This window comes from Taudactylus pleione, unplaced genomic scaffold (genome assembly GCF_031769625.1).
Source record: "Taudactylus pleione unplaced genomic scaffold, aTauple2 ptg000458l, whole genome shotgun sequence".
Taxonomy (NCBI): Eukaryota; Metazoa; Chordata; class Amphibia; order Anura; family Myobatrachidae; genus Taudactylus; species Taudactylus pleione.
Genome location: NW_028284860.1, coordinates 1254752 through 1326840, shown reverse-complemented (window position 1 = coordinate 1326840; position 72089 = coordinate 1254752).

Genomic DNA, 72089 nt, shown 5'->3' with positions numbered 1-72089 from the left:
ATGTGGCTGCTGCTGCAAAGACATGGGAGGAAGAGAAGGGGCTGTGGTTTGTGCTCCTCCACAGACACAGAGGTGGGGGTCTATATCTAGTGCTCCTCCAGAGACAAGTAGTTGTGGGTGGGGGGCTGTGACCGGTGCTCCTCCAGAGACACGCAGAGGTGAGGGGGGGGATGTAGCTGGTGCGCCATTAGAGACATGAAGTGGGGTGGCTGTGGCTGGTCCTCCTCCATAGACATGAATGGGAGTGCTGCTGAAGAGAAAGGGGGAAAGCTGTGGCTTCTGCAGAGGCACAGGGGGTTGTGACTTCTTCTGCAGAGTAACATGGGCGTGGCGTGGCTGATGCTACAGAGACACAGGGGAGCTGTGGCTGCTGCTGCAGAGACAGGGTGAGTTATCTGTGGCTGCTGCAGCAGAGACATGGGGGGATGTAACTGGATAGACATGTGGGGGGGATTTGAAGCTATGGAGAGACATGGGGGATCTGAGGCTATATAGAGACAGGTGTTAACTGAGGCTATGTAGAAACACAGGAAGAGCTGAGGTTGCTAGAGATACACAGAGGGGGGCCTGAGGCTGCTGGAGAGTCATGGTGGGATGAGACAGCTGGAGAGACAGGAGGGAAGGTGCTGGAGACTTTCCACAACTTTCAAGATTAGAAGGAAAATGCTGGGGCATAATAATCTTCATTAAGACATCTCTGTATGATGATGACATTGGTTATATTTCTACTTAAACAGGCATTTTTTATGTATCTTCAAACGAGACATTATCTTACTTCACTTTCATCCACCCTTTCTTCTCCAAATATTATAGACCACATTGTCAATATTATAAAATGTCACTTCACACCCTTATAAAACTAAATACTTATACCTCATACTGTACAGCTCTCACAAGTTAAACAATGGGACAAAGCTCTTACGTCTTGGTGTAGAGATTTATCTCCAACTATCCAATCTACTGATCTTTTAAAAACTATGGGCCTGATTCAGAGCCGGACGCAATTAGCGCTCGCTCGTCCAGAAAATAGGGGTGGCTATTCAAATGAACCGTTCGCTGTTTGCGGTCTGGTCACGCCTCTAGGTCTGAACGAGCGAACAAAACTTGCGGACGTTTTTTGGGAAACTACGCCCCCTGGCCGCTCGCATCCTACGTCATGTCCGCTATTAGATTAATCGAGTACATCGACCACGGTATGAACTGCTCGCTATTCTTGTGGTTGGGTTTTGCTACCACAATTTTGCGAGCAGTTCTGGCTATTAAATAACCCAGTGACGTGGTCAATGACGCTGCTGTTTTAGTTATGCACACCCATAAAACGCCCGTTTTGACCTTTAAGCACGCCTGCGGTCGGATCTCCACTCCCCGTTTTCAAGCACCTTCCCCTGTTACCACCCACATACGCCTCATTCTGTCACTCAAATTATCAGGTATTCGCTATTTTGCGAGCACATGAATTTTGGCCGCACTGACTGGTTCGCGCATGCGTATAACGATCCGTACGCATGCGCAGTTAGGCAAACATCGCTCGGAGCGAACGAGCGGCCGCTTACGAGTGGCTCTGAATCAGGCCCTATATACCCACCCTTAAAAAACTTTTAGGGTTTTGTATAGAGCATATATTACCCCTGCTCAATGCAAATATATGGTGACTTCAGAGACTGGTGAATGTCAGAAATGTCACATCTCTAGAGCAGACTTCATGCACTGCTTTTGGTCATGCCGAAAAATGTAACTTTTCTGAAACAAAATAATTTCATATGTCAACGATACTTATGACTTGCAGCTAACACCAAACCCTCTTGCATGTTTATTTTGATGGTTGGGATCTTGGATCCAACAAAACTGATATCTTGACATTTCTTACTATTTTAGTGACCATGGCAAAAAAATTGATCCTTATTCACTGGACTAAACGTTCTGCTCCAACTCTCAATGAATTAAAACAGAAACGAATACAATTATTATATTTTGATAGAAAGTCCTTACCCTATCCACCACATCAAAGTTCAGCACTTTCATCTAAAATGGGGACCATTTCTCCATACTCTAGATCAGTGGTGTCAAACTCAGGCCCTCCAGCTGCTGTAGGACTACATATCACAGCATGCCCTGTAGTTCCACTGCAGCTGAAGGGCCCGAATTTGACACCACTGCTCTAGATCCAGTATCCCAAAGGCATATTTTAGGGGTTCTTACGTTAGCAAATAAATATTTTAAATGTTGCCCTCCAGTCTCTCATGTTAGGATGTTATTTGTGTTATTCTGCATTGTAATCTTTATATGTACACCCACTCCGTTTATTACTAGATCACTGTTCCTCGCAGACCTATCATCACCTTGTGAACTGCTAACATGTTATACGGTATATAGCTGGAAATACTGGTTGACTTGATGTGCTTTGTTGTGATATATTTGCTCTTGGCCATTATCCACCCCCCCCCCCTTTCCACTCTTCCCTCTACTTCTCATCCTCGTGTTTCTAACACATGTATACCCCCCCATCTATTCTAATTTTTGGCAGTTTTATCACATACAAGCTATATTAGACTAAATAACCTGAGGCTAGTAAAAAATCAGACGTCCTCAGCTTATACCTGTCGCTCAGAATAACACAGCTAACTTAATAGTTGCAAATGAAATGACATATGAATGGTAAATATAAATTGAGATCTATATCTTCCACAGGGCACAGAGCTGCAAAACTTAATGTCAGTTGCTAATCTGAAATGAAAAAACTACAACCATATGAAAAGAAATAAGTTGCGCTGCTTTGACTGTGTATTGGCAAGTGTTTGATTAATCAAAAATCACCTTAACCTCTCTGAATCATAAAAGAAAATAACAATAAACATACCATGACACTATAAAATACCGTAAATGTAGCTCTTAAATAAGAGTAAATATATCACAAATATACAATTGTTGCAACAACTCATGTAGCCATTAGAATGTATCCATTTAATAAATTATTTCCCAGTATAAGAATTGAGTCTTGATTGGGTCAGTTTGTGAATAATAAAGTTAAAATTCAAAGTTCAAGATTTTCAAGGTCTTGAAAAAGCTCCAAGAGGGGAGCGAAATGCGTAGAAGGGGTTAGCACACTGTGACCAGTGTTCTGCAACTCTCAGTATACCTTGTTGCTCCCCACTACCATCTACACACATGCAGTGAGACGTGAGCTCTGAACTGGATTAGAGCATCAGTTAGATGGCAGCTAAGACGTGGCTCAGTGCCGCCAAAACACATTGCTGCCGGTAACAGGAGACCATCACACGGACCACGGTGTCAGACGGACGTTTGCCTTACCACAGCCACCACTCTGCCCCAAGGGCCAGGTGGTCAATTCACGGCCTTTTCTATTGTTGAGTGCAATGCTGTTCTGCGGAGTCTCCCATCACATCCAGCGCTATTTCCATCAGTGAGCTCCGGCGCACTACAAGTGTCAGCTGGACGCCAATTTACATCAAGTATTTGCTGGACATTCATAGCATTCTTATGCGAAAGCAAGTGGTGAGCATTTGAACTTTATTATTCACAAACTGACCCAATCAAGACTCAATTCTTATACTGGGAAATAATTTATTGAATGCATACATTCTAATGGCTACATGAGTTGTTGCAACAATTGTATCATTGTGATATATTTACTCTTATTTAAGAGCTACATTTATGGTATTTTATAGTGTCATTGTAGTTTTAATAAATGTTATTATCGTTTATGATTCAGAGAGGCGATTTTTGATTAATCAAGCACATGCCAATACACAGTCACAGCAGCGCAACTTATTTCTTTTCATACGGGCTATATTGCAGTCTTTTTCTACATATTTTCTCTAGATTATTATTTTTATGAATGTTATCCTTTCTCGAGGATAGACAACTACTTCTATACTGTTAAATATGTCATTTCTTCAATGTCTATTGGTATTTCTTTATTTGTGCAGTGAGATGCTGCATTATTTTTGATAGCTTGTATCTCAATCTGCTATTTGTTCATTTGTAAAATTCAATAAAAATTTATAAAAAAAAAAAAAAACAGGAATTTTCCTTCCATGCAATTGCCTACATGAATAGTGAATACTGACTGAAGTTATAGTCTGTCCAGGGAGGATCCATTTCTTTAGAGGTTACAGAGGTAAGAAAAGACTAAAGCCAACCGGCCTGTACCAAAAGGGAAGGGATGAGGGTGGTGGGTGTGCTAGAAAAATGAGTGTGGTGGGCCCCAAGATTTCTGTTGCTGGCCTTGGCTCTAGCCCATCTAGTATTCCCGCTAGGCTGTTTTAGCGCGGCGCGGCGCCCTGCACTCCTTCTGGAGTCCAAAAAGCACCCTGCACTCCAGAAGGAGGGCAAAAAGCGCCCTGCCCTCACAGCCTGCCTGTGCCTTCTTCACCCGCGGGTTGCAGTGTCCCGCGGGTGGAGAAATGTGCGGTGACCCGGTCGCCGCCGGAGAATAGACGCTGGGCGCATGCGCCCGGCATCTATTCTAACTCTGCAGCGCTTGGGGGCTGCCCGGCGTGTCCGTAAGTGCTGGGCACGCCCCCAAGTATGACGAAAAGGGGACGCGTCTGGTAGACACGACCCCTTTTCATGGCCATGTCCCCTTTTCGGCCACGCACGCACCTTTCGGCTCGCGCACAAAGTTGCCCTCTCTAGCACCGGCGCCCTGCCTGCCGCCGGAGCTAGAGTGAACACTACCCATCTCTTGAGCTGCTGTCTGGGGACAATTCTGCTTGTCTCCAGCCTATGTTGCCAGCAGCAGCACTTCCAACTGCAGCGCAGCAACAGTTGTCAAGCTGATGCTGGGAGAGTCACTGCTGGCAGCAGAAGATGGAGACAAGCAGAATCAGTCTCCGCACTGCACAGGTGGAGGTTCCAGAGTCTGGACCTGCTGCAGGAGAGCAGGTAGGACCTGTGCTGCTGCCTCATGGAGGAAAGGGAGGAGCGAACACACACACAACGGGCACTAGTCACTGACAAGAGGGAGATGGCCCTCCTGTCTTAAGTGCCCCGGGTCCCCCGAAGGATTAATCTGGCCCTGGGTGGATGGACCCCAATTCTGTGGGTCTCCCCACTATAGTTTCACAAGCCCTGGCTGGTCAAGCCTAGTACTGACAATGGAAAAAATGGGGGTACCCACAATCTCTTTTTTTTTAGAACGGAAGCCTCACATTTTTTCTTGAAATTATTTAGTTTAAACTTCATTAAACAGATGGATCACAGTGAGATAGCTCTCGCTGCCCTCAGGCCTGTCTATTGTTTTATGATTTATTCTGGTGCATGTCCGATGACTTTTTAACTCGCTTTCTATTACATATGGCTAGTTATATGTTTAACATTAGAAACATCTGGAGGGCAAGTTGCGTCACAAGTTTGATTGAGGTGCGATTGCAGAGATTTTAGGTGTATTCATACAGTGACTGAAACCTGCTGGAAATACGTCAGATTTCCAAACTCTAAGCCTATTACCTTTCTACTATAGTATCCAGACATAGGACATACATTTATAAAAATGAAGAGGTAGGTTATCTTTGGGCGCTAAACCCTGGAAGTAACATAAATCTCCTTTCTGAAAATATGTAAAATATGTACACAAGAAAATTACTTAATGAATAGGCTTAAAGATCAAATGCAAGGTAAATAATAATGAAAGCCTATATTAATACAGCAAAAAGAAGCTTACCCTTATAAAAGGGATTTAAAAACACTTCAAAACGATAAAATAGTGATAGTAGGAACATAAAACACATTAGGATGTAGTTAAAAGGTTCATACCATAAGTATAAACACTGGGGCCTCTTGACACCCGGGCCTTGAAATTTTCGGATGGTGTCAAGGGGCCCCGTGTTTATACTTATGGTATGAACCTTTTAACTGCATCCTAATGTTGTTTATGGGCCTCAATCATTAAGGATAGCTATTGCCAAAGCGTATGCAGACGGCCGATTGTTGAGTACTGTGCATGCATCGCAGTGCACTTGCGCGAAGGCACCAATGCGATCACATTGCGATCACACAGACCATAGAGAGCCATCGCAGAGTGATTGGCAAGCAGTGAGCGTTTGGGGGTGATGACGGGGGATTGGTTGAAGAAACAGAAACGTGTCTGTCCGTTTGAACGCCGTTGCATGGGTATGCATAAATTAGCCAGTGTGATGGCATACACAGCTTGAGTACTTACTGTGTGCTACGAGCTTAGCAATTTCTAAGTAAGGTCATGGCTGCTGTAATTCTGCGTAAGGGGCCAATGGTACTCAATGTTACCAACAGGGGCGGATTGGGCCGCCGGGAAGCCGGGCCGTTTCCCGCTGGGCCAGTCCCTTATTTTATCTTTAGGGGCTGGCGGCGGTCCTTCCCTCACCCGCCCCTCTGCCGGCCCAGCTGCAAGCTGCCGCGATCGGAGCTCACCTCCGATTGTGCAGCATTACAGCTTCCGCACATGCCGGCAACCGCCCCATTCCCCACCCACCCTTCTGTTTAGACAGCCCAGCTGCCGCCCGATCGGGCAGCGTTACAGCTGTCTGTGTGCACTTAAACAAAAATGGCAGACGCCGGGGAGCTGCAGCGCATGCCCAATTGCTGCAGCTCCCCCATAGTTTTTTTGTATCTGACCCATATTGGGATTTAGAGATCGGATATACAGTATATAAAACTTTTTCCATATCTCTTATCAGTCACTCATAACTGGACCTACTGTGGCCCAGATTACATGTTGTTTGTTTTGTTTTTTCAGTGTTCACGTATAGATGTTTGTCACATTATTTCATTATTTTAATAGCATACATATTAAAAGCTAAGTTTTATATATTATAGTATGTTGAGTGCCCCACGAAAAGAGATTATCTTTCTCTTTCTTTTTCTTCTCAATCTTTTGCATGCAAAGGGGAACTAAACTATTATTTCAGAGGTAAATCAAATAGTTTTAGTAAATATTTCTGTATTGAAGTCACCGTATGTTGATGTTTTATTTTGCACCTGTTTGCATTTAACCTTTCTTCCAAAAGTGGGTCCAAGGTGTTCCAGAGTTACAGTAAAACTTTGCGGATCCCAGTGCAATTTTCTGACTCCAATGCATGTTACCAATTATATTTGTTCTTATTGAAATTGTATTGCTAATTGTAGGAGTTCTCGTTTGCCGGAACCACAATTGTTCGAATAAATACTATGTTTTATTGTACACTGTTGTTTATCTCTGAGTTATAAGCAAGTGGAAGGTTTCAGGACAAATTGAGGACAGAATTATTAGGTAAGAAACTAGCTAGTTACATCACACCCAGCACTATACAGATAGTGGGTGTTACACATACACATCCTGTAATTCAGCATACATCTTTGGGCACATATTCCCTGCAATACACATAGCTATTCATGTAGCCATCAGTATGCTGAAGAGCGGTGGACATTTTCTTGTAACACACATCCTCTTTATTCTTCTCCTTGGAGGGCGGGGAGTAATGGCATCATCACTGTATTACCCTACTAGGCCCAGCCTCAGAGAAATTGCTATACTCTTCAGGAAGTCTCCATGACATTCAGGGATAGTCAGCAGTATGATGCATCTACTTAACATGACCACCTGTTTAATAGCAGACACGTGGGAAAAAAATAGAATCTCCAAACATAACTGCAAAGAGTAAGAAAGTCTGTAATATATATGAGATAGTTTTTATGTCCAGTGTATCATATACTGTAACTGTTCTGCCTCATTCTATAATGCCTGGACTACATGCAATCAATTTATCAACTTACTACCCCACTCATCTCTCTTACACAAGAGCAAACTAACTGACTTTGATACATAATTAGGGCTTGAGACTTCCCACCTGTACCATTGTCCGAGCGGAAACCCCCACCTCCTTCCTCTCTGTTCTTGCCTCTACTATCTCCCTCCCCTTCCCCTCTATCAAGGTAAAAATCCAAGCATCAAAATGTTATTATTTTCCCTTCATTACTGTTCAGAAGCATTAATCTGTGTTTATTGTTTTTAAAGTTAACATATGTGCTGTGCTAGGGTGTTTGGTGCCCCCCTGAAAATGTTATATTTGTACCCACCTACAAATATATCCTCTTGACATGTCTTATATTTTGCCCGTATTCACATTACGCCACACAGTAGAGCCCCTTATACACATTACGTCACACAGTAGAGCCTCTTATTCACCTTATGTCAAACAGTATTGCCCCTTATATACATGCCACAAAGTAATACCCCTTATACACATTATACCACACAGTAGTACCCCTTATACTCATTATGCCACACGGTAGTGTCCCTTCTACACATTATGCCACAAAGTAATGCCCATTATACACATTATGCCACACAGTAGTGCCTCTTATTCACTTTATACTACACAGAAGTGCCCCTTATACACATTATGCCACACAGTAGTACCCCTTATACACATTATGCAACACAGTAGTATCCCTTATACACATTTTGGCACACACTAGGGGCCATCTTACGTATCTGTTACTAAAGAGTGGACTGGGCCTAATACCCAGCCACTCACCAGGGGCACAGGCTATTGCCTGCCTACCTTAGGGCTCATAAAGTGACCTGGGCCCAATGCCCACAGTCACTTTACTTGTGGCAATGGCAATCTGCTCGCCTAACATGCCCAACAGGCCTGTGGTCTGCTTGCACCCATGGGCCTAATGCCCGACACCTGGTGGTCTAGGGAGGGGGAGTGGTAAATTACTGGTGGCCAAGGCTGCCTACCTGTAAGTTGGGAGAGGCTGCAGTGGGGAGTGTCATTTAGCCTTTTGCTTATCACCACCTGCAACATTCTCCGGTCCTCATCTTTCATCTGTCTTCATCTATCTTCTGGCCTCTTCCGCAGCTGCTGAAGCTCTTCAAGCAATGCCTTCTACTATTGACCGCCACCACTGTACGTGAAGCACCTGCTTGGAGGCATCTGATGTGAGATGGCACGAACAGCGGAGCTATGATGCAGTAAGCCATGATTAGCTCGCTGCGGCTGCTTCTATTTGGCTGCTGGTCCTTGAACCATGATTGGCTCACCCCCGGTTTAAAGTTCAAATAGACCTTGCTGCCTATTAGCCGCCGGTCTGTGAGCCAAGTGCATATTAAAACAGCGATCAAGATGGCGGACAGTTTCAGGCCGGGGTGGCACCACTCCAACCTGGCGCCATACTGCAATACTAACCCCCGCTTACCGCATCGCACCAGACCTGCATATGTATTTTCTCTACACAGAATGTATATTTGTATTTTATGATTTTTTGCTGCTAATTAACTGTTCTAATATATATATCTAATATATATATATATATATATATATATATCATGCAGTATCCGGCACTCTGAGGCTGCTGTACGCCTTTGGTAAAACCGCTTGGGTGCCCTCCAAATGGGCAAGGAAACCCTCCAAATAGATCAAGCAAATAGGTCTGTCCTGATTACGGGGTAGCAGTCCCGAAATGTCGATGCAATAAAGACACATCTTATTTTATTATCTGAAGACTTGGAGTGCCGCCTATTTGCTTGATCTATATTATATATATAAATACATATATATAATTGCCTTACCACAATTTACAAGCACACAAGTAATATTAGTATGCGTGTAAACTTTTGTCGATCATCTGTATTAATGGCGCTAAGCAACGTCACCACTCAGGTCTTCATTAACTTAATTGCACATTTATTTGCACCAGTAACTGATAACAAAATGCCATGCAAGCTGCCAACTGTCCCAATTTGGGCAGGGCAGTCCTGTGAGGTATTGCCTCTGTCCTGGCTATAGAGAGGTCTATCCCATTGTGGGAAAGTTAGAAAAGAAAAGATGTACCCTCCAATGAACTGGTGTGTGGAAGGAGGAGTAGCTAAGGAGTAGCCTGGAAGGAGGAGTAGCTAAGGAGTAACAAGGCACTTTACCACTACTGCATGTCACCAATTGTGAACAGGTCATACCCCCATTGTGATATGTCTACACGCCTGGATCTGATGTGTTGGGAGGTTTGTACAAATATCATGGTTTAAAGCTGCTTTCTGCAATCAATGTGTATTTTAGATAAACTGTTGATTAATACAGTGCATCTAAATGTATCATAATATAGACTACAGTAGAATGGACGCTTACAAGATAGACGGAAGGGGCATATGCCCTTGGGTGCATGCATTACTACTACAGGTCAGAATAAACTTGTCTATCTATATCCATAGACTGCTTACCATGTGCAGCACTACACACTGGCGGCTCAGAGAAAAGATAATTCAATGCTAAGTCCAGCACTGCTTTATGGTATTTAGGGACACAGACATGCGAGAATGTTTCTTTATTTTACTGCCAGCTTATTCTATCACCATTGCAAGTATCCCATGGGAAAGTAAACACCATGGGTGAGAAGAACCAAATTAGAAGCTCAACAAGTGACCAATAGAGAATAAGGCTGTGTGTGTTGCAGGGGACAGGTTAAACTCTCAGCTACATTCGGTCACCTCATGCCAACACTTTATATTTAACTCGACAATATTCTGTCTAATCCACTTAGTGTGGGCTGAGTATCTAGTGCTGAAAGAGGCAACATAAGTGGCTTACAGTACATCCAATACATTTATTTTTAGCTGGGTTTCCATGGAAAAATATGGTTTCTAAAATGAACCAATGACCCTTCTCAGTATTTCCACAGATGTAAATGTTGTTCAATATTTATTACTCACGTTAAATTGTCTCCACCCTGTGTTATCATTTAGAAGCTTTGCATTTAATCTAATTTATTTTAAATATGCTGTACTGACCCTTGGGGACAAGATAATCTGATCATAAATGCCATGTGTGCAAACAATGCCTGCCTCATGCAGATGAGCCGCTCACTGGGAAAGTACACAAGGTAGGCTATACTTTACAATATGACAGATGGCATTCATTTTGCTTAAAGGGACATCATCAGTTTTCATACTGTACTTCTAATGAGTTCAGTGAAGTTGAGGCAAAATGTTATGCACTTTTTCAACTGACACAGTGTTTCTTTCACTTGCTTGCCTGCTGAATGCATCTGAAAATGTTATAGTCTATTACACAGGTTCAGTTATGGGGTGAATTTAGGGGCATGGGGACCCTAGAACTGCTCTTGCTGGACCTCTTTGGGGCATCACCACTTAACACTTATTTTTAACACTTTATATCACTCTATGTTTGTTTTTTGTTTATGTTACATTTTCACACAATTATTTTTAATTTTTTCTAACATTTTCAATACCAAGCAGTCACCTTCACTCACCTAACACTATAACACTTCACTGCCATTTTTTATTTTATTTTGTGTGGTGCCCTGGGGTGGTTTGACTGGGGTGGTTTGGGGGTGCCCCACGCCCCAGACATGAACCCCCATAGTGTTAGGGACTTACCCGATGAGGTTTACCTTGACAACGTTGGGTAAGCTCATATATTTGGCCAAATTTCTGCAAAAAAACCTTGCATATTATGCATAATTTTAATGGTTGTATGGTTCATCTGGTTGCTCTTTCTTTCTATGTTGCATTAAGTCTCAGCTAGGTAGCACATCCCATTAGAAAGAGCTATGGTGTGCAGTCCAGGCCTCCTTTCCACAAAATATTACACAGGTTCTCAAACTCGGTCCTCAGGACCCCAAACAGTGCATGTTTTCCAGGTCTCCTCACAGAAACACAAGTGAAATAATTAGCTCCACCTGTGCAAATTTTTTATAATGTGTCAATGAGTAACGAATACACCTGTGCACATGCTAGGTGACCTGGAAAACTTGACCTGTGTGGGGTCCTGAGGACAGAGTTTGAGAACCACTGGTCTTTTATAATGGGATACTCAAGGTCAAATTTGTCAGTGGATTGTGGAAATGTTTGCAGAACAGTTTTGAAACCTGCACTCATTTCCATTGGGATTCAATTGTTACGAGAGCTGATAGGATAATCTGTGCCAGTTCTGGGAGTGCTGAACAGTTTGCGGTCTGCTCGGGGACGAGTTTTAAAATATTGTATATCTGGGAGGCCTCAGTAGTGTTACCAATGACAGAGCTAGAGGTAGATGGACAGTCCTCAGGAGCGATTTTGGGAAAATCAGCTGTATACTTAAAGCAAGAACCATTTGAGTAGTATTTTCTGAAATACCACTTGTGCCACATTCTACCCGATAGTTAGTAGGAGCGTAGGTAGGTTAATAAGTGGCTCTTCATATTTTATGTCCCTGTAATTGATTAAATAGCATAAATGGCCTGGTTCAGACCTCATGCAAAGCAACAACAGCTACTATATTTCACACTGCACATGTGCTCGAGGCCATTGAGGTGAACATTTGCATCTTTGCACTGAGGGCATGATTCAGACCCGCTCGTTAGATGCGTTCACACGCACCCAGCGTATGCAATCTGGCAAAGGCAAGCGATTGCACAGCAAGGCATTAGCACGCCCACTATGTCTTAGCGTGCGATTTCTCTGTATATGCAGATGCCCACCAGCCTGTCTCAAGACGCCCACTAATGCACGTCATCTCCAGGACGTGTATGCAACCATCGGTAACATCGAGACCATCGGATGTGATCGCAGCACTTGTGGTTGACCATACCTTGCTGCAAGCACTGCGAGGGCTTCAGTGTGAAATACAACCAAGTGACGTGCACTATGATGCTGCATCTTAATTATGCATGCCTCTTGAACGGCGTAAAGACGCTCAGACACGCCTGCGTTCGCACCTCCACTCCCCTGTTTTCTTGGACTATCCCCTGTCACCACCCAAAAACGGCCTGTCCTGTCACTCTAGCTAGTGAGATATCTATGTGCAGCGAGCGAACGCTTCCCGATCGCATGGACTAGTTTGCGCACGCGCGATGCGTACGCAGATTGCAAAAATTGGCTGGCTGCGTGTGAACGCAGCCTAGCGAGCAGGTCTGAATCGGGCCCTGAGTCTGCTGATAGAGGCTCGGGATCCCACACAGCTGAAAAACTGACAGCCGCCGGCTCATGACACTGAGGTCCAGACTCAGTGTGACTGCACAAAAGAGCTCCATTATATACAAAGGAGCAATCAGCGGGATGCTAGGTCAGTGGAGACCAGAGCCGTAACTAGACTTTTTGGTGCCCTGTGCCGGAGAGAGCATTGGCGCCCCCCCTCCACCCCATTTTTTAAATAGGGACATAAGATAGTGCACCTGAAAAAGGGCCAGGGAAGAGATAGGGGAGGCCAGGAGATGCTGGGGATGAAAGAAGAGGAAGCTACAAATGAGAATGATAATAAACAGGAAAATTTACAGGACCACACAGCGCCCCTTCCCTGTGCCATGGCACAGGTCGGACCACCTGGGTTACGGCCCTGGTGGAGACTATTCTCTCAAGGGGAAAGGAGCAGGTGATATTACCCCAATCATTAATTGAAGGGAAGATCTGGTCTTGAACTGTCATTAAAAGACTTCATAATATGCTATAAGACCAGTCTCCTGATTGCACCATACAGTATATACCAACTGTTTGCTGGGACATTAAAAACAGACATTTAAGTATAACTTTGCAATATTAACATAATTTATGATGATTTCACTAATTGATCAGTTTCAATGAGCTGCTATATATTACATTTTTATATGGGTATCAACGTTTTTATGTCAATGGATATTTGATATCAATTTATGCTGATGAACATTTATTAATGTTATATTGTTGATGTATGCAATTAATTAGTTAGGTAGAAACCGATGGTTTTACAATAAATTAGAATTTTACAATTAACTACCAGTTTATTATACCATTGTGGACATCAGCACGGTTTTATTCTCTTTTATCTCTTGAACATTTGTATCTTTGCAGATATGTGGAGCCACTCAGAGGTGCAAGTAATTCAGCTGGATCTCCAGTTGCAGCTAAATGGGTGTAGATGAGCAGCACCAGGGCGCTCGCATTTAGCATAAGCTTGCCACGGACATAAAGAGTTTATGATTATATGCAAAGATCCGGTGATTTAAAATGGACCCAGGATAGAACTGGTGCTGATAGTGATGATGTTTATTCCCACAAATGGATTTATTTTCACGGTTGGGTCAAATCTAAATACAGATTAAAGCCCGTAGCTATTTTCAACCACTCTGTAGCTCTTAATCAGGCCCTATGCATCTAAAATTAGAAAAAATACACATGATATACACTCTTATCGAAGAGAGATAGAATTGAATAAAAAAAGGCCAGGCAATATTTACTAAAGTGAGAGTTTTTAGAAGTCGAGATATTGCCCATAGCAACCAATCAGATTCTAGCTATTATCTTCTAGAATGTGCTAGATTAATGTTAAGTAGAATCTGATTGGTTGCTATGGGCAACATCTCCACTTCTAATAACTCTCAATAAAGTAAATATACCCTAAATCTCTATTCATCTGAGTGATACAAGAACAGAATAATTATATAAATAAACAAACAGTTATACAAAGATTAATGGATAATCAATAAAAAAACAGACATAAATGATAATTCAAAAGAATTGGCTTGGCTGCTGATTCTCACAAAAATGACTTACATCAGATAATAGTAGCAGAAATCTGAAAACTAAATCAGTGTGTAATTTAAAAATACTATTGATAACAATATACTGTATATAACACTTACTGTAAGGCTGGGTACACACTTGAGTGATATCGGCCCGATTTGTTGTCTCCAGGCAAAGTGGAATGCCGCCCAATTTGCACGCTCCTGCAGTCGCATGCGATATCTTCTGGTTGAAAAAAAACCCCTATGTTTGCACCTTGGCGAAACCATATTGCACAGCAGGTGGGGCAAATTTCAAATGTGCAGAGAGATTTAGATTTGATTAGGGTCCGTCCAATACAGAATACAGTAAGCAATATTTGCCTGTTGTATAGGTACATATAACCGTATTTGTGGGATACATGCAAAAGCAACCACTATTTACCCTACATGCAAAAAATAATAATAATAATAATTTGCAATCCTTGCAGTGGAACACGGTTTGTTCCAGGAGCAAAGTTACTTACTTTTTTTGCTTTGCTCCCAACTCAGAATCAGGACCGCTAAGCAGTAGCAGCTGCAACTTCTGTCACAGCCATTACTGCAAATTGATGCTAATGCTACACCCAGTGGGCTGTCTTTTGGGATGCCCACGGGATGCAGGTGTAATGAACCATGGTGTGCACAAATTCTCACCACTGAGTGGACATCGGCTGCACCATCAGACTTCTTAGCAATCCTATGGTTGTTCAGAATGATCAACAGTATTTGTCTGCTGTTGTCAGTGGAACTGCGTCTTCCGACACAGTCCCTGATACCGGTGCGCCCCCGACACATCTGCCGACTCAAGTAACCGTCGTGTCACACTGGTATGCATGCGCAGTGCATCTCGGGCGCATGCTCAAAAGTAAAACATCTGTTGCTTTCACCCAATGTTTTACTTGTGTCCACCTCTGAAACAAGCACCAAGTGTCTTAATGTTTTGATGTAGGACCTGAAGAGGTGACAGCACCAAACATGCTAATTATATTACATTCAGGATGCCGGCACTTAGAATGCTGGCATCAGAATCCCGACAACTGTCAGAATACCGGCGCCGGCATGCCGACAGAAAGCAGTGGGGTTAAGGGGAGGGTTAGGGCTAGTTAGGGTTAGGCACTATGGGGAGGGATAGGCACTAAGAGGGAGGGTTAGGTTTAGGCACTAGCAGGCAAGATTAGGTATAGGCACCGGAGAGGGAGGGTTAGGGTAAGTAGAGGGGGAGAGTTAGGTGGTGGGGAGTGGGAGGTTTGGTTTAGGCACTAGTGGGTGAGATTAGGTTTAGGCACCAGGGAGGGAGGGTTAGGGTATGTAGAGGGGAGGATCAGGTTTAGGGTGCGGGGAGGGGAGGGGGAGGTTTTGTTTAGACACTAGCGGGTGAGATTAGGTTTAGGCACCGGGGAGGGAGGGTTAGGGTAGGTAGAGGGGGAGGGTTAGAATACTGACCGACAAGTATTCTAACCCTGTTGGGATGCCGGGATTGGGATTCTGACCGCTGGGATCCTGAGCACTGGCATCTCGAATCCATCCCAGATAAAACAGACAATTCAGGAGCAGTTGGTGTATAAGAGGAAAGATCAAAAATCACTACTTCCTTCTGCCCCTTTGCCCTTGATTTGATTGTTGCTTGCAATGTCTTTGATTGTCTAGAATAGACCTGGTATCTACTAATTTATTACCCTCTATTACCTCAACCATTTTTATCCCAAATAAATATATAGCCACTCACTGCTAACTGTATTATTACATTACATTACATACCCTGGAAAATGAAAATGAATCCGTTCTGGCAGGTGCAAAGAGGACTCCTAGCACTCTGATTGGTGGATGACACTTGTCTATACAGCAATAGATCCTATCACCTAGGGCAGAGGTTCCCAAACGCATTCCTTAAGACACCCTAACAGTCCAGGTTTTAATGATATCCATGCTTTCCCACATGTGGATTAATTAGTACCTCAGTCAATTTGATTTAACTACCTGTGCTCAATCATGGATATCTCTAAAACTTGGGGTGCCTTGAGGACTGTGTTTGGGAACCTTTGGCCTAGGGTATTCTCCATGTTTTTATTAAAAAATGCATTTTTAAATCAATTCATTATTCATCTTGTTTATATATAATATGGGCATGTAAGTGGTCCTGTGGGCAGGATGCACCACGGGCATTGCATTTTGGATACGATGCATACTGCCAATGATCGCATGCATACCGACGTTTGGTAATGCCCAATGCATGTACTTTTAAACAAAGGGCAGCTTTTCCGATAAGATCTGTCATTTACAGTGTGGGGACTTATGACTCGGTAATCTCTCTGCGCATGTTTGACTATTGGCCGTGTATGTGCAAGCCGCGGGGGACCCTAGAGGGATCCTTTTGGATCACTCTCTGGGAAAACTCCAAAAAGAAGCTCATAGGCTTCTATTAGGCAACACAATCTACAGATGGCATTGCCTATTGGGTCCAAGCTCCAGAAAGCTTTGCTTTTAGGAGCTTGGTGCATATGGAAAATGCTGTCAAACCTCAGAAAATGCCATTTTCAGAGTTTTGACTGTATTAGCATTGATGCATTCAAGTCTGTATGTCCTTTATAACATTACAGAGCCCTATTAAATAAGGAATTATGGTGGTACCGAGCATATATTGCTTTTCAATTGGCTCAAGTTATGACATGGTTCAAGCTAGATTGTTCAAATTCCGACTTCAACCTAGTCAAGCCTGCAATACAGGACCATAGAATGTAGAGTATGCAGTCTTAGGTCCTCACACATTCTTCAAACATAACACCACATATATAACTCATATGTCAAAAGTAATATTTGTATACAAAGACTGAAAAATGCAACAATCTCCCCAGTCTTACCACTGTGAGGGTGTATAAACTTGTCAAAATGATACAAACTGGATGGTGGAAGCTGTGTGATGTTAAGGGGAGAGATATATCTGTGATTTATTTGATAGTAATATACAATTACATCATGCAAGTAGAATCCAATTAGATCCAGGATTTTTTTTCCCCTTCTATATTAGAATATGCAATAGCTGGAAGCATATGTAGTAGACCTGTATCCTTGCTGACAATATTAGCCAACCAAGCTCGGCTAAAGAGAAATATTTAAAATGGGTGGAGGGTGTGGAAGCTATTCTGAAAATGTGTGCAGGGAGGCTCTAAACCCTGCAAAGTCTCACTACAATCAAGATACCAATACAAGATACAAGCACTACTGTAATCCTGCATAGAGTATGCCTATTTACCCCATTTACATTTATTATTAGCCAACCAAGCTCGGCTAAGGATAAATATTTAAAATGGGTGCAGGGTGTGGAAGCTATTCTGAAAATGTGTGCAAGGAGGCTCGAAACCCTGCAAAGTCTCACTGCAATCAAGATACCAATACAAGCACTACTGTAATCAGGGTCGTTTCTATTGTGGGCGACCCATGCAATTGCATGGGGCACGCTGCCTCCGACCCCTGCTGTAGAAACAGCATGAGAACTTCCGGACGCCCGCTGAGATTCAGTTACCAGCGGGCGCACGGCCTCATCCCCACAGAGCAGACGTAAATGGAGACTGGAGCTCCCAGCTCCCGCAGTGTGCACTATGGGAGAGACGTAATGACGTCTTTCCCATAGTGCAGAGGAGCAGCGGAGCGGACGCCGGAGCAGGGCTTAAGGTAAGTATTAGTGTATTTTTTTTTGTGCAGGCAGCTTTTACTTGGGACCAGGGCCGGACTGGCCATCGGGCACTTCTGGCAAATGCCAGAAGGGCCGATGTGGCTGATGCTGAGCGCAGGCTTACCCGGCCGGCACCTCAGTGATCAGCATTTCCCCTGTTATTGCCATGCGCGGCGGCTGCATCATTGCGTAATGATGTCATGACGCGATCGCGTCATGACGTCATTACGCGGACGGCGGACGTGTGAATGTGGGCAGATTTAGCAGCTCCCGAGAGCTGGCAACTAGCTGGAATGCGGGCGGCGTTATGTGCTGCGGGTGATGCGCGGCAGGGGCGTGGCCCAGGGCAAACGGCTCCATTAGCTCCTGCCTCCTGTGAGCTAACTTTAAGGGGGCCGACTGGTGCGCGAGCAGCGCAACACCCACTGGAGTGTCACGTGCGGCCGCCACCGCGGTGATGTCATGACGCGGCTGGCCCAGCTCAGGGATAAAAAAGCGCGGCGTGGGTGGGAACCTGAGGGGACTGGACGCCATCTTTGGACCTCATGAGCTGCTGACACAGACGCCAGCTGAGACTGCAGTGGCCAGTACTATATAAGTAAGTCAGTTGGTGTGGTGGGTGCCTAGTAATGTGGTGTGGGGAGGTGGTAAGTATATAATGTATTGTTGGGAGATAGTATAGTGATACTGTGTGGGGAGATAGTATAGTGATGTAGTGTGGGGAGGTAGTAAGTATATGATGTAGTGTTGGGAGATAGTATAGTGATATTGTGTGGGGAGATAGTATAGTGATATTGTGTGGGGAGATAGTATAGTGATGTAGTGTGGGGAGATATTAAGTATATGATGTAGTGTTGGGAGATAGTGTAGTGATATTGTGTGGGGAGATAGTATAGTGATGTAGTGTGGGGAGGTAGTAAGTATATGATGTAGTGTTGGGAGATAGTATAGTGATGTAGTGTGGGGAGGTAGTAAGTATATGATGTAGTGTTGGGAGATAGTATAGTGATATTGTGTGGGGAGATAGTATAGTGATGTAGTAAGTGTATGAGGTAGTGAGTGTATGATGTAGTGTGGGGAGGTAGTGAGATGTTCTGTGTGACGGCATTGTAGTTATATTATAAATTTCAGCTTCAAAACCATGTGGACCTTAATCTGGCACTGCCCCTCAGTGTCCTCGTCCTCACCCTCCCTGTAACCCCCTCTGTGTCCCAGCCCTCACCCTCCCTGTAACACCCCTCAGTGACCCAGCCCTCATCCTCCCTGTAACTCCCCCTTAGTGTCCTCATCCTCACCTACCCAGTAACCCCTCTTCACCCTCCTCGTAACTCCCCTTCTGGCATGTCTGACCAATCGATATTTTCTGATCGGCCGCGTGCAAACACTGTACAATTATCTGGCCAATCAGTTGATATTGAGTGGATCGGCCAGATAATTGTATAGTAAATGCTCAGCGTAAGTAACACCATCACCCTCAGTTTTCTCCATCACACAAACAAATAAGAAAGATGGGCAGAATGGAAACTAAGACATAGACTTAGAAGGACGGTAGGCTGTATTTCCCCTTCGTGCTAGGGACCTGGAAGTGACGTGAGCGAGGGCGGAAGTGCATTTCCTGCCCATGACAGCCAGCTAAAGAAGTACTTTGTCCCCACTTAAAGAAGTTTGTTATCCCTTCGCGGGCTTGCTGCGCTTGCCATTCTTCAGGCACGGTGGCTTGCTACGCTCACCACATGGTTATATTCCCCCTCTATGCCCACTTGGATGGTAGAGAATGACGCTGGACACTGGCTGATGACGTCAGGGTCCTCTCCGTGAAGGGGATTTAGACATTACCTTAGAAGGACAGGAGAGTGACGGGAAAAAAAAGCAGGACAAGGGGTGGAAGAGGCAAAGCAGTGGGATCAGAGAAAGAGGGTGAAGAATATCTTTGGGTGTGATCTACACCAATGTAGTGCCAGCTTTACCTAACAGAATCAACTAAATATCAAATGTTTGACTATGGCACATGTATGAATACCCTGCAGGATGTGCTCTTTTGTGTGTATTTTAATACAGAGTATAATGTACACTTTTATGTGTTCTAATATTAATTATATGTGTAAGAGCATAGACTAAGCAGTGGGAGGAGTTAGGGATAGTAAAGAGAGCAGTCTGTGCCAGGAAACAAATGCTGCCACGGAGGTGGGCCTGTGTGCTTTAAAATGCCAGGGCCTATTTTTAGTCCCAGTCCGGTCCTGCTAGGGACAATACTTGGGGGGGCACATCCAGGGGTGCAGAGAGGGGGGGATTGGTACAGTTTACCAGGGCCTGGGCTTCCAGAGGGGTCTGGCGCCGCCTCCCCCCCTCACTTCCTCCCTCCCTCTGCAGCAGCCCAGCACACAGCGTGTGCTGGGCTGCAGTGGGAGATTGCTTGTGGCTGCTAAGCAGCAGCCACAGCAATCTCCTATGCCTGAAGGGGGAGCGATCACACTGATCACGCCCCCCTCTGGCTTTGCGCCGGGCTGAGGGGCTCACAATTTTTTATTTTTTTTTCAAGGGGGTGTGGCCACGCCTCCCACAATTAGGCCATGCCCCCTCTTTACCAGGGCCCCGCGTAGCTCTCTACGCCCCTGAGCACGTCTACTGGGGGAGGTACTACCACTGGGGGCACCCGGGCACTACTACTGGGGACATTACAAGGGGGGCACTTCTACTGGGAGAGACACTACTACTGGGGGCACCCGGGCACTACTACTGGGGACATTACAAGAGGGGCACTTCTACTGGGGGAGACACTACTACTGGGGACATTACTTGGGGGGCACTTCTACTGGGGGCATTGCTTAGGAGGAACCACTACTGGGGACATGACTCAGGGGCACTACTACTTTGGGCTTTACTACTTGGGGCACTACTATAGAGGGAGCATTTCTATTGGGGGCACTAATACAGGCAGGGCCGCAGTCAGGGGGGGACTGCCGGGACTGAAGTCCCGGGCCCGGACCCTGGCTGAAGGAGGGGGGGCCCGCCGAGGCCTGCTCGCTATCACCACTGTACAGCCTGCAAACAGAAGAGAAGGGGACCAGCCGCCGGCACCGCTGCTACCGGCCACCGACCTGGTCCCCATGAATGGAGGAGGCAGCGGGCCCGCTTGGGCCGCTCCTCCACCAACCTACATTATAGACACCGCCTGCTTGCTATGGTCAATAAAATTTTCCTATTTTGAAGTCGGCGCGTGTGACATCATTACGTTGCGCCGCTGGAGGGAGAGCCTGAGTTAGGAGGAGCCGCCGATCGAGAGGAGCTGGAGCAGCGTCTGCAGTGCTAGGGAAGAAGCAGAGAAGAAGCAGAAGGCTCCTTCAAGGAAATAAGGTAAGTGAAAAAAAAATGCTGTGCACAGTAGACAGGATCTAATAATCTGGGAAGAGGGAGTGGAGTGGGGGAAAAGAGCTAGGCAGAGGCTGATTCTAATAACCTGGGGGGGTGGGCGTGAAAATACAAGCCAGATCTACATATTTTGTCAGTCCCGGGCCCCACCATTTCTGATGGCAGCCCTGAATACAGGGGCATTAATATTGGGGAATTTATACAGGGGACACTACTACAGGGGGCATTAATATTGGGTGCAATACAACTGGGGACACTACTACTGTGGGCTCTGCATAAGTTGCACTACCACTGTGGGCACTGCATAAGGGGCACAAATACAGGGGACACTGCATATGGGGACAACTACAGGGGGCACTGCATAATGGGGCACTTTTGCCTGACAGTCAGTGGGGGGAGGGGAGCCTAAGACCTGTCGGGCTGGAATGAAGTATGTATTATGTGAATCTTGTTTTTTCAATGTGTTTTATGTGGTTCTGGATTTAATAATGTATTTGAGGTGGATGTGGTTTTAAAATGTAGTTTATGTGGCTCTGGTTTTTCCAATATATTTTATGTGGAAGTGGTTTGTTGCAGTGTAATCCTGAAGTGGCTTTTTCAGTGTATTTTATGTGGACCTGGTTTATTTCACTGTATTTTATGTGGACCTGGCTTATTTCAGTGTATTTTATGTGGATCTGGCTTATTTCAGTGTATTTTATGTGGATCTGGCTTGTATTTTCAATGTGCTGGGCTCGCCCCCAATGTGACTAAAAACGGGTGTGATACAAGGTCATACTCCTGCAAATGTCACACCAAAGGCATGCACACACCAATGCGGTGTGGGCTTGTGACAGCTAGGCCACACCTCATTTTTTGAGCACGCGCCGGAGGCGCGCGCATGCTGTCAGTCTTTAGTTTAACTACATATATTTTTCAGCACTTTGCCTGTGACGGGTTAGCCACCCCTGGGCTCAGTAGTCACAGCGGCTGACATTCTGTGGTCTTTCCAGGCCACGCTCCCTTACTGTGATACCACACCCCCTCACGATTAGGCCACGCCCACTCCACAATATTACTGCTTCTTGGGGGGGAGGGGGCCGCATTTTGACTGCTCGCACTGGGAGCCTCAGACTCTAGAAACTGCCCTGACTGTAATCCTGCATAGAGTATACGTATTTACCCTATTTACATTTCTAATAAGGGTATTAGACACTCAGCTTTGTGTCTTACATGCAATACAAATTAAGGGATTTTTTTTTACATTTAACAGCTTTCACATCAATGATTTTTGCTGTAAAGTGTTTGATTACAAAAAATTGATGACTGTAATTCCTGTCTCAAAAGACCCTAAATTGGATAGCTGGATAACCCATTATGCAACCTAAGCTGTAGCATAGGGACTAGTGGGCATTTAGATGCTAAGAAATTACCTGTTATTGGTTTGTCGATAGCCGGATAATCAATTATGCAACCTAGGCTCTAGCATAGGGACTAATGGGCACTTAGGTGCTAAGAAATGACCTGTCTTTATGCTTGTTTATTGTTGACAAATGAATGTGAGAAGGGGGCTTAAGTCAGTATTTTCCTTAGTGCCCCATGGTGTCTTAATCTGGCTCTGATCAGGTCTGGCTGTGTGGTATAATAGGTTCTAACACTGCCCTTTCTCTAATCAGCTTCATGCTGTCCTGTCTTATGCATGTAAGTGTATAACATGCAGATGGATGTTGCTAGAGCCCTCAGCTCGATTACATTACACATTTATAACTGAAATATGTCCATTTTAAAATGTCCATGCAAGTTGTTACTAGGTAAAAGCCTGTCAAAATGACAGAAACAAAATAACAGTAAGCGCTGCTACTTGCTGTGCAGTGACTCCCACAGAAGACATTTCCTGTTAGGTGGCATCACAGTTACACTTTGTTGCTTTGAGTAATTAGCATATTCCTTTTATTTAGTAATAAGTGCAAATAAAATGAATGGATACAAAATCCAGTCAATTTTGAATAGCAAAGGTCATTACAAATGGTAACTGCCACACCAAAAACTTAAATAAACCAAACCCAAGAAATTAGGAAAACGTAGTCAGTGGGAATAGTCAAGTTTGTTATAATATTTTCCCCACAAAACTGTGTAATATTTGAGATTTTTAAGAGACAGCAAAATATTGAACCGCTAACAGCAAACTCCAAACAGTAAGTGACTCATACTTTGTTTTTTAGAAACATTTGCTGTACACAAAAGAGTAATTTGCAAACATGTTGGGGCCATCTAGTGGCCGCCGGCACACAAAACACTAGCATTTCTCCCATAAAGGTGAGGAGCAGCGGTAGCCTTTTATATAGATGTACAAATGGAAAATATGATATTGTTATTACTATGTATATATTTCAGATGTTATCTCCATAATCACAGTCCATATGTCTGATGATTGGGTGTGGGCCTTGCAAGCATTCGAGTGTCCTTCAATAGCTGTGATCTGAAAGCATACAGCCATATAGAACAGTGCTAGGCTATCAGGGAATAGCTGTTATTTTATTAGAGGTGCTATTTTGTATTTACTCTGTTTTACCACTTTGGATTGCTCATACATGGGCAGTGTTCACACACATTTTACTGTCCCTGCCTGGCTGTAGCAAATATTTTATACACAGTGCTGGGAGTCAACTCCAGACCACACAAACATTTACTTATGGAACATTAAAACATTACTAACATTAAATACATGTTTGCAATACTGGTATAACCATGCACACCCATAACAGAAGAGATATTAACTATTCCATTGCTTAAATGATTAGTGTTCTTGTTTAGCAGACTGGTGATCTTGTCCTTGCAATAAATATTTTACATCTTTATAAAATTAAAGTACACCAAGCATTGCAACTGATCCAATTATCACACTGTTTGTCTCTGGAATTGTGTAACATAGCATGGTTTTCTTTCTCCAGACCAGGCTTCTGATGGGGCATATATATAATGGGGCAAAAAACCCTACGCCCGATGAAAACTGGTGATAAAATGTGCAGAAATGTAAAGAATAGGGAAGCCTATTTAATAGGGATCAATAGGGAACATGGTGGTAGAAGTACTGCAACAATCTTTGTTCTGTTATTGCCATCTCAGACTATTCTTGTTTTAAATATATGCAGGAAGTGCATTGGTAGGCAATTTACCTCCTCTCTTTCCTTTGCCCTGTCTAATGGGTGTGGACAATAAATGGCCAAGGTCTATTTACTAAGCCTTGGATGGAAATAAAGTTAATTGAGATAAGGTACCAGCCAACCAGTTCCTAACTGTCATTTTTCAAACACAGCCTGTGACATGGCAGTTAGGAGCTGCTTGGCTGGTGCTCTATCTCCGTTCACTTTATCTCCATCCAAGGCTTAGTAAATAAACCCCCAGGTGGTCTTTTACTGGTGTGGACACAGGTGTGTGGTACCCCATAATGGGCGAAATAAGGGTGCCCCATTTTTTCTTATTTATAAACAGCTGTGAAGGCAGGGTAGGAATACATCCCATACACTGCTATAGCTGGGCTGGTGAACTCTAGTTGACCTTTTCTCTCCACTGGGCTGTTGAGCCTGCGCAGCCAGGGTGGGGGTAATTGAGAGTTGGCCAGCAACTCAAAGAGCCCTGTAAAAGGACCTGTTTTAATTGGTCCCCAGGGGTTGCAGAGCAGAGGGCCCAAAGGGCGGGCTGTTTTTGGGGGCCCCTAACCAATGGGTCCAGAGAGTGAGGAGGCAGGACTACCCTGTAGTATAATAAGGAGGCTCCACTGGCCAGGAGGGTCTTCACATATGGGAAAATACTGTGCAGCAACTCCGTTATGTAGCTGCAAAGAAGAGCGGGTATTATCTGTGTGGTGGAGGATGATGTCACCGGCCGTAGTACATTGTATGTCTAGCAGAAAAGACCACCTGGAGAGAGAAGAAGATGCCGCCGAGAGGACCCGTTGGAAGAGGAGAGCTTGAGATCCCCGTGAAGTCCTGCACTGACGCTATCCGCTGCCTACCGTAGGAACTGAGGTCGTTCGCAAGCGTGTCGATGGTGGCCCAGTGTGCATGCGCACGACGGAGCCGGCTCCGTCGTGCGCATGTACGAGACCCGGATAGCGACGGGCAAGCCATCGCTCCGGGTCTCGTACCAAAGGGGGCGTGCTGTCGATATTGAGTGACAGCACGCCCCCTTTGGTGGGCGGGCCGGGGGTGTGGCTGCCCAGACGGAGGCGTTCCCATGGGATTGCATACCGTCTGGGGCCGGCCTCACTGACATCACAAGTGATGTCAGTGGGAGTGCTTTCAGCTCTGTTAGAAAGCACTCAGGCCTGAGGGCCTGATTCAGAGCCAGACGCTCTGACAGAGCCCTCGCTCTGAATCAGGGCCGGCCCTCTGTTTTTTTAGAGCGGCCTCCTGGCCGCTCGTATAGCTGTGGGTGACCATCGCGGCCAGGAAGATGGTCGCAATGGTCAAGACCATCGCGACCATCGGGCTTGCGATGAAACCCTTGTGGTAGGGTCTCGTTGCCACAAGCCCTAGAGTGCTTTCTGCTCAAACAAAGTCGAAAGCACTCCCACTGACATCACTTGTGATGTCAGTGGGGCCGGCCCCAGACGGTAGGCGTTCCCATGGGAACGCCTCCGTCTGGGCAGCCACGCCCCCGGCACGCCCACCAAAGGGGGCGTGCTGTCACTCAACATCGATAGCACAACCCCTTTGGTACGAGACCCGGAGCGACGGATTACCCGTCACTATCCGGGTCTCGCGCATGCGCACGACGGAGCCGGCTCCATCATGCGCATGTGCACTGGGCCACCATCGACCCCCTTGCGAACGCTCAGTGCTCATGAGCGGGTCTGAATCAGGCCCTGATTGCCAAGGGGACCGCTGAAAGAGGTGTTTGCTTCCCGGGCCTGCCGAGGACAACCCCTGAAGACCCCTGCGAAGACTCTGGACGAGAGGATGGAGGAGCACTGCATCTGTTGGACAAGGAGTCTGAAGCTGGAGACTGCTGTCAGCGACCGCCACATGAGTACTCTGGCACTGAGGAAATTGGAAGAACCTTTGGAGAAGATGCTGCAGGGAGCTTGGAGCTAAGGTGCAGTCGGGTGTGGTGCCTAGCATCCCAGGCAGTGCCGGATAGAATAACCGCTATTCAGAGGAGGAGCCAGGCAACGCCACAGTGGGTGAGAACCACTGTTTATTTCCTTTACGAAAGGCTGATTGTAAAGCAGGGGCGTCTGGTATCACAGTGACACTGTAGGAAATAGGGGAATAATCTTATGGGTGGATTCTGTAGACATTGTGCTACCTATAATAGAGTAAGAGAGGTTAGGTCCTTGCAACCTCGAGTAGGTGGGGTTGAGCAGAAGTATACCTTTGTGTGAATAAAATTGCAGCCTGTGTTTTGGTTCAGGTTTGGCATTCTTGACCACTTAGTATCTTTGGTAGGTGTTTGTTGCCTTGAGACCAGCTGAAATGTAGCTTGTGTCTGTGTGTTCTAAAAAGATCTGCAGCCTGGGCTACTCCTGGGTGCTTCCCGTTTATGTTATTAAACTACCTGCTATTTAGTTAAGGGTAGGTTCTGCCAAAGTCGGCGTGAAACTTGCAGATGGTACTTTAGAAACAGTGCTTTCCATTGAATGTTTTATACTTAAATGCTTACCTTCTGCAACAGTTTGAAATCATCTGTGTTACCATCACTTATTTACTAATGTTAGTAAAATGCATTTCTTGCTGACCACTCTTGATTAAACACCCTTAAAACTCACTGTATCTGTACAACATGAGCTGAGAAATGACTTATTTTATCCCACTATTACTTATCATGCTTACATTCTGCTGAAAGTTAAATGAAGTCTAAATTCTGTAGATTTCAAACTGTTTTCTTTATACTGATTGCAATTGAGAGACTGCTAATTCTACTGTGCTATTATCTGTTATGCTTAAAACCAGTTTAGAAGCTTATTAGAAGTCCAAACTTGATATATCTTACATCTTAAGTTGCTGCTTTCAACAATATGTACCTATGAAAAAAGGGTATTGCAAGGAAATGTATGCTATGTTAAATGCTGTTGGTTTCCTTTAATGGACATGCTTGCTTATCCAGAGCTTATCCAGACCAGTGCAAAGGACTGTACTTGCTTATCCAGACCAGTGCAAAGGACTGTACTTGCTTATCCAGGCCAGTGCAAAGGACTGTACTTGCTTATCCAGGCCAGTGCAAAGGACTGTACTTGCTTATCCAGACCAGTGCAAAGGACTGTACTTGCTTATCCAGACCAGTGCAAAGGACTGTAACTGCTTATCCTTGCCAGTGCAAAGGACTATGGACCTCATTCAGAGGCGGTCGCAAGAAGCATGGTCACCCACAGCTGTGCGAGCGGCCTGGAGGCCGGAAAAAAAAAAGAACGCCCTGATTCAGAGCGAATCAGGCCTTTAGAACATACTATGACTAACATACATGCTAAATAAAGCCAGTGGGGCAGGGAAAGGGATCTCCTAGCCAGGTTTAGTTTCTCTTCCTTGAAACAATAAAACATTTTTACTCCTTGTTAACGAAACAATGTTACAGGTCAGAGGTATTTGATTTGTTTGCAATTAAATATAAATCAATCAGTAAATCTAAAAACAAAACAAAAGACACTATACTGCTGTACTGTATATAACCCCTAAATAAAGCAATAAATAAAATTTGATGCTGAAAAACAAAACACAGTGGTACAAGGGCTTGACATGATTATAATGTCTGCAGGAAATTTGCTTCATGTGGTTAATAAGACACTGTTTGAGGTCTGTTAGTGTAATAGTGATAAATAATTATATGCTCTGCCTACGGCTTGTTGCTATTTGCTTGGTTGCTACAATAATAGTCTATTTATATCCTTCATTCAGCAGCAGGTCAGTTCCTCAGAAAGGCTGATAGCCTGAAATACTGGGTTGGCAGGTGTGTGTTGGGCAGCTGTACCCCAGTGCTAGAACTCTAGGATGACTCCCACCTTCCAGTCTCCATGCTCTTGTGCTCATCACACTATAATAGGAAAGTAGATAATCTCTTCCTAGCAACACAGCAGCTGTTGAGTAGGCAGAAAATTGGAGATTGTATTTCTCAATTTCAGTTTTGAAAGGATCGTTTTTATTTTAAAGCTGCAATGTACAGAGGGCCTGATTCAGAGCCGCTCGTAAGGGGGCGCTCGTTCGCTCCGAGCGAAAGTTCGCACATCTGCACATGCGTATGGGTCGTAATGCGCATGCGCCAACCAGTCATTGCGGTCGGAAATCGTGCGCTCTCAAAACAGCGAGGGCCTGCTAATTTGAGTGACACAATGAGGCGTTTGTAGGTGGTAACAGGGGAAGGTGCTTGAAAACGGGGAGTGGAGATCCGAACGCAGGCGTGCCAAACAGTCAAAACGGGCGTTTTAATGGGTGTGCATAATTAACAAAGCAGCGTCATCGACCACGTCACTTGGTTGTCTTTTAGCCTGAACTGCTCGCAGTGATTGCAGGAAAGTAAAACCTACCACAAGCACTGCGAGCAGTTCAGACGCCTTTCGATGTACTCGATTAATCTAATAAATAGCGGAGATGACGTATGATGCAAACGGCCAGGGGGCATCTTTACAAAATAGCGAGTGCACGTTTCATTCGCTCGCTCAGACATAGAGGCGTCAACAGACCGCAAAGAGCGAGCGCTCAATTTAAATAGCCGGCCCCTTTTTCTGAACGACCGTTCGCAAATAGCGTCCGGCTCTGATCAGGCCCAGTGTTCCTTAAACCAAAATCACTCTGGTTACCTGTATGGGGATCCGATATATATATACAGAAAGTCGACAGTCAGAATGTCGATAGGAACTTTATTTTGATAACTAGTATGTCAACATCCAAAAATGTTGACATGGTTAAAAAAATCTACATGTTCATAATGTCGACATACATTTTTTGCATATTTTTAGGGTTAGAGTGAGCCTAATACAAGCAAAAAACTGAATGTCGACATTATTATGTCCACATGTTAAATGTCAGCATTATGACCCTGTCAACATTTTAAACATGTTGACATTTTTGAATATCGACATACTGATTGTCGACATTATGAATGTCAACTTTTCATACCACACCCACCTGTAAAAAGACACATTCAGAGGCTGGTATAGAGTTACATGCAAGTCTATCTTGCAGATAATGGTAAGGGCTATTTGAACAAGCATACAGAGTGCTGCTAACACATACAGTAGATGCATAGAACTGGGCATATAGGTGAATATAGATGTGTTAATTTTTCCTTAGGATTTTGAGTCAAGATGCTTTCTGTAATTTAGCTCAGCATTGTATGATTACCATGGCAACCACAGTCATATGATATACAGGGACAGTTCAATTAAGCACAAGATCCCATAGAAACCTTGCAGTTTCTATACTGCAGGTAAGAAACATTGCTTATTTTTTTCATACCCTACAGATGTGCGAATAAAAATAAGTGATGTTTTGCTTACTGTAATGCCTGCAAGAGTGCGAGGCTCCATATGGAGTGCACAGCTAATTGAATCTGGGCCTGATTCAGAGACGCTCGTAAGCGGCCGCTCGTTCGCTACGAGCGATGTTCGCACATCTGCGCATGCGTATGGGTCGTAATGCGCATGCGCCAACCAGTCAGTGCGGTCGGAAGACGTGTGTTCGCAAAATAGCGAGTGCCTGCTAATTTGAGTGACAGGATGAGGCGTTTGTGGGTGGTAACAGGGGAAGGTGCTTGAAAACGGGGAGTGGAGATCCGAACGCAGGCGTGCCAAACGGTCAAAACGGGCGTTTTAAGGGTGTGCATAATGAACAAAGCAGCGTCATCGACCACGTCACTTGGTTGTTTCTTAGCCTGAACTGTTAGCATGATTGCGGTAGGAAAATCCAACCACAAGCACTGCGAGCAGTTCAGACGCCTTTCGATGTACTCGATTAATCTAATAAATAGCGGAGATGACGTATGATGAGAGCGGCCAGGGGGCGTCTTTACAAAATAGTGAGCGCATGTTTCATTCGCTCGCTCAGACATAGAGGCGTCAACAGACCGCAAAGAGCGAGTGCTCAATTTAAATAGCCGGCCCCTTTTTCTGAACGAGCGAGCGCAAATACTGTCCGGCTCTGAATCAGGCCCACTGTCGCTAAATTTTAGTGATTAGAGAAGCTTTAGAGCAGTGGTCTCCAACCGGTAGCTTGCGGTCTTAAGTTTGGAGTTTTTTTAAATTAAAGCAATTATTCTGGAGACTAAAACTGATGTCCTCTAGCAAATATACCTGTAACCCAGGATCCATACCACTATTACTGAGGGATCTTCAAACTGCTTAAATGCCCTCTTTGTGTTTAATGATAGCAGAGAGGGACATCACGACTCCAGTAACTAAAAGAAGATATTTTTTCCAACGTAGATCTTATAATTTGTTAAGTAAACCCTTAGTGTCTTTCAGATGTAATTTCCCTTTTATAACTATTGGTTGGAGGCAGAGATGGACTGGCCATCTGGCATATGCCAGAAGGGCCAAGGGTCAAGTGGGCCGGTCTGGCTGTCCGCCGCCAGAGAGAAGACATTTATTGCACATTAAGAACTGTAAGATCTTCACTGGCCATGTTCAGCCAGCAGACACTAGAGGACCAGTTGGACCTCTAGTAACAGGTAAGGTCTGACACCCCCTACACAGGGCCGGATTGACATCTGAACTGATGATCTACAGGAAAATGTTCCTGTTGCAAGTGGCCATACCAGGCCCTGCCCCCAGATCGAGACCAGAGTCCACCCTCTTCCCCGTTATTACTTTGTGAAGAACTGGAAGTACTGAAGAGGAGCAGCAGCACATTAATACAGGAGCAGAAGGATATCCAATGTGACAGCTGCATCTCCTGGACCCTGAGGAGAGGAGAGGGACACTACCAAACACTATAAGGTAAGTGTGTGCACTTTATTTTTCTTTTAAATCTATTGCTATTTACCCTACTGACAGACATCTTTATATGTGCAGGAGTGCTTGTCTCCTGTTTATAATCACTGTCTCTCCCCTTCAATTTCCCAGCCCCCACCCTCCCTGTAACCCCCAATCAGTGCCCCTGCCCTCACCATCTCTGTAACCCCCCTCAGTGTCCCTGCCCTCACCCTCCATGAAACCCCCAAACAGTGTCCAAATACTCAATGTCCCTGTAATCCTCCTCAGTGTCCCAGCACTCACCGTCCCTGTAACCCCCCTCAGCATCCCTTCCCTTACCCTCCCTGTAACTCCCCCTCAGTGTCCCTGCCCTCACCCTCCCTGTTAGCCCCTATCAGTGTCCCAGCCCTCACCCTCACTTTAACAGCCTATCAGGATACTAGCCCTCATGCTCCCTGTATCCCCCTCATTGTCCCAGCTCTCGGCCTCCCTGTAACTCCCCTTCAGTGTCACAGTCCTCACCCTCCCTGTAACCCCCAATCAGTGTCCCAGCCCTCAATGTCCCTGTAACCCCCTCAGTGTCTCAGGCCTCACCGTCCCTGTAACCCCTCCTCAGTGTCCCTGCCCTCACCCTCCCTGTAACCCCCCTCAGTGTCCCAGCTTTCACCATCCCTGTGTGGTACCCCGGTTCTGGGAGTACCACTTCTGAGCCACAAGGTTGAAAATCCCTGTTCATTAGAAATGTACATACAGTTTATATATTGTATATGTATTTATGGTGTTATCAGACTGTACTGTTGATGGTATTTATGTCCAGGAATGGCATGTGTATGCCTTATTGTGTATTAGAGACTGTGCCCTAAATTCCCCCCTGCCTTGAACTACTAAGAATAGTGGGGCACGAGGGGAGGACTTCCCCAATGGACTTGAGAGGGGAGCCCGGCTTACCTTTAGTTCTAACTGACAGCCCCATGTAACTGTCCTGTACCATATGACCCAGAGGGAGCTTATAAATAGAGGACTGCCTAAGTGACAGTTGCTGAGTCCTGAGGTAATGCCAGACAGCGCAGGGTCTGCGCACTAACTTGGGAGCCCACCAGAGACCGTGAGCGGGAGCCGCGGCAAGGAGAGAGCTGGTCTGCTGTTCCGGGCACTTCCCCTTGTGTGCTGCAGGAAGTCCGGAGGCTGCTGGGAAGAAAGGCGGGCCCGAGTGAGTCAGAGGTAGGCTGTGGGAGTCGGCAGGTGTCGGAGGCTGGTCCGGAGGCAGGAGGCAGGTGTCTGAGGCGGTGATCTCCTGAGGATACCTCCCATCGTGACTAAAGATGCCAGTAGAGGTCTGTAGTGAAACACAAAAGAAATCACCTCACACTATAGCAATACTGCCTTAGTTCCAGCACACAAGTGGACACTTAGTTAAAACAGAGACTGAAACTGTGCCTGTTAATTCTAATAAAGCAGACCCTAACCAGCATTAAGGCAGGCAGTGGAAGCACCAGGTGCTGAGCGAGGGCAGTGACAGCAACCCTCCTTCTTTTAACTTGTCAGCTGTTAGAGTCAGCGCTCAGCATAAAACCTTGCCAGGACTATTTGTCCTTCACAGTAATTAATAGGTGGAACCCAGAGTTCATTAGCCCTAAGAGCAGAGACTCAGTATTAGGAGCAATTACTGATTCAAGAAGGAGGGCTTAAGTACAGCCACAAGTATAAGCCTATCATTTTGTACTATAACCCATCAGCAGGGTCAGTCGTTATATACCTCTTCAGTGACAGCGAAAGACAATCTCATTGCAAGTTGTTTGTTACTGCACCAAGTTATAATACCGGGATTGCAGCAAGTGTTAGCAGAGCCTATTTAAGCTGCCTCAGAGACTATCTCCACACAGCAACACCTATTGAACACTAGAAAAGGACTCCTATATCTAGCCAGCAACATCAGTGCCCTTCAGCAGGAGTACAATTAATAACAGTGTAATAAGTATTGAACAGTTTTGACTTTTGCCTGGATAGCTCAGGACCTCCCTTAATAAGAAACTGGAATAGTGAGGAAAGGAAGTGACAGGATTTGGTCAGTCTGCTTAAGTGACTGCCATTTACACCTGTCAGTAAAGGCATGCCCCCAGCAAGTCATCTAAAGTGCACCATCGTACAGGTATAGCTGGCCAGTCATTCATAGACTGTATTGGGTTAAATAGACTTATAGCAAGAGCAGCTGCATAGGAAATGTTCATGGTTAAAGGATAGGTATAGCAGTTGTGAGCATAAATGTGTATATTTGTGCTTTAATCCTTCCTTCATAGTGGAACAGCGTTGACGTCAGGCGGTTCCAGCACAATAAAATACCCACATGGATACGTGTAATTCTTTGTGTGATAATTGCTATGAGATGTATTACATGTAATGAACAACTATTGATGTCTTGTATTTGTTTTAGCTAACATTGATGCTAGAAGTTTCAGTGTGAATAAATATAAACTTTCTTCACACCAACTACTCAGATGTGTTAAGTGTTAAGCAAATAATCTTCTGAGGAAAACTGGAAAGAATAGTGAATGAATAAGTGTAGAAGGTAAGACTACCTTACGCTCCACCCTCACTATACACTCACATACTCTTAGTGTGGGTTTTACACCTGTAACCCCCCTCAGTGTCCCATCCCTCACCCTCTCTGTAACCCCCTCTTCAGTGTCCTTGCCTTCACCCTACCTGTAACCCCCAATCAGTGCCAAAGTCCTCAATGTACCTGTAACCCCCCTCAGTGTCCCAGCCCTCACATTCCCTGTAACCCCCTCAGTGTCCCAGCTCTAACCCTCTCTGTAACACCCCTCAGTGTCCCAGCCCTCACCCTCCCTGTAACCCCCCGTCAGTGTCCCAGCCCTCAATGTCCCTGTAACACTCCCTCATTGTTCCAGCTCTTGCTGTCCCTGTGACACACCCTCAGTGTCCCAGCCCTCACTGTCCCTGTAACCCACCCTCAGTGCCCCCATCCTTTAACCCACAAACAGTGCCCCAGCCATCACCCTCCCTGTAACCCCCCTTCTCAGTGTCCCAGTCCTTACTCTCCCTGTAACCCTCCTCAGTGTCCCCATCAGTGGTGGTGCCAGGGGCAGGGTGCCATCCGCCCCCTGGGCCCACACAATCGTGCAGCACTAGGGCCGCCACTGTGCGCATATACCAGTGACAGCCAGTGGGGTTCCTGTGTCTCCCGGCTGTCAGTGTCAGGCTGCAGCAGTGCAGTTAGAATGAGGAGGGGCCAGCAGACACAGAGGCACTGGGCAAACCACATACCGTAATAGCCTATTTAAATCTGCAGGAAGAAGGGAGGGCAGGGGCAGGTGGGCGGGGCCTTAGGGGACCACCTGCTGAGCCTGAAACATTGAGAGATCAGTGCTTTCAGAGAATGGGGCGTGGTGTGGGCAGAGCGGCACTCGCTGCTCCCGCCACACACACACAACACCCCCAGTATGAAGGCACTGATCAGCAGGAGATCCCCCCCTGTGTGTTCTGTGTTAGGGAAAGGGGGATCTATGTGTGGGTGAAGTGCTGTGGGAAGGAGTGGAGAACTGTGTGGAGGTCCTGAGTGATTGGGGAGAGTGTTTGTGTGAGGGGGGATCTGAGTAAGGGGAATGATCTTTGTGATGTGGGGGGTCTGAGTGAGGGGGATCTGTATGGGTGCAGCACTATGTATGTGTGTAAGGAGGTGATCTCAGTGATTGGGGAGAGCTGTGTGTGGGGTGGGGGGGGGGGTCTGAGAGGTGGAGGCTGTGTGTGTGTGTGGGGAAGCTGAGTGAGTGGGTAGAGAGCTGTATGGGTGAGTGGAGAGAGCTGTGTGTTGGGGAGTTCTGTGTGAGGAAGGGAGAGTTATATGAGGGGAAAGAGTTGAGTGAGCGGCGAGAGCTGTGTGCGTGGAGGGCAGTGGAGCATCTAACCCTTGGCCACAATGGCACTCGACAGGGGCATCGGCCGAGGGGGGACTCTGTCTGGCAGTGCCACCCATGGCCAGGGGGTAGAAATCAGGGCTGTTGATCATGACTGTGGTCAGTGGTATGTGGTCTGTGGAAGGGAAACTGTTGGCTCTTGCCAGCAGCCAGGGTGCGTATTGAGTGTGGAGCACTCGTGGCAGTGCAGGTCAGCCCCGAACCACACACACTGACTGTGTGTGACACTTCCACTTTTGGAATACCGGGCTGGCTCCCCACACTGCAGCATCTTTGCAATGACCGCGTTGCCACGCGATGTTGTCTGGCAGTGGGTTTCTCAATGATACTGACAGAGTCAGAGGAGCCAGCAGCACTCAGAGAACAAGACTGCCCGGGAGTACCTTTCCAGCGTTGTAAGGTACGATAAATTGAACGATAATGATATTGTTATCTTTCATCGTCCACAATATCATGCAGTAGATATGCCTTCAACGACCAGTGATGCGCGCTCCCGCAGGTCGTTGAAACGTTGCTCATCCCCCAAACCTGCTGGCCAACCTTACAGTATTGTCAGGTTCGGGGATGGAGGGGGGTGCCCAGCACTGAACGATATTGTTCATGATAACGTTAAGTATGTGTGCTCAATGCTAATGACATTGAGCACACCACTGCCGGGGACACATTAAACTATATTGCTCATGGAGCGAATCGTTTAGTGGATACGCGCCTTTATAAGTTACTTAAAATAACTAATGCTGGAGGGACATCTGGTCCCGTGGAGCACAAAATGTGAGATCAATGTGGAGGGGGAGCACAGAATATAGTGTGGGTTTTTGAAGGAAAACAAGGGAGCACACACAGGACCTCATTCAGAGTCGGTCGAAGCGGCCGCACGGTCGTACGGGAAAAGGGGCCGGATATGCAAATGATTCCCTCGCAAGTTGCATCCCTAAGTTCGGATCGGTAGCTGACCGACCAAGGAGAGGAAGCGGTCGGAAGACAAAAAAATACGCCCCATTCTCGTACGCATTACACATCATCTCCGGGCATATAAGGATTAATCGAGACCATTGGGAACCATCGGAACTGGTAGTAGAGCTTAAGGTTGACCATACCCTCTCTTAAGCTCTACGATCATGTCAGTGTAAAAACCTCCCATGTCACATGTGCCATGACGCTACTTTGTTAATTATGCACTCCCGTAATCCGTATGCACTCCCATAAAACGCCGTTCGCATAATGAGGCATGCCTGCGTTAGGATCTCCACTCCCCCGTTTTCAAGCACTTTCCCCTGTTACCACCCACAAACGCCTCCATCTGTCACTCAAACTACCGACCTGGCTGTGTTCAAAGAGAGAGAAATTTCTGATCGTAGCGGCTAGTTTGCGCACGCGCATTGCGAACTTTACGCATGTGCAGTATAGCGAACATCGTTGGCGTACGACCGTGCAGCTGCTTCGACCGACTCTGAATGAGGTCCACAGTGTGGGATACGGGAAGGGGAGCACTGTGTGAGAGCTGGATTTAGTAAGGGAGCACAGTGTGGCATGTGGAGGGGGGAAGGGTAGCACAGTATGGGACAGAGGGCCTGATTCAGAGACAGACGCTCTGAAAGAGCGCTCGCTCTGAATCAGGGCGTTCTTTTTTTTTGGAGTGGCCTCCAGGCCGCTCGCATAGCTGTGGGTGACCACCAGTGGCGTAACTAGGGTATTTGGAGCCCAGGGCAAATTTGAAAAAGGAGCCCCCCCCATGTGTGCGCACCGTAGGCGCGCGCGTCAAAAAATGGGCGTGGTCACTTAAAAATGGGGCGTGGCAACATGACACACCCCTTTATTTTCAAACTGAACATTCCTATCCATATGCACCTTAACCCCAGTAGTACCCCCAGTATGCAGTTGTGGTCCCTCTCATGCAGGCCCATAGTAGTGCCCCTTATACAGTATCCCCAGTAGTGGTCCCTCTTATACAGCCCCCAATTAGTTCCCCTTAGTACCCCCAGTAGTGGCCCCCCCAAATGCAGTGCCCCACGTAGTGTTCCCCCTTATGCAGTGCCCCCAGTAGCAGTCCCCACAATGCAGTGCGCCCAGTAGCGGTATCCCCTTATGCAGTGCCCTTTTATATAGTGCCCCCAGCAGTAGTCCCCCCCATGCAGTTTTCCCAGTAGTGGTCCCCTTATGCAGGCACCCTGTAGTGATCCCCCTATCTAGTGCCCCCTGTAGTGGTCCCCGCAGTGCCCCTAGCAGTAAGCCCCTTATATAGTGCCCCCAGCAGTAGTGTCCCCCCTCCCATGCAGTGCCCCCAGTAGTGGTCCCCCTGATGCAGGCTCCCAGTAGTGACCCCCCCCCCTATCCAGTGGTCCCTGTAGTGGCCCTTCCTATTATTGCCCCCATTAGTGGTCCCCCGAGTGCAGTGCCTCTAGTAATACTAGGCCCCTTTTAGAATGCCCCCAGTGGTAGTCCCCACCCCAAGTAGTAGTCCCCAGTAGAGTAGCCCCCCCCAGTAGAGGTCCTCCCAATGGCACCCCCAGTAGATGTCCCCCCCAGTAGATGTCCCCCCCAGTAGTAGCCAACCCCTCCCCCGTTGTGCATATAGGTTTAAAAATAAATAAATATATATAAAAATATACTTACCTGATTCCACGCTGCTCCTGTCCGCGATGCCGCTCCCGCCCTCCAGTCCACCCGGGCTGGCGCGCTCAGCACTATGGGACTGACGTCATGATGTCATGACGTCAGTCCCATTACCCACTGCAGGAGCCGGACGGAAGGCGGGCTCTTGCAGTGGGTGCTGCAGCAGTCAATGAGAGTCTATCTGACTCTCATTGGCTGCTGTGTAACACACGCATCGCCGCCAGCGCTGGCGGCGATGCGTGTGTTATGCACAGCCTGAGCCCGCCTCCTGGCGCTATTGGGCAAGCGCTCAGGGGGAGGGAACGGGCTCAGGCGTGCAGCACAGGACCGGCGCTGGAAGCCTAGCGCCGGTCCTGTGCAAATGTGTAGCGCTGACCGCACTCATTGCGGTCGGCGCTACACTGGCTAACTAGGGCGGGCGGGCCGGTACCGTGGCCGGCGGCGCCCCCCTGCACCGCCGGTCCAACGGCGCCCAGGGGACGAACCCCGCTCGCCCTGCCCTAGTTACGTCACTGGTGACCACCCACAGCTATAGCGAGTGGCCAGGTTGATGGTCATGATGGTCAAGACCATCATGACCATCGGGCTTGCGACGAGACCCTTGTGGTAGGGTCTCGTGGCCGCAAGCCCCAGAGAGCTTCTGGCTCTGATAGAGCCGGAAGCTCTCCCACTGACATCACTGGTGATGTCAGTGGGGCCGCCCACAAACGGCAGGCGTTCGCTTGGGAACGCCTCCGTTTGTGAAGCCACCCCCCTGCCATGCCTACAAAACGGGGTGAGCTGTCAATCACCATCGACAGCTCGCCCCCTTTGGTGCGAGACCCGGAGCGACGGAGCACCCATCGCTAGCCGGGTCTTGCGCATGTGCACGTCGGAGCCGGCTCCGAAGTGTGCATGCCCAGTGGGCAAACATCGACCCGGTTGCGAGCGCTCAGCGCTTACGACCGGGTCTGAATCAGGCCCAGAAACTGAGCAGCTAAGTGTACTGTTTGTGATGACTGGGAGCGATGCTTGCAGGCAGGGCAGCTTCTGACGTCATTGTGCCCTCCCCTCTAGGCAGAAACTAGTCAGTGAAGGTGGGTACATTTTTATATAAAATTTAATATCTATTTTAAGTCTTTTTAGTTTTTAACAATATAAGAAGAGGATGTAATTCTGAAAAAATTGGGGGGGTGGGGGCAGTCCGCAGTCCCTTACTTTGCCAGGGTTGCTCAGACCCCTAGATACACCCCTGGTTGAGGGGGAACTGTGTGAGGGATATATATAATGTTTGTATTTATATATACATTAATATGGGGTCCCAAAGTGGCATTTTTATTAATTATTGGTTCCTAGTCCTGATAATTATAATTTCTTGCCCCCAATATTGCATGGGTGTGTGTATATATAAATAGAGTGTACTGAATTGCCGTGCCCCATCCCTCCCCTTGAGCGTTTATCTAATAATGCCAGCGGGAGGGTGGGGGGCAGGGTTTTCCTGTGATGGTGTGCTCAGGCATTACTCTATCGGGGCCAAGCTCCTAAGTGCTTCACAATGTGCTGGTAGAAAAGCCGGGGCCACCTGCTTGTGTTTGCCCTCCAGGCTGAAACTTGCCAGCCAGCCCCTGGTCCCCATCCTCACCCTCCCTTTAATCCCCCCTTATCCATACATGCAAAAACTATTATACAATAATAAGGAGCGCAAAAAATATATCAAGATATCAAAAAGATATTTAATAAACAAAACATATATCTATAGACACATTCATAAACTAGCAGTTAGCACAATAAGTATTAGTATACATTAAAAGACATACTGATATATCCTCAGATGTAGTTAATAAAATGCTAAGAAATGAATGAACTCCGTCTAATGAGAACTCAATTTTGGGAGCAGTCAATTAGTGTGCTTTTTAGACAAAATGATGTTCAGTTGCCTTTATATGGATAGTCTTATCCTTCTCTCCAGAGAAAGTAATTTCACCATCAGTGTTAGATCTATACTCTCTTTATAGTTAGTGTCCATAAATTAATCCATATTAGCAGCCCATAGATGACAGAAGATTTTAAAGTCAATCTTACCAATGATGCTGTTGGAAATAGTGGAGGTTCTGCTTAATCAATCTCCACTGTTCTATAGAGTATGAACTGCCACTGATGAGGGCAGTAAAGCTCTGCTTCCTCTGTTGCTGCTGTTCCAGGATGCAGGCTGACAGTGGAGAGGAATGGCACACTTCACAGGAGGCCTCGGGCAGGATGAAAAGCACGCTTAGCCAGCTTCTGGTCAGGAGACCTGATATTTCAGCAATAAGTCGTCTTATGTGGCTGCTCTAACACGGAGTGTCCCTGTACCTTAACGCGTTTCTCTGCTATTTAGGGTAGCAGTTTCTTCAGAAGGCAAGAAAATAAGTGGGAAAAGAGCAAGACAAGGGATGGAAGAGGCAGAGAAGCAGGATCAGAGAGAGGGTGAGAATATATCAGGGGGATAAAGAAAAATAGTGATGGGAGGAGAGATATGGGGATGAGAGAACGGGGAGTGAGAGATGGAATAAGAAGAGGAAATAGGGCAGGAGAAACAGAGGAATTTCTATGAATTTAGTATGGATCCATCTTTTTTAATATATTTAGGGCCTGATTCTGAAACTGACGCAGGTGCTGACGTTCTTGCATCATTTGCTGCAATTATGTCTGCGTCTTTATGGTTTCTTTATCTGAGTCAGGCCTTCTATGTAAGCTGCTGTGTCTCTGTATGTAGCCGCTTCCAGCGACACTCCTATAAGTCGCAACATCTACGTGTGTTGGATTTGCCACACCCCGTTATTTACCAGTTCCTTAATATAAATCCAACACCCTGTGTACTGCGTCTCTGTGGGCAGACAATCAGGACGCGTGCGCGGCAATGAAAAATCATTGGCTGTTTGCATCCCTATCGACATAGCATGTGACTCAGAATCAGGTCCTCAGTATGGAACCATCTTTTCCTATATATTTAGTATGGATCCAGGTTTTCTGGGTGTGCACGTGTGGGAAATTAGTGTGGGTCTAGCTTTTTCAATGCTTCCTATGGATCAGAATTTTTCAATATACTTTGCATGGATCTGGCTTTTACCCACAACCTTTGTTTTGCATGTTACCGGAATATAAATATGCTATTGATTTTTGGGATATAGAGGAGCCAGGTATTCAGGTATAATATCATATATTAAGTGTACATTTTATACATCTTCTATGTTAATAATTTTAATTGATATACAGTACATATGTGATGTGTATTGTTTAGAGTTTTTTTTTTTATTTCTGTGCTTTTGTATTGAGTACTTATGCGTGGTAAGGATGTGATATATTTGGCTTAGAGGACTTTTAGGACTCATCACTTCTGGATTCATGCATAATAGAGAACTATCTTACTGTTTTATATTTACTATTAAACATTGCCATTAGTGACTTATCTAAAATGGTGTTTGGATTATGAGAGTGTTTGACCACATATGTAGTTTAAAGCCATTAATAAGATGCTTGACATGTAATGTTGCTAGGGTAATAGTTTGCTTTTCCAACTAACGTTTTTGTTGGGCCCCACCTACAGTTGATTTTATAGTGTTCCATAAAACACCATATTTGTATTTATACCCGAAAATAGATTATCTAGAATATTTGTTCTTTATGTTTTTCTGTTCCACATGTTTTATGGAGAATATCAAGCTGACATGAACGCTACCAATACATCTTGAGCCAGAGATCCAGAATTTGAATTAAGTTAAGGTTCTTTCTACATTTATTATGCATGTTTTCACGAATTGTATATCCAGCGCTTTTTCACACCATACATTTTTGTACACATTTCGAGTAAAGGTGGGGTGACGCTTTTTTGTTTTGGTGGTGGATAGGCTGCAGGTTTTGGTGGTGGATAGGGGCATTACTGTGTGATGTAACGTGAATGAGGGGCACCACTGTGCAGTGTAATGTGACGAAGGGGCACTACTGTGTTGCAGAATTTAAATTCTATTTTGTAGGGCAGCACCAATGCTCTTTATGTACACCGGGCACCTAAATGTGTAGTAACAGCTCTGCTTTGGTGTACACAAATGTGTCCTTCTCTGCGTTCAGCACCCCCTGCTTTAAAAAAACCTACAGTGATCACAAGCTAGTGCTTGGTCAATTGGGAAAATGCCTTATCTTTTCTTTGGGTTTAATTTACACCAACGTGGTGCCAGCTTTTCCTAACAGAACCAACCAAATACCAAGGGCCAAATGTATTAGGGTGAGAGTTTAGAAAACTCGCACATTTTTAAAATAAGCCAATGTAATAAAATCACAGAACATGCAAACGTGCATGTTTTTCAGACTCAAAGAACTCTCAAGATTTAAACTCTCATCCAGGTGTTTCCTGTTTTGTAAATACAACTCGATCAATGTATTAGTGTGAGAGTTTTACTGTTAAGCTCTTACATTTTCTAAACTCTCACCCTATTACATTTGGCCCCAAATGTCTGACTATGGCACATGTTTAAATCCCTTGCAGGATGTGCTCTGTTGTGTGTGTTTTAATACAGAGAATAATGTACACTTTTATGTTGTTCTAATATTAATTATATGCATAGACTGAGCAGTGGGAGTAGTCAGGACTAGTAAGGGGAGGAGTCTGTGCCAGGAACCAGATGCTGACACCGAGATGGGCCTGTTTGCTGTAAAATTTTAGTCCCAGTCCAGCCCTGGTTGGAGGTAATGGTCTAATAATTAGGTCAGATTTTAAGTTATCGAATATGTACTAGACCCAATCGGATGTCCAGATGTACCCTTATCGATTTTAGGTATAAGATACAGCACCAGAAAGGAATAATCATCCCTTATGAAAAAAATTGCAGTATTTTTATTAATGATATCAATATTCTGATACTGGGAAACAGTTTATATTAGGGATACAGGAATCTTACCAGAAGGATTGGACCTAAGAGCCTGATACAAAAATGGCCGGAATTGCAGAGCCGCACACAAGCGGATGTGCAATCCTGTCCATCTAAAATGCTAATGCAGAAGGAGGTGCCTGTAGGAAAAAGACACCTGCTTGCTGCATCTGTGATCCCAGCGTTGTGATCGAGGTCACAGCCTGGAATCACCATCGGAACAATCGCAACTGCCCCACAAACGCTTCTTCCTGTCAATATAATGTATGGGGAAGGGATGCGCTAATCCGCAATAGTCTGGCTTGAGTTATTGCAACTGGGCTTTGGTGAGGGCACTACAAGTCCTCACTATACATGTACATAAGAGTAGTAAAGAGGGGGGACACCCAGCACATATAACACCTTTGATAGCAGATTATAAATGGGTTGATCATGTAGAATAGTCATACCATCAATATACAACCACTATGTAGTGATGAAATAAATATCAAGTAGAATATGATCAGTGTAATCTACTGTATAAAAATGAAAATTTGTCCTTCTGTAATTCTGTCCTTCTATACAAATCCACAGTTTACAAGCCAAGATCGTGAAATTTTACATACAAACATATTAAAACACGGCAGAGGCAACTAAAAATTGCCCTCTACAGGTCAGGTCCGGAATTAGAAAAGGATTTAGCCCACAGTTTACAAGCCAAGATCTCTCATGGTTCTACACCTAAAACACCAAAGAAGAATAAAAGCATTGCCCTGTTTGGTTTATTGTTAGATGCAGATTTGGACACCATTCTTCTTGGGCCATCTGCAAGGTCAATAATAAAAATATTAAAATGTTATTTTTGTTAATTTCATAATTTGATTTTGTAACATGCATTTTGCTACATACTAAGGAATTATGGAATTTTATTCTGTAGCATATAATCTAAGTCTCTGAACATCATTTACTATGGCTCTCACATGGAGTTTACAGTACCTTTTAAATGCTGTATGAATTTATTAGGGATGAGCGGGTTCGGTTCTCAGAGAACTGTACCCACTCGAATTTCGGGGATCCGGGGCGATCAGAGACAAGCTTGGATCTCCCTGCCTGCCCCGGATCCCTCACCCGAGACAAAACCTTGCGATGCCACTGTCAGGTTGCGAGGTTTTGCATTGAGCGGGCTTAACGCTGATTGGCTGAGAGAACCGTCTGTCACGGCTCTCAGCCAATCAGCGTTAAGCCCATTTAATATGCACACAGGAAGCAAAAGAAGATGGCGCCCACCATCCCTCGCTGCCTGACACCGCCGGCACCCCCCGCTGCCAACACCGCCGGCACCTCCACTGGCAGCATCCCCCGCTGCCGACACCACTGCTGCCAATACCCCTGCAATGCTGCGCCACATACTCAGGACACCCTTAGCGACCCCCACACTGCCGGCACTCCCACACTGAGGACACCACCAGCACCCCTGCACTGCCGACACTGTCAGCACACATGCACTGAGGACACCGCTGGCACCCTGCATTGAGAACACCCCTGCACTGCCAACACAGTCAGCAAACCTGCACTGAGGACACCTCTGACACCCCTGCACTGCCGACATCACCGGCACCCTGCGTTGAGAACACCCTTGCACTGCTGAGACAGTCAGCAAACCTGCACTGAGGAATCACTATTGATATTAAGCCAGGCTTATTATGAGTCTGAATATGGTAAAAATTTATATCTGCATCCATGAGGAGAGATCCATCTGATTTACAGTCAGGCCCATAAAGATGTCAACTATACTGGGGTACAAAAATGCAGCTCTGCAGCACAAATTTTTATTTATACTTGCTCATGCATCAGCTTACACAACTAGATGGTGTCAACAGTGGCGACCAAACTTTTTTGTCTACCTCCTTGGTTGCTGGACCGTACTATGGAACGCACAGAGGCTACTTACGGTTTATTCCTTTGTCAGCCCCTGAAGGGTAAAACCGATCGGATGAATCTTGTACACCATGGAGACCCTGAATGCCGGAAACAGCTGCACAAGGAACGGGAAGTAGTTGCTGTGCATTTCATAGTGCGATCCAGCAACCAGGAAGTACACAGTCATCCTGGTATCAGAGCAACAGAAGCTCTTGGCTGTGTTTACACTGTACATCCGACAAATTTTGAATGCTTCTATCTCGGAAGTTTGCTTTACACCGTTACAGGTACAGTACTACTTTTCGTGAGGCCTGCCTAAGGAGAGGTTTGTTGGAGGATGATGTGTAAACAAACATTGTTAAAATCCCGGGCAATGCCGGGTACTCCAGCTAGTGAATTAATAAATATAAATATATAAATAAATGAATACACTGAGAGTATTGTGATTCTATAAACAATCATATATTTATTCGAATAGTATTATAAAAATATAATGGTAAAACCAGATACAATTGTGGCCAATGTGCTATTTAAAAGGGGACTAATACCGGTATACAACATGAAATGACATATAGATAATACATATAAACGATGTGTAACACAATGTGTGTACTGTGCAGAGCAATACGTGGAAAGCGTTTTACTTACTCCGCAAATTGATATAGATGATCCTGATCGGACTGAGTGCAATGTGACTAGTACCACTGTAAGTCAATTGTGTGTGGTCAGCAGCGTTGTAGCGTTTAGCCATGGCGCTCGGAGCATGTGTCTGCTACCACGCCCTCACCCCCCCAAGTGTGCCAGGTAGTGTCCAGCATATAGGGGCAAATTAAAGGGAAATAAAAATAAACCTTAGGGGCAGTATCAAACTGGGACATGGAGGGCTAGATATATTCCAACCCACTAAAGTATTTCCACCAATTAAAAATAAACCGCACAGTAGTGCCCACAATTCACTTTATGCCACACAGTAGTACCTCTTATTCACGTTACACCTCACAGTAGTGCCCCTTATTCACATTGTTACAAAATAATGTCCACAATGCATGTTATGCCACACATTAGTACCCAATTAATTTGCGTTATGCCACAGTTTGGGCTATTTTTTCACATTATGCTAAACAGTAGTCCCCACATTTCATATTATGCCACAGTAATGTCCATAGTTCACATTATGCCATAGTAGTGCCCCTTATGCACATTTTGCCTTATACAGAGATCAGTGTGTCCTTGCTGGGGATGTGGTGTGGGCGAAGCCACAAGCGTCACACCGTCCACACCATGCCCCTTTTCTGGAAGCACTGATCCCTTTATGTGTTTCACGCTCAGCTCAGCAGGTGCTCTGCCCTTCGTCAGAATGGCTGATCTCCAGCACCCTGGCCAGAGCAGGTGCCTGGAGCAGCTGCTCCACTGGAGCCACCCTTGCTACTCCCCTGGTGGTCAGTGCCGCCGTGATGTTCAATCTGGTTCTGATACAATGTGGACAATATGTCCGCGTCTTGAACTCCTTTGATTAGGTATGTTATTACCTTGGTTTTCCGGGTATAGTCCCTCTCTGGATGCAGCTCTTGAGAGTCCCGTGGAGCTGGTTGTCTGCCGGCTGTGCGGCACGTGCAGCTGGTGTCAGGATTGAATTCTCTGCATTCTCGGCACTCGGGATCCCAGCAGTCAAAATTTCAATGCCGGCATGCCCGACAGGCATCCTGGCAGGGTAGGTATCCTGACCCTCCCCCTCTTCCTACCCTAACCCTCCCTCCCTGGTGCCTGAACCTAAACTCCCTCCTAGTGCCTAACCCTAACCTACCCCTCCCCGCACCCTAAACCTAACTCTCCCAACTAGTGCCTAACCCTCCCGTAAAGCCTAACCCTAACCCTCCCCCCAACCCCACTCCTTACCTTCGGGATGCGGACAGTGGGATGCCAGTGCCAGGATTCTGACAGGTGTCAGTATTCCGGCGCTGGTATCCCCGGCCTAATACATTGGCACAGTGTATAAGCTTTCATTTCAGGAGGTCCTACTCACCTATTGTTGGGGTCTATGTCCTCTTGGGACCACTGTTCTCCTTTTCTATTTGAGTACACTGGTGTGTGCTTCTTACCCCTCAGTATGTATAACAGTATGTTTTTTGTTTCTTTTCTTTTTAAATTGAAGTTAAGAAGACACATGATAAGGAATAACTTTGGCTGTGTTCCTCCACAACATCTGAACTATTTAGGTGCACATTTGAGATCCAACTTTTATGTTCTTCATTGAGTATTTGGTGGCTTTCTTTTGTGTACGATTGGCTGCACATCTTGAAAACCTTTCTCACTTTCTGTTGGCGTATAAAAATCACCCCATACTGATCAGTTTTGGAAAGGGCACAATATATTGTAGGAGGACCTTCTTGAAAAATCAGATTAAGTTTTATTTTAAAAAAGTTTAGAAACTTGTATATATATATATATATATTAGGGGTGAGCGGGTTCGGATTTCTGAAATCCGAACCCCCCCGAGCCCCCCCGATCCGAGTCCGATCCGAGTCAGGCTCGACTTTTCCCGCCTGACTCGGATCTGACATCGAGGCAAAACGTCATCATCCCGCCTTCCGAGTCTCGCGGGTTTTGGATCCTATATAAGGTACCCGCGTCGGCGCCATTTTCTCACTCGGCTGTGGACAGTGAAGAGGGAGGGTGGGAGTTAGTGCTGTGTAGTGTAGTGTAGTGTAGTGCTGCTGTTGTCCACTACTTCAAAGTCCATAGGGGCTGGCTGTGTTGTGCTGTGCTGCTGTTGTTAATAGGGGCTGTGTCCACTACTTCAAAGTCCATAGGGGCTGGCTGGACTGTGTTGTGCAGTCAGTTCTCCATAGGGGCTGTGTCCACTCCAAAGTCCTGTGCAGTGTCCCAGTCCTAAAGGGGTGCTGTAGTGTTGTCCAGGGGGTGCTCTGTCCATCAGGGGTGCTCCCCCCAAGTGCTAAAAAAATAATATATTTTCTGTGTTTGTGAATTGTGTGCGCAGTAGCCGCACGTGCATCAACAAAGTAGTGCCAAGCGTGCGCCTGTGTCATAAGTAAAGGGCCGGCTGGCTTGACCGTTAAGGGTGCTGTAACCCCCGAAAGTACACTCCAGTCCAAACCAAAAAAAAAATTATTTTCTGTGTTTGTGAATTGTGTGCGCAGTAGCCGCACGTGCATCAACAAAGTAGTGCCAAGCGTGCGCCTGTGTCATAAGTAAAGGGCCGGCTGGCTTGATCGTTAAGGGTGCTGTAACCCCTGAAAGTACACTCCAGTCCAAACCTAAAGAAAAATTATTTTCTGTGTTTGTGAATTGTGTGCGCAGTAGCCGCACGTGCATCAACAAAGTAGTGCCAAGCGTGCGCCTGTGTCATAAGTAAAGGGCCAGCTGGCTTGACCGTTAAAGGGTGCTGTAACCCCCGAAAGTACACTCCAGTCCAAACCAAAAAAAAATTATTTTCTGTGTTTGTGAATTGTGTGCGCAGTAGCCGCACGTGCATCAACAAAGTAGTGCCAAGCGTGCGCCTGTGTCATAAGTAAAGGGCCGGCTGGCTTGACCGTTAAGGGTGCTGTAACCCCTGAAAGTACACTCCAGTCCAAACCTAAAAAAAAATTATTTTCTGTGTTTGTGAATTGTGTGCGCAGTAGCCGCACGTGCATCAACAAAGTAGTGCCAAGCGTGCGCCTGTGTCATAAGTAAAGGGCCGGCTGGCTTGACCGTTAAGGGTGCTGTAACCCCCGAAAGTACACTCCAGTCCAAACCAAAAAAAAAATAATTTTCTGTGTTTGTGAATTGTGTGCGCAGTAGCCGCACGTGCATCAACAAAGTAGTGCCAAGCGTGCGCCTGTGTCATAAGTAAAGGGCCGGCTGGCTTGACCGTTAAGGGTGCTGTAACCCCCGAAAGTACACTCCAGTCCAAACCTAAAAAAAAATTATTTTCTGTGTTTGTGAATTGTGTGCGCAGTAGCCGCACGTGCATCAACAAAGTAGTGCCAAGCGTGCGCCTGTGTCATAAGTAAAGGGCCAGCTGGCTTGACCGTTAAAGGGTGCTGTAACCCCCGAAAGTACACTCCAGTCCAAACCAAAAAAAAATTATTTTCTGTGTTTGTGAATTGTGTGCGCAGTAGCCGCACGTGCATCAACAAAGTAGTGCCAAGCGTGCGCCTGTGTCATAAGTAAAGGGCCGGCTGGCTTGACCGTTAAGGGTGCTGTAACCCCTGAAAGTACACTCCAGTCCAAACCTAAAAAAAAATTATTTTCTGTGTTTGTGAATTGTGTGCGCAGTAGCCGCACGTGCATCAACAAAGTAGTGCCAAGCGTGCGCCTGTGTCATAAGTAAAGGGCCGGCTGGCTTGACCGTTAAGGGTGCTGTAACCCCCGAAAGTACACTCCAGTCCAAACCTAAAAAAAAATTATTTTCTGTGTTTGTGAATTGTGTGCGCAGTAGCCGCACGTGCATCAACAAAGTAGTGCCAAGAGTGCGCCTGTGTCATAAGTAAAGGGCCGGCTGGCTTGACCGTTAAAGGGTGCTGTAACCCCCGAAAGTACACTCCAGTCCAAACCAAAAAAAAATTATTTTCTGTGTTTGTGAATTGTGTGCGCAGTAGCCGCACGTGCATCAACAAAGTAGTGCCAAGCGTGCGCCTGTGTCATAAGTAAAGGGCCGGCTGGCTTGACCGTTAAAGGGTGCTGTAACCCCTGAAAGTACACTCCAGTCCAAACCAAAAAAAAATTATTTTCTGTGTTTGTGAATTGTGTGCGCAGTAGCCGCACGTGCATCAACAAAGTAGTGCCAAGCGTGCGCCTGTGTCATAAGTAAAGGGCCGGCTGGCTTGACCGTTAAGGGTGCTGTAACCCCCAAAAGTACACTCCAGTCCAAACCAAAAAAAAAATTATTTTCTGTGTTTGTGAATTGTGTGCGCAGTAGCCGCACGTGCATCAACAAAGTAGTGCCAAGCGTGCGCCTGTGTCATAAGTAAAGGGCCGGCTGGCTTGACCGTTAAGGGTGCTGTAACCCCCGAAAGTACACTCCAGTCCAAACCAAAAAAAAAATTATTTTCTGTGTTTGTGAATTGTGTGCGCAGTAGCCGCACGTGCATCAACAAAGTAGTGCCAAGCGTGCGCCTGTGTCATAAGTAAAGGGCCGGCTGGCTTGACCGTTAAAGGGTGCTGTAACCTCCGAAAGTACACTCCAGTCCAAACCAAAAAAAAATTATTTTCTGTGTTTGTGAATTGTGTGCGCAGTAGCCGCACGTGCATCAACAAAGTAGTGCCAAGCGTGCGCCTGTGTCATAAGTAAAGGGCCGGCTGGCTTGACCGTTAAGGGTGCTGTAACCCCCGAAAGTACACTCCAGTCCAAACCTAAAAAAAAATTATTTTCTGTGTTTAGCCGCACGTATATATCAAATCGATATAACATAAATGGAGGACCAAACTTTCTCCGATAAAAATAAAATAGAGAAAGATCAAGAACCACTTCCTCCTAGTGCTGAAGCTGCTGCCACTAGTCATGACATAGACGATAACATGCCATCAACGTCGTCTGCCAAGGCCGATGCCCAATGTCATAGTAGAGGGCACATACAATCCCAAATGGCAAAGTTCAGGAAAATGACCTTGAAAAAGACATTTAAATCAGCTGAAGAGAAACGTAAACTTGCCAATATGCCATTTACGACACGGAGTGGCAAGGAACGGCTAAGGTCGATCCCTAGTATGTTCATGACTAGTGGTTCAGCTTCACATGACGATGGAAGCACTCCTCCCACTAAAAAAATCAAAAGAGTTAAGCTGGCAAAAGCACAGCGAAGAACTGTGCTTTCTAAGAAGATATCACAAATCCCCAAGGAGAGTCCAAGTGTGGTGGTGGTTGCGATGCCTGACCTTCCCAGCACTGGACGGGAAGAGGTGGCTCTTTCCACCATTTGCACGCCCCCTGCAAGTGCTGAAAGGAGCACCCACAGTCCACTTGCTGATATGCAAATTGAAGATGTCACTGTTGAAGTACAACAGGATGAGGATACTGGTGTAGCTGGCGCTGAGGAGGAAGTTGGCGAGGAGGATTCTGATGGTGATGTGGTTTGTTTAAATCAGGCTCCGGGGGAGACAGTTGTTGTCCGTGGGATGAAAAAGCCCATCACGGTCATGCCTGGGCAGAAGACCAAACATTCCACCTCTTTGGTCTGGCAATATTTCTATCCAAATCCGGACAACAACTGTCTTGCCATATGTACCATATGTAAAGGTGAAATAAGTAGGGGTAGGGACGTCAACCACCTAGGAACATCCTCCCTTATACGGCACCTGCAGCGCGTTCATAAAAAGTTACTGTCAAGTTCAGAAACTTTGGCTAAGACCGTAAGCAGTCCAGGGACACCTAAATCCCGTTGTCCTGTTGTATCCAAGCGCCTGCAAACCACACCGTCAACTCCCTCCTCGTCAATTTCCTCCTTAGTCAGGATCGGAAGTAGTCCTGCAGGCCATGTCACTGGCATGACTGACTCTCCTATCCGGGATTCCTCTGGAGGATCCTGCATTGCTACGCCTACTGCTGCCGCTGCTGCTGTTGCTGCTGCTGGGAGTCGTTCATCATCCCAGAGAGGAAGTAGGAACACCACTACTTTTACTAAACAATTGACCCTCCAACAGTCCTTAGCGAGGAGGATGAAGTACGACAGCAGAACGTATAACTGAGGCCTTGACTGCTATGTTGGTGTTAGACGTGCGTCCGGTATCCGCCATTAGTGCAGTGGGATTTAGACAATTGATGGAGGTAGTGTGTCCCCGGTTCCAAATCCCGTCTAGATTCCACTTCACTAGGCAGGCGATACCGAGACTGTACAGAAACGTCAGAAAAAGTGTCCTCAGTGTCCTGAAAAATGCCGTTGTACACAATGTCCACTTAACCACGGACATGTGGACAAGTGGAACAGGGCAGACTAAGGACTATATGACTGTGACAGCCCACTGGGTAGATGTATCACCTTACGCAGCAACAGCAGCAGCGTCACCAGTAGCAGCATCTCAGAAACGCCAGCTCGTTACAAGGCAGGCTACGCTGTGTATCACCGGTTTCAGTAAGAGGCACACCGCCGACAACCTCTTAGAGAAACTGAGGGAAATCATCGCCCAGTGGCTTACCCCACTTAGACTCTCCTGGGGATTTGTGATATCTGACAACGCCACCAATATTGTGCGGGCATTACATCTGGGCAAATTCCAGCACGTCCCATGTTTTGCTCACACAATAAACTTGGTGGTGCAGAATTTTCTGAAAAGCGACAGGGGCGTGCAGGAGACGCTTTGGGTGGCCCGAAAAATTTCTGGCCACTTTCGCCATTCAGCGACTGCGTGCCGAAGACTGGAGCGCCAGCAAACACTCTTGAACCTGCCCCGCCATCACCTGAAGCAAGAGGTTGTGACGCGGTGGAACTCAACCCTCTATATGCTTCAGAGGATGGAGGAGCAGCAAAAGGCCATACAAGCCTATACATCCACCTATGACATAGGCAAAGGAGGGGGTATGCACCTGACTCAAGCGCAGTGGAGAATGATTTCCGTGTTGTGCAAGGTTCTTCAGCCCTTCGAACTTGCCACACGTGAAGTCAGTTCAGACACTGCCAGCTTGAGTCAGGTCATTCCCCTCATCAGGCTTTTGCAGAAGCAGCTGGAGAAAGTGAAGGAGGAGCTAAGACGGAGCGATTCCGCTCGGCATGTGGGACTTGTGGATGAAGCCCTTCATTCGCTTTGCCAGGATTCCAGGGTGGTCAATCTGTTGAAATCAGACCACTACATTTTGGCCACCGTGCTCGATCCTAGGTTTAAAGCCTATGTGGTGTCTCTCTTTCCGGCCGACACAAGCCTGCAGAGGTGCAAAGACCTGCTGGTGAACACACTGTCAGCTGAAGCGGAACGTGACACATCAACGGCTCCTTCTTCATTTTCTCCCGCAACTGGGGCTGCCAGGAAAAAACTTAGGTATCCTAAGCAACCCGCTGGCGGTGATGCAGGGCAGGCAGGACCAAGTTTGGACATCTGGTCCGGACTGAAGGACCTGGCAACAATTTCTGACATGTCTACTGTCACTGCATATGATACTGTCACCATTGACAGAATGGTGGAGGATTACATCGGTGACAGCATCCAAGTAGGCATGTCAGACAGTCCATACCTGTACTGGCAGGAAAAAGAGGCAATTTGGAGGCCCCTGTACAAACTGGCTCTATTTTACCTGAGTTGCCCCCCCTCCAGTGTGTACTCCGAAAGAGTGTTTAGTGCAGCCGGGAACCTTGTCAGCGAAAGGCGTAGGAGGTTGCTTCCACAGAATGTGGAGAAGATGATGTTCATCAAAATGAATTATCAGCTCTTCCAGGGAGACCAGCCTCCAGAACGTACAGAGGGACCTGTGGTGGTGGATTCAAGTGGGGACGAGTTAATACTTTGTGAGGATGAGGATGTACACACTGAAGAGGGTGAGGAATCGGTGGATGAGGAGGATGAGGATGACATCTTGCCTCCGTAGAGCCAGTTTGTGCAGGGACACATTAATTGCCAGCTTGTTTTGTGGGGGCTCAAACGAACCAATCATTTCAGCCACAGTTGTGTGGCAGACCCTGGCGCTGAAATGATTGATTTGTTAAAGTGTGCATGTCCTGTTTATACAACATAAGGGTGGGTGGGAGGGCCCAAGGACAATTCCATCTTGCACCTCTTTTTTTCTTTGCATTATGTACAGTTTGGGGCCTAGTTTTTCTAACTGCCATCCTGTCTGCCACTGCAGTGTCACTCCTAGATGGGTCACGTGTTTGTGCCGCCCACTCGTGTCGCTTAGCATAGTCATCCAGCTACCTCGGTGCAACCTTTTGGACATAAAAACACTATTGTGAGGTGTGAGGTGTTCAGAATAGACTGGAAATGAGTGGAAATTAAGGTTATTGAGGTTAATAATAGCATAGGAGCAGAAAAACCTACAAATTCTGTGATTTTAGCTGTTTTTATGCTTTTTTTCAAAAAAATACAGATCCAAAACACAAAACCCAGAACCCAAAACACGGAAGGGTGGTTTTGGCAAAACCAATCCAGATCCAAAACACGAAGAAAGATCCAGATCCAAAACCAAAACACAAAACACGAAAAGTGGCCGGTGCACACCCCTAATATATATATATATATATATATATATATATATATATATATATATATATATATATATATATATGTCAGGTGCATAAATATTGGGACATTGACAGAATTTTCATATTTTGGCCTCTATTCATCATCACAATGGCTTTGAAATGAAACAAACAAGATGTGCTTTAACTGCAGACTTTCAGATTTAATTTGAGGGTAATTACATCCAAATCAGGTGAACGGTGTAGGAATTACAACGGTTTCTATATGTGCCTCCCACTTTTTAAGGGGCCAAAAGTAATGGGACAAACTAAACAATCCTAAATCTAACTTTAACTTTTTAATACTTTGTTGCAAATCCTTTATACAGCCGCCTGAAGTCTGGAACGCATAGACATCACCAGACGCTGGGTTTCATCCCTGGTGATGCTCTGCCAGGCCTCTACTGCAAATGTCTTCAGTTCCTGCTTGTTCTTGGGGCATTTTCCCTTCAGTTTTGTCTTCATCACGTGAAATGCATGCTCAATCGGATTCAGGTCAGGGGATTGACTTGGCCATTGCATAACATTCCACTTTTTAGCCTTAAAAAACTCTTTGGTTGCTTTTGCATTATGCTTCGGGTCATTGTCCATCTGCACTGTGAAGCGCCGTCCAATGAGTTCTGAAGCATTTGACTGAATATGAGGATATAATATTGCCCGAAACACTTCAGAATTCATTCTGCTGCTTTTGTCAGCAGTCACATCATCAATAAATACAAGGGAACCAGTTACATTGGAAGCCATACATGCCCACGCCATGACACTACCACCACCATGCTTCACTGATGAGGTGGTATGTTTTGGATCATGAGCAGTTCCTTTCCTTCTCCATACTCTTCTCTTCCCATCACTCTGGTACAAGTTGATCTTTGTCTCATCTGTCCAAAGGATGTTATTCCAGAACTGCAATGGCTTTTTTAGATGTTGTTTGGCAAACTTTAATCTGGTCTTCCTGTTTTTAAGGCTCAACAATGGTTTACATCTTGTGGTGAACCCTCTATATTCACTCTTCTCTTGATTGTTGACTTTGAAACATATACACCTACCTCCTGGAGAGTGTTCTTGATTTGGCCAACTGTTGTGAAGGGATTTTTCTTCACCAGGGAAATAATTCTTCTGTCATCCACCACAGTTGTTTTCCGTGGTCTCCCGAGTCTTTTGGTGTTGCTGAGCTCTCCGGTGCATTCTCTCTTTTTAAGAATGTTCCAAACAGGTGATTTGGCCACACCTAATGTTTTTGCTATCTCTCTGATGGGTTTGTTTTCATTTTTCAGCCTAATGATGGCTTGCTTCACTGATAGTGACAGCTCTTTGGATCTCATATTGAGAGTCGACAGCAACTGATTCCAAATGCAAATGTCACACCTAGAATCAACTCCAGACCTTTTACCTGCTTAATTGATAATGAAATAATGAGGGAATAGTCCACACCTGTCCATGAAATAGCTTTTGAGTTGATAGTCCCATTACTTTTGGCCCCTTAAAAAGTAGGAGGCACATATAGAAACCGTTGTAATTCCTACACCGTTTACCTGATTTGGATGTAATTATCCTCAAATTAAATCTGAAAGTCTGCAGTTAAAGCACATCTTGTTTGTTTCATTTCAAAGTCATTGTGGTGGTGAAGAGAGGCCAAAATTTCAAAATTCTGTCAATGTCCCAAAATGTATGCACCTGACTGTATTTATTTAAATGTCTATGTGGGATTGTGGCTTTAATTAGGATATTCATCCCAATTATCAAGGGCTCCTGCTCTGTCATTTGTTGGACTTCTGCAATGAGCAGTCAATTAAGTAACTATTCTGTGTCTGTCATGAAGTCTTTCCGAGTGCATTGCATACCATTCAATGCAGTGTTGGGCTCAATTTTCTCCACTTAGTTTCCGACTTAAATAATCTGCCTATGTGACTGATTCCCATGGGGGCCTATTATGTGCCCACACAGATGTACAGTGGACACCTGCCAAATGTATAATCATGGCAAAAAATATTTGACAATTTCAGTTGGATCTTATATGGTCATCTCACTTTGGGGCTTCACATACAGCAATATCTGGCAAAGGGGGTCATTCAGACCCACTCGCGAGCGGCTGTCCGCTCGCAAGTGGGTCGATGGTCCCCACTGCGCATGCGCACGACGGAGGGAGCTCCATCGTGCGCATGCGCGAGACCCGACGAGCGAAGGACTTTCCTTCGCTCGTAGTGTCTCATCAAAGGGGGCGTGCTGTCGATGGTGACTGACAGCACGCCCCCTTTGGTGGGCGTGCCGGGGGCGTGCCTGCCAGACGGAGGTGTTCCCAAGGGAACGCCTACCGTCTGAAGCCGGCCCCACTGACATCACTAGTGATGTCAGTGGGAGGGATTTTGGCTCCGATAGAGCCAAAATCACTCCTGGCCGTGCGGTTGAAAAACCCAACCGCAGGCTTTTACTCGCAGTTCCGATGGTCGCGATGGTCAAGACCATTGCGACCATCATTCTGCACGCTCGTATATGCTGTGGGTGGTGACCCACAGCTATACGAGCGTCCAGGAGGACGCTCCATATTAATGGAGGTGGGCCCTGATTCAGAGCGAGCGCTCTGGTCAGAGCGTCCGGCTCTGAATCAGGGCCAAAGTTGCTAATATTAGAAGTGATATTTCTGCACGTTGGTGGGCATAAGGGGCTAGAAGAGTTTACATTTCTTCCTTTGAAACCATAACTTTTTCAATAAATTAGCAAAAAGGGATTTCCCTTCAATGCACCACTAAACTTTTTAGTTATATTGCCTGTATAGTAGAGGGGATAACGTGCTTTATATTAGGCCCTTGTGGTTTAGGAATAGAAAGGTTTAACCAAGATTTATTTTAGTCTCCTTTATCTATTGAAAAATATACAAGAAGTACAAAGTTTAAACCTAATGTAATGGCCTTATTACTTACCATTACATAGGCCTGATAATAAACCACATTCTGGAAAAAGGGGGGCCTGGGCTGCACATTACAGTTCTTATTGCTTATAGTGTGCACCTGTATCTCCCCTTTTTTCTGCAATTAACCACATTCTATTTGTTGCATATTATCCCTCACGTTTTGGAAATGAGTATGGGGAGCACTAATGCATATCTCCCAACTTTTGAAAATTCAGAATCGGGACCACCTTTTCATCACTCTGGGGGCGGGATGCACTAACACTTACGGCCAGTCACCACAATTGCACAGATCGCATATGCACTAACATATGCGATCAGTACAGCAAAGGACAGCTCTTCCGATAAGAGCTGTCCTTAGCGATCCCTGCCGCCTTGTGGACTTCCGGGTTTATGACCCGGGAGTCCATATGCGCATGCGCAGAGTGACGCGGCGGCCGCGGGGCATGCTGGGAGGGATTCGGTTGGATCTCTCATAGCAGCGCGATGCGGTAGAAGCCCATAGGCTTCTATAGGGTAGCGCCAGTAAAAGCTGGTGTCACCCACCGCATCGGAGCCCAGCGGACAGGACAATGATGCATACGGAAAATACGGTAAACAGGGGTTTTACTGCATTTTCCGTTTAGTGCATCCCAGCCTGGGGGTGATACCAGCATCCATCGCGTTGCTGGGCTGCCCCCAGGGCTCTCCCCAAAAAGTGAAAAGATTGCATGCGCACGGCATCTATTCAGCCGCTGCTCTGCGGTGAGATTAACTTCCCCCAACTTCCCCCCACCGCGGGAGACTGCGGCTCGCAGTTGGGACGGTGGGACAGTACATGAATAGCAAGACTGTCCCACTAGGAGGTATGCTAATGCATACAGGCCTACTCTCCCAGGGGTTCCTGGAGGCTCACAGACTTCCAGGAGAGCAGGTCACTCTCCCACATCCTGCTCATTCTGCTCACTTCTCTACTGACATTAGCAGGATGTGATTAGTGCGGCCCGGGGGCATACTACAGAAATAATAATAAAACAAATTAGACACTATAGTGATGATCAGATCACAGCTATCAATGTAACATGGAGTCGTTTCCTGCCAGAGGTGCTTACCCATCATTTTTGGGTATATAACTTTTGATAAAGCAAGCCAATTGTAAAGATATTATGGGCCTTTATTCATATACAATACTTACATTAAGCAACAAGATTTGTATAAGTGAATGTATGTGAGCTTATTACTGTTTAACATTTAAAGGTCAGAAAGAAAGAGTTTTATTAAAGAGCTGGTCATTAGTAAGTTACACAATATACTTCCTATTGTGGTTTCTAAATCTAAGGTTATGTGGTTCCTACAGTGTGTCCAAGACCAGTGCATCTCCTGGAAGCTGGCTGGAATTGGTTGCAACATAGAGGAGCATGGTGCTGGTGGGCAGTGATTACATATTACATTGCAGCTTTGCGCTAAGAGGATATGTATTATATTGCAAATATGGGCTGGAAAAGGAGGAGAACCAACCTACTGGTGATATTATGCAGGTAACTAGTGATACAGATCGTGAGTCTGTCTTTGTGAAGTCGCTGGGCTGCTTCTGGGATAGATTATCTCTTTTTACAGAATTGTGACTACCTCCATTTTTTTGCTCTGATATGTGACAAAATGTAGGTACTTTTCAGATTAATGTAAGAACTTTCCTATTGGCATGAGACACTTTGAAAGTGGTGCAGTGCCTATACAGGATCTACAGATCGTTCATTTGCTCTGCAGGTGGAACAGAAACTGACTACATTTCATGAGTATATCGGTGTGCAGATGGCTATTCGGGACAACAGATGAGACACCATGGACTCAAACCATTCCACTCATTCACCTGCAATTAGATATCATTCCAACAGGAGGATTAGGGGTGTAATTAGTTTATTGTTTCTATTTAAAGCTTCTCTCATGAGATGTCCTGAAAAAAATATGTTATGAATCTTCCAGAAATAGAAAGATCCCTTTAAATGTTGCTGTTAGTCCACCAGGAGAACAGAAACAATCTGTCAGCATACAGACACAGAGGAGCAGCAGCTGGAAGCATCAAAAGACATAAGAAGAGCAAGTGCACATAGAAGTTAATTTCATTGATTAAACACACCTCCTCTTTCACATCGTTAGCCAATAAGAAAGGGGTGTGGGTTTAATTTAAATCCATGGGGCATCCAGCACTCAATGCATGTGTGTCAGGGAAAAGGAAAACATTAACTGAGTGGCATACTATCTGTGAGCGGTTTAGGTGCCTACAAAATGTTGGCGCTGTAGGCTTTCACCCAAGTTTGCATCATTTCTGTATAGATTTAGACAAAGCATTTTCTTTTGCTTTGATGTATGGTTTCTGGTCAGCAGTGTTTTTATTTCAGTACATTGCATTAATACAATGAGTCAGTTTCGTACTGATCAAGCAGCCAGAAACCACTCCACCTTCCACAGACATGCCATTCAGCTTATCACTATTTAGCATATATAAGAGTTGGACTCTACTACAATGATGAGACCTACGTTTCCTCTTTATTTTTTATGGTAGCAGCTGGGCTAACTGCATTCCTTCTGGCAAAGTAAATCCCAGCAATGTACACCTCATCACAGTGAGGCCTAGTATTGCACCAATTCTTTATGGATCATCACATCAGAAAACAAATTCATGTGTTCTGGAAATTAAACTTACCAAACAGAAGGGGAATAATTCAAATAGCTGGAAATGTCCTTCCTCTTACTCAATACTGTAGTTTATAAAGCTGAATTTTTATTAAGTTACTGTAGAATTAAGTAATGAGGCTGTTCTTATATTTCTGTAGTCAGTGACTATTCTCCAGCAGGAAATGGATGCTAAATCATCTTAGATTGCTACCAGTATATCCTTTCCTATAATTGGATGTTACTGTAAACAGATCAGTTGTGGCTTCTGTTACTGTACTTGTGTCCCCAGAGGTGATCCTCAGCATCATATATGTAAGCAGTCGCTAGTGGCGTCCCTACCTCATTAGACACCCAGTGCTGGCATGGACGGCTGGGCTTTTAGAGCGCACGGCTAAGGGGGAGTGACCTCATGGAAGGGGAGTGGCCTCATGGGTTTTTGTCACACTGGGGGTGCCGGAGGTGCGGGCTGCCCCGGGAACCAGCCTGTGTGAATTGCTGTGTCAGGAGCTGAGTGCTGCATATAATGTCGGCACTTTGTGTCACCCCTTGGTGGGTGACACCCGGGTGTGGCCCGCACCCCACCTGTGACGCCTCTGGCAGTTGTCAGGGGCGTAGCAAGTGTAACGTTTGTGCTACTGGTGCTGGCCGAGATAGGGACACGCTGCCAGGGTCAGGATCATGTACCTGGCCCCCTGACAGTGGAACAGTGCTGAAATAACATGGTGCCGACGGGACGGAAGCACCTTCACAACTTTGCACGGTGGCAGCATGCAGACACTGTATTCCTGATTATGAGTCAAATGCTGCAGCGTCCGTGTGTGCGCCATTTGCTGGTCTGGTGTATGTGACTTTATGCTAATACTGCTACAAGCCCTTCCTTGTGTACACCCGTGTGTCTGATTGTGCAAGGACTGAGGCGCCCACTTTCAGTGTCTTCAAATGCTGAAATAACGATTGGTGTGTCTGTAGGCGCCACCATCGGTCGCACCATCAAAACTTGCACCAGCACCATGTGATACATGGGCAGCACAACATTGTAGTAAATTAGATGCATGTGCAATAGAAATAAATAGTTTAACTGTGTGAACTTCTACATTGTGTCCAACTCGTAGTCAGGCCTTTTAAGTGCACATAGGCGCCGGAACGGGTGGCCTAGGAGGTGGCTTGCCACCCCCAAAATATTTCAGAGGCACCAGTGGAGCGGTGGCTGAGGACGGTCAGAGGCTGTGCATTATAGGCTGCACAGCCCCTACACTGCACAGAGGAGGAGGTGTAATGTCCCCCCAACATAAAAATGTTCTGACGCCTCTGTAGGTGCATAAGGGCACAGCTCTACCTGTGTTACTTGCTGCATCCCCCTGACCTCTGCTTCATCGTTCCATTAAGCATCATAATGAAATCATGTCCTCTGCTCCTCCCGTTTCCCCCACATCTAATTTTACTCAATCAGTATTTAACCACATGCATCCCCCCTCCTCCAAAATATTCTTTTTATGAGTTCAGTATATTATGTCGAATGTGACCATGACAACATTCAAAATGTCAACTCGAGAATGTTAGCAGACAACATGTTGACATGTACATTATTTAGTATGCCAACATTCTGCATATCAACACTGATGAAATGTGACCCTTAACAGTATATAATGGTGTTAATTGGTTATATAGACATGAAAAAAATGTAATGTAATATATGTATTAGTAGATATCCTATATACACAGGTATTACAGAAATGCAATTTTATATATATTTTATATACATGCATGTTAAAACAAACATGGGTGGCAGAGAACTCTGAAGAAGCTCTGCAGCAGCCTGCATGCTAGGGAAAGGTCTGGAAGACTGTGCACTGGGCTGAGGAGAGATGGGGGGATGGGGGGGGGGTTGTGAGACACTGGGCCTCATTCAGAGCCACTCGCAAGTGGCTCGATGGTCCCCCACTGCGCATGCACCAATTCCAGCGTGCGCGTGCTCCGACCAGCGACTGCAGCTCAGTCTCTACGGGGCTCGCTACAAGACAGGGCGGCTGTCGATGGTGAGTGACAGTTCGCCCCGTTTTGTAGGCGGGGAGGGGGAGTTGGTAACACAAACGTAGGCGATCCCTTAAGAACGCCTTGCGTTTGTGGCAGGCTCTACTGACATCATTACTGATGTCAGTAGTGGACTTCCTGCTCTATTAGAGCATAGGGTCCCGGCCTTGCAGTAGCCGAGATCCTACCACAGGGTCTCATCGCAAGGTGGATGGTCACGATAATCGCAACGGCCTCCTGCCCGCTCGCACAAGCTGTGGGAGGCCTCCCACAGCTTTGCGAGCGGCCACATAAAAAAAAAACACGCCCTGATTCAGAGCGAGCGCGGCTCTGAATCAGACCCACTGACCAGTATAAAAAAGGGGAGAAAGGCAGTTAGAGTGAGAAGTCCAGCAGGTGTTGAAAGGAGAAGAGAGAAACCCGGAGACCAATTAAGCCTGGAGAGAGGATCCGGAGGAGTGGCCTGCTAGTGCTGTCCATGAGTTGAGGTACTGAGGGAAGAGGCATACACAATGTGAGCAATCTCTCCTCTCATTCATCACTGAAATACTACACGAGACAAATAAATTAATGCAGGGAGGTTATCACTTCACTACAACTGCAGTTAGCCCCTGCCTATGTAGCTTTCAACAGTATTATGACAAAGACAGGCTAGACAGCTAACTGCATGCTCAGTGATTTGCGTATGAGGCGTACTATTGGCAGACAGACAATCCACATTCAAGTATAGATTAGGGGCATTTCAAGAGAGGAGGGGGGAGCCCGTGTGCAGTGTCTGTCCGGGGCCCCCTCCTCTCTCTCAGGAGGCCGGCTGTGCAATGAGCGCAGTGCCGCACCGGTAGAGTGTGCTCAGAGTCTGCAGCGCATGCGCAGGTCACCGGGAAAATGGTGCCATTTAGATGTATATAATTATTGTGATTATTTGTATTGTATAGATTCTCCTAGTTTTTAGTTTTTTATAAAAAGATATACATTTGTATAAATAGTATATAATTTACACAATCATTATTTAACATCTGTTTATGAGATTTCCAACCATTAATAGAGCTATTTATTTATTTATATGTAAAATTGATTTATGATATATATTTAATTTTATATTTATTAGAATGTTGCTATTTTGTTTAGAATTGTATTATTATGATTATTATTTATCGTATATATTATATAAATTTTTTTCTTATAGTCTCTGTCTCTAGATATGTAGTACACACATATATGGTCTATAAATAATAGTTTGTGTCTTTAAAATCTTGATAGACTATTTAGACCCTAATTTTCTAATGGGGTTTCTAATTAGACACAAGTTAACATCAATTAAGATCTGACATCATGTGTATATAAACCAGAGACACAGTCCTATCCTCACTATACCTCTGATGAAACGGCCTTGTTGATTGGCTGAGAAACGTGTCAGGTGATTTCCATACCAGGAAGTAGAGTCTGAGCCAGGAAACACACACAGCACACGAGTGCACGCCAGCCTCGTGGTAGCAGCTAGGAGGGCTGACAGACGTCCGGAGCCAGTTGCCAGGAGACGCCGGCTACACACAGCTCACGTGTGCACGCTGGCCTCGCACCAGTGGCTCAGATGACAGACAGATGCCCAGAGCGTGGCAGCATCACCCACCGAGCGGCAGGTCGGCTTCACTGTGGACTCCGCCTGGAGACGGGCTGGCATGGGAGAAGTGACACATTAAGAAGCAGCACTGATACTGGACCTGTCGGGGAATATTGCAGCACAGCAGTACCATTCATCAGGATACCACCTGTCTATTACCCTCTCGCCTCTTGGTGGAGAGCGCTTGGAGTGTTGCAGAACACTGTAAGGTATCAATTAATAAGGGATGCCGATTGTTGATTTATAACACACATATATAATTTTTTGGCTGACCGGGACACCGGTGACAGTCTATAGATGGTTATGTTATTCCACTGAGGGATTGTGGATTATCAATTGCATTTGAGAAGTGCTTTACTAACCAGTTGAGTGATTAACTCCAGATCACCATCAGTTCCCTCTGTTTGTTCCTTTTGGATCTGCGATGCTCCATTATTAACACTTAACACCAACTGCTATGCTTTGCTGCTACATCTGCTGACATTTAACCTCATCATTGCCTATTATGGCAGTCTGCATATGATTCTAACCTGCCTTGCTTTGCTACTACTTGAAGAAGGCACCTGTGCTGAAACGCGTTGGAGACCCTCACATCAAACCCGACACTGATCCAGGCTGACCTCCACTAAAGATCCCCATCCCCACCAGGGACCACCAGTGCAGAAATCTCTCAGCCCACCCGCCTGCTGGTCCGCACCGCTCACACCTCCAGTGACCGGCTCCACCCCGGACCAGCCCCTCTCCCCCCCTGCTCCCAGGCGTGCTCAGCAACTCACTCCTGGCCAGGGGTGTCTCCACCGTCGATCCCCATTTCCACGAGGGACCGTCAGTGATAAGAGCATCCCGCACATCCGGCCGCAAGTCCGCCCAGCCAACATCGCCAGTGACCAGCTCCATCCCGGTCACACTTTCCACATCCCCCCTCCTCAGTGGCTTTTTTTGAATCAGTATCCCGGGCAGACCACCCCCCAGGGGTGGTCCCAGCACACACGCTGCAACCCAGCCTCCCAGCAGCTCACCCATCCACACCTCTGGCTCCGCACCACCAGTGGCACGACCAAGAGCCAATTTCAGCTGCATACTACGGTCGCTGACCTCCGCAGACCAATCAGAACAGCCGTGCACTTGCAGCACACCAGCAACACGGTGATCCAGCTCACCAACAAACCTGCAGCTTCCAACCAATCTGCAACGGCCGCAACGTCGACCTACATCACCACAACAAAAAACCTACCGGTAGGTAAGTACTGCAAAGACTCACACCAACACGCGGGACGCCGCACAGGTGTTCCAACCCACTCTGCAACTCCCCCCCCCCCCGAGACTTCCTAGACTGTCGACCATAGGTCCAGCAGGGGTGACGTGCAAGGTCACTGAACCGCACGGGAAGGAGCCCCCTAAAAGGGTCCACCTACCTCCCCAGTCTCATCACCACTCATTACTGAACCCCACCCACCTGCCCGGGATCTTAACAGAGCAGCATTGTGACTACTCAATAAAAGATTTTGCCCAAAATTACTGTGTCTCGCTGGCCTCATTTTGATCCTATTCCATTCCCCTTTTCACATTACTCCAAACTACACTCCATACCCAATCACACCCTCCTCACTCCCAAAACATCACCACCACCAGAAGAAACATTCTAATTAACACCACTCACAAACACACACAAGTCATCACCAGTACTAGCAGGAAGAGCGCACCTTACCCCCCCTACCCCCATACGTTTTCAGTGCGGGAAAGGTACTCCCACACAAAGGTGCAGCACCCCGAAACCACAACACACCACCCCCTGGTCAACGAGAGCGCAGCTCTACCGCCCATCTTCATATTGCTACTAACATTACTAATGCATTGGAACTCTGATACATTTGTATCTCATCATTAACCACTGTTTCCACTCATTGATTATTTGGTCCTATTAGTCTAATATCTGTGTGCACACAAGATTATTACTGTAGGCTTTATTTGGATTTAATTAATATTTATGAGATACTATGTTATTATTACTTTTTGAGCTCATGTGCCTTTGCTGGTATTTATTATAATATATATTACTATTTTTATATTGTACTTTAAACATTTTTTTGCCATTGTTATTAAAATATTTACTAACTTTATGATACTGCTACAGCGCTTTCCGTAGCTAGTTTTTGTTTCCCGGTGTTTTCCCTACTGCGCATGCACAAAACGCTGGGAAAATGGCCGTGGCTGACATTTTTCAGGCAATTTTGACAGTGCTGATACCGGCGCCAATATGGGACTCCAACGGTGAAGTGGTAAGTATTAAAAATATGGGTGCAGGTTGTGCGGTGTGGGCCCCCCTGGACCCGCACACCCTACACCCATTATAGAAATGCCCCTGGTACAGTGTCCTGCTACATCTTTGCTGTGTATGCAGCAAATTGCGCCAAGCATAGGTCAAGGCGTGCACCCACGAGTGTATGCGCACACTACATTCGCACCCACGCCACCATAGGATTGCATGGTACGATCACAGTGCGCGCCATAGAGTACCATAGCATATGCTGCTGCGGGTAATCACATGGCGAGATGCGCGCGCACGTTTGTATCGTGATCGGAAAAGATGTAGCTGGACACATAAGTTTCTTTATAAGTAGCTAAACACGACTATAACGGTTCCAGTCAGAGCTCAGTTACTTATTGAAAGATCTAGGAGAGACATTTGTATATATTGAAAAGCACAGTAGCAGAATCTCGTCATTACAACAAATACTAATTTTGGGGATTGCCCAGCAATGCTGGTATGCCAACCTGAGGTCCATGCTTTGCTCTCAGAATAACACAGTCGTAGGCTCTTCTGAGCATGTGTGGGCCCAACTGGACCTCTGCATGCTCAGAATAGGCCTCACTATGCATCCCTGAGACTGACCTGTGAATGTAATACCCTGTTTGGATGGGAAGAGATAGATTTTCTTCCATTTCTGTACGAAGACGTCATCTGCCAGTGTCCAACATCATTTCCTACTATTCCTTACCATCCAAGTGGGCATAGAGGGGGAATACAATCATGTGGCGAGCGAAGCAAGCCACCGAGCCCGCAGCGTGGTGAGCGAAGCAAGCCCACAAGGGGCCAACTTTCTTATTTTCGTGGAAAGTGTGGGCAGAAAACTCCACTTCCGCCCTCACTCACTTCACTTCCAAGTACGGCTAGTGAAGGGGATTTATACTCTTCCCTGTTTGGATATACACAGTCATTTGCACTGGACTTGCACATGCTCAGAAAAGGCTCCCACTCTGCTCCTCTGACACTAACACGTATAAGTTGCTGTTTTTCAACATTTAACTCTGATCCTCGAATTGTTCCTATGCAATATGAACACTTTTAAAATAATATGTTTTGTCATTCAGATGTTCAGCATATTGTGTAAAACACACACACACTGAATGACATATTCCACAATATGAAGGTACTAGGGAGCTCATTAAGACCCTCTCGCTAGATGCGAATGCTCACATCCTGCATATTCAAATCCAGCGCACGCCCAGCAAGGCAAGCGATCGCAGGGCAAGGCATTAGCATGCCCACTATGTCTTGGCATGCAATTACTATGTGTATGCAAATGCCCACCAGCCATTAATAAGACACCCACTTGCGCACGTCATCTCCTGAAAGTGCTTGAAATCATTGGTACATCAAGCACCATCGGATACTATTGCAGAGCTTAAGGTTGACCATACCCTTCCGCAAGCACTGCGATCACTTCAGTGTGTATTTCAACCAAGTGACGTGTACTATGAGGCTGCCTGTTAATTATGCACGCCTCTGTAACGGCGTTGGGACACTCAGGCATGCCTGCATTCGCACCTTCACTCCCCCGTTTCTAGTCTCCTGAACCTGTCACCACCTATAAACGGCTTCTCCTGTCACTCATTCAGCTGGGCTGTCTATGCTGGGCGAGCGTACGCTTCCCGATCTCTTACTGTGGTTCGCGCATGCGCAGTACGATACATTTGCATGCGCAGATCGCTACTATCAGTCAGCTGTAGCATTCGCAGCATAGCAAGAGGGTCTGAATGAGCTCCTAGGTGCCCAGTAGCCTTTAGCTGTATCATGACAGAAGAACCCTGTGGTTAAAAGAACAAATCATCACTGTGTTCTAGAAATGAACAGTTTGGGCTTCCGAGTAGAACCTAACTCGAGTCTCCTTACAAGTTTGTATCTTGGATCTGAAAACCGAATCCGAAACTGGGTGTTTTGGATTGCATGAAAGTCCCTCCCTTGTGATTACAGGCGCCATTTCACACAGGAGAGTGTATGGAGAGGGTGTGAGCTATAGTTCATGCTGCAATACTACATACTAGTCGCCATTAGAGAAAGTTGTCAGATTCTTGCGGATTTTGGATTGTATAAAAGGTCCCGTGATCGCCATCATTTTCATTCTGGCTGTGGAGAGTGTAGAGGAAGGAGGGGGCTGTGCGGTGCTGTGCTGTTGCTGTGTGTTTAAGAGGCTGGCTTCTTAATGGCCATTCATACTGCATAGGGGCTGGCTGGCTGTTGTCAATTGTCATAGGGGCTGGCTGGCTGTTGTCCACTAGTCCATATTCTAGGGCTGGCTGCTGTACTGGGCTGTGCTGTGCCTGTTGTCCATAAGGGCTGTGTTACTCTATACTAGGAGCTGTGCTGCAGACAGAAGAGGGTGGCTTCAGTGGCTCCTATGTCACTGCAGTCCATAAGAGGTGCTGCTGTGTTGTCCAGGGGATGCTCTGTCCATCAGGGGTGCTCTTCACCCCCGTGTGAAAAAAAAAATAAATTGTTTTTTTTTCTGTGTGTTTGTGTGCGTGTTAACCCCTTATCACCAGCAACTCATCTGCGCAGGGGTGCTGCCTGTGTCAATTATCAAGGGGCTGCTGCCACGTTCAGTGGTGCCCTCCCCCAAGTGTAATTTTTTTTTTAATCCAATCAATCAATCAATGTGTTATTTTCTGTGTGTGCGCATTAGCCCCACTTATTGCCAGCAATGTAGCTGCGCAGGGGTGCTGCCTGTATTGTTTATCAAGGGGTTGCTGCCTCGTTCAGGGTGCTCTCCCCCCTAAGTGCCAAAAAAAATTGATCCAAGCAATCAATCAATGTGTTTTTTTCTGTGTGTATGTGCGCATTAGTCCCACTTTTCACCATCAACATAGCTGTGCAGGGGTGCTGCCTGTGTTGTTTATCCAGGTGCTGCTGCTTAGTTCAGGGGTGTTCCCCCCCAAAGTGCCAAAAAATGTTTAAATCAATCAATCATTTTGTTTATTTTTTCTATGTGTGTGTGCGCATTAGGCCAACTTATCACCAACAGCGTAGCTGTGCAGGGGTGCTGCCTGTGTTATTTATCAAGGGGCTGCTGCCTCGATCAGGGTGCTCTCACCCCCCAAGTGCCAAAAAAAAATTATTATTCAATCAATGTGTTTTTTTTTCTGTGTGTGTGTGTGGGCGCATTAGCCATGACATCACAAATGCCTCAGCTGCATAAACATTTTCAAAAGGTGAAAATAGACAATATGGTTTAAAAAATGGAATAAAGCAGCTAAAACTGCATTCTCGGTTTATAGTATCCCTACTCCCTACCCATGGCCCCTCTACCTGAATTTTAGCAAATCAGAGGGGCAACTCCATGCAATTCCAGAGTGCAGCGGCTCCTCCTGTAGCCAATGTCAGAAGATGTGTAGGGGGTGTGGTGATATGGACTAAAATGTAGTTTACATCCACTAAAGTGGACAATGAATCCCCAATCTAACAGGGAGCGCAGCTGTAATTTTTACACAACACAGGATGGGATGACAATATAGTATAATCTGGGGTGATGTATACATCATCTTCTTCACACAATATTAATTTGTTCCCACTGGAATCCACCATTACAGGTGCCTCTGTAATTTTTCCATGTAATTGACGGTAAAGGTTTTTCTCGTAGAATTTGCAGTTCATTTTGATGGACATAATTTTTTCCACATTTTGGGGAAGTAGTCTCAGGCCGATCACTGACAAGGTTCCCAGCTGCGCTGAAAACTCTTTCTGAGTACACACTGGAAGGTGGGCAGCAGTTTGTGTAAGAACCTACAAATTGCCTCTTTTTCCTGCCAGTAGTTCTTTACATCTCTTCAGATCTGTGGGCCTGATTCAGAGCCGAACGCTCTGATCAGAGCGCTCGCTCTGAATCAGTGCCCTCCTACCTGAAAATTGAGCGACCTCCTGGCCGCTCGCATAGCTGTGGGTGACCACCCACAGCATATGCGAGCGGCCAAAAAGATGGTCGCGATGGTCAAGACCATCGCGGCCATCGGGCTTGCGACGAGACCCTGCGGTAGGGTCTCGCTGCCGCAAGCCCAGGAGTGATTTTGGCTCTATCAGAGCCCAAATCACTCCCACTGACATCATTACTGATGTCAGTGGGGCCGGCTTCAGACGGTAGGCGTTCCCATGGGGATGCCTCCGTCTGGCAGCCATGCCCCCGGCACGCCCACCAAAGGGGGCGTGCTGTCACTCACCATCGACAGCACGCTCCCTTTGGTGCGAGACCCCGAGCAGCGTATTCCTCGTCGCTCGCCGGGTCTCGCGCATACGCATGACGGAGCTCCCTCCATCGTGCGCATGCGCATTCGCACAACATTGACCCGCTTGCGAGCGTCCTTTGCTCGCGAGCGGGTCTGAATGACCCCCTGTATCCGTTGGGGAAATGAAACAATGTCTTCATCCATTCTGGGATGAAAATCCACTCCCAGCAGCAGGCATGGTGTTCAAGAATTCTCAAGAAAGACTCAACGTATGACTTAAACCTTCAATCTGAAATGTTGCATTTGCTGCTCTGTTCCGCTTGTCCATATATCTGCTCTTGTTAAGTGGACAGTGGATACAACGGCAGTTTGAAGGCCACTAAATGTGAGTATGTGGTAGGGAATATAGATTGTAAGCTCCATTGGGGCAGGGAGTGATGTGAATGGATAAATAATGCGCCAGAATATGTGTACATTTTATAAATAACTGATAATAAATAATAAATAAATAACTATGTTTTTTTACTGTCCCTGTACAGGTTGGGAATGCTTTTCATGTGGAAGGTTTGCAAAGGATTATTTTTGGAAAGCAGAAACACTGGGCCTGATTCAGAGCCGGACGCAATCATCCGTTCGCCCGCAGGAGGTACGACCATCCAAATGTCAAACCAAGCGCTCGCACGTGTGGTCGCTCATAGCGAGTCTTCCGCCCCTTATTTCCACAACCCCTCCTCTAGCTAACGAGCGTCCGAAATAGCGAGCGCACTACTCATTTTTTGATGAAGTGTTCGCTCGCACAAGTACGACCGGAATTAGACCTGTCATTTGTCCATTGCCTTGTTTCTCGTTCGTCAAACATCCGTGAATCGATTGGTGCCAATCATTACCTTAATTTACTTAATTGTTGGTCGAATGTTTTCAATCTTGTTTCTTTTTTTAATGTCAATAAACTTTATTGTTTGTTTTGTGATCATTTTGGTCCGTAGAATCCGTCCGCTTTTAACAGCAAACTTGTTTTTTTTAAATCCAAAGGCTGTTTGTTTTTTTAATAGCTTTTATTTTGGTTTATAATTTAGAAATTGTTTTATTTCCGGCTTGTTGCTAATGCATCCAAATGCAGCAAGCCAATCCTAAGTCACAATATATTTTTAGGGGTTGTTCACATGACTCACACATTAACCAATAGAATTCTTCATGTTATTTATGAAAGTACATTAGCCAATCAAAATTTAGGGGTCCCTGTAATAAAACTGATTTGTGTAAAAAAAAAAACCATTGCCATCATGAGAGCCAGTGCTTTTACACGGCGTGAGCTGCTGGTGCTCACTGAAGTCCTGGATCGGCGTATAACAGACATTCCACCCCCCTGTCACCAACCAACGCAAGCGACGGGCGTATGCGGAGGTGCGGCGCAGGCCGCGGGCATTTGGCTTTCGGCGGACCATCGGCCAATTAGAGCACCGGTGGTCGGATTTACGCCGCCGGTCCCCACACCTGCTTGCGCATCTTCGGATGAGAATCAGTCGGCGTAAGTGGATATTTGAATGTTTATATATCTATGACAATCTGTTGTTACTTTTTGTCTTTGCTAATGTAAATTTGCATTAATACGTGTGCATGTGTGCAGTATGCGTTTTTTTCAGGCTAAATGAGACCTTGTTAATGTTGTTGATTTTTAAAAATTATTTTCTTTTGGGTTAATGTTTTACATTTTAAATGTTTTTTGGTATACATATTTGCTAATATTACAAACTATACATCATTTAGGTCAGGAGCGGATCCATAGACGGAGTCGGAGGCCTGCCCGACCCCTCTCCCCAACTCCCACCATCTCCTCCCCTGCCCACTCCTCCCAAATTTCTCCACCCTCCCCTAACCTGGACATCCCTATTTCCCCTCCCTCTCCTGCTCCCCAAATCCAAATAACCCCTCCCTCCCCTGTCCTACCCATCCACATTCCCACACCCTCCCCTGATGCACCCACACCTGATTCCACTCCCTCCCCTTTATCCCCACTGGACATTTCCCCACCTTGTTTGGCCATCCACTGGCCCACTTCTTCCGAGGAAGAGGATCTGGGTCAACCTGGCCCTGAAGCTGGAGGTATTTTGTTTCATGTTTGCAATTATTTTCTTAAAATGTGCCCTATATGCATACACTGTGGTATCCCTGCTTACAATCTAAGGGCAGTCCAATTTTTTATTTTTTTGGGTTAAAGCATCTTTTTTTTTCTTTTGGGTGCTAATTTATGTAAAATTTTGTCCCAAATTTAATGTTTAAAATGTTTTTTTTTGTATTTCTTTTAAGTTTTTTTGTTTGTTTACCTAAAGTTTGCCCAAATTTATTCATGTTTCATAACAAAATAAACTTTACAATAACCACATATGCCAGAGCCAAATACAAGTTTCATTGTGCTCTTTAAAATTTGTTGTCTAAAATCAATATACAAATTGTGTAAGGATTATTTCAG